Source organism: Choloepus didactylus, chromosome 10 (genome assembly GCF_015220235.1).
Source record: "Choloepus didactylus isolate mChoDid1 chromosome 10, mChoDid1.pri, whole genome shotgun sequence".
Taxonomy (NCBI): Eukaryota; Metazoa; Chordata; class Mammalia; order Pilosa; family Megalonychidae; genus Choloepus; species Choloepus didactylus.
The window spans coordinates 9137182-9209270 of record NC_051316.1 but is presented as its reverse complement, the minus strand read 5'-3'; the positions used below and the strand labels follow the sequence as shown (position 1 = coordinate 9209270).

Here is a 72089-nt window from a genome sequence, read left to right as displayed (position 1 = left end):
AGGGAGGGGTGCGGATCCCCTGGCCGCAAAAACTTGCCGATTTTGCTGATCTCAGCAGTTCACGTTTTCATGAGTGTTGTATGAAGTATGCCCAAAGTCAGATTGCTTTGTGGTGTCCAGTCCATGCAGTTCCTGGCTTTCTACCTACTTCCCTGGAGGAGTATCTAAAACATACACCTCACCAATCCGCCATCATGCTCCTGTAAAAGAGGGACAATTTGAAGACTGCACAGGGATTGGAGACGAGCTGCAGTTTACAGAGACATTTTGGAGATGGCCTTTGAAAGCAAACTTTTGCTCCAGAGAAGCTAAGAGAAGACAAACACCCCAAGAACAACTGTGAGTGACATTTTGAAGAGGAGCTGCATCTAAGGGAGGGCAAAATGCCCCAAGAGCAACACTTGGAGAATGCATTTTGAAATGCAACCTGGGAGCAAGCAGATGACAACCATGTGCCTTCCTGAGGTTTTTCAGATGCCAGTGGCCTTTCTCCAGTGAAGGTACCCTTTGTTGATGCATTACCTTGGACACTTTATGGTCTTAACACTGTAACTTTGTAACCAAATAAACCCCCTTTATAAAAGCCAAAAAATGGGTAAAAGATGAAAATGTAAATTGGTCTAAAATGTATGAAAATACACCTACTTCATTGGCTATTAGAGAAATAAAATTCAAATCCACAGGGTGATATAATGTCACACCTATTGGAATGGACATTTAAAAAAAAAACACAAGAAATGAAGAGAATACTGCAAGGGCTGAAGAGGATGTGGATAAAGTTATATTCTTCACTGTTTTTTGGAATATAGAATGATGCAACTGCTCTGGAAGGCAGTCTGGTGGATCCACAGGAACTGAAGTATAGACCTGCCATATAATCCAGCAATCTCATTATTAGGTATATACTCAGAGAAACTGAAGGCTAGGGACACAAATGGACATTTGTACACCAATGTTTACAGTGGCATTATTCATTACTGCCAAAAGATGGAAAACATCCAAATGTCCATCAATTGATCAGTGCATAAACAAACTGTGGCATATGCTTAAGACAGAATATTATGCAGCTGTAAGACAAGAATAAAATCATGATGCATACAACATGGATGAACCTTGAGGACATTATGTTTAGTGAAATTAACCAGAAACAAAAGGAAAAATACTTTATGATCTCATTAATATGAACTATAATGAACAAACTGAAAATTCAAGTTAAGAATGCAGGGTATCAGGAGGTAGAAAGAGGGTGAAGATTGGGCATTTGATGCTGAAAGGGTACTGAATGTTCAAAAGGATTGATTGTAAAGACCTGGAAATGGATAGCACAATACTATCTGATGGTAGCAAAATACTGTAATTATAATGAACCAAGATGAGTATGAGCATAGTTGAAAGAGGAAGGCTATAGTCTTGTATGATACCAGAACGATAGAGCATAAAAACTGGGACTGTATCACTGGCAAAATATAGAGTGTACAATGATGGTGATTAAAGCACAAATATAAGAAAGTTTTTACATGAGAAAAAACAGATGAATGTCATCATTGCAAGGTATTGAAAATGGGATGGGATATGAGAAAAATACAATCAATGCAAATTAGAGTCTGTAGTTAACAGTAACATTGTAATATTCTTCTATTAACTGTAACAAAGGCAATATACGAAGGCTAAATGTCAATAAAGATGGATATAAAGGAGAGTTAGAGGATTTTTATTGTTACTGTCATTACTGTTTAGGAGTTTTTCTTTTTTATACTTTCTTTTATTTTTTCTCTTCTTCTTTGTGGAAGAAATCAAAATGTTCCCAAATAGACTATGTTTGGTAAAGCAAGGTGTTGAAAATGAACTTGTATATGGAAAAATACAATTAACTCAAATTCGTGTCCATAGTTAACAGTAAAATTGTAATATTCTTCCATTAATTGTAACAAAAGCAATATACCAAAGCTAAATGTCACTATGTGGGGGATATAGGGAGGGGTATGGAATTCTTGCTGTTGTGGCTGTCTCTCCATTTTATTTTTATTCCTCATTTACAAAATTTTTCTTTACCTCATTTTTCTTTGTGGAAGAAATGGAAATGTTCTCATATGGATTGTGGGAGCAAATGCATAACTATATGATTATACTGGGAGCCATGATAGTTCACTTAGGATAGACTGTATGGTGTGTGAACTGAACTGTTTAAAAAAAAACAGAAAGATACAAGTGCTAGAGAAGATTTGGAGAGACAGATATACCTAATCACAGTTGGAAGGAAAGTAAAACAGTGCATACCCTGTGGTATCACAGGAGGCTGGGTTTTGGGCCACCATATTATCCTGCAACCCTGTTGTGAGGTATATACTTGGATGCACTGAATGCAGGGACATGAATAGACATTTGCACACGAATACTATGGTGGCAATATTCATGTTTTGCATCAGATGTAGGTGGCCTAAGGGTACGTTGGTTGATGAATGGAGGGATGAACTATGATGTACAAATACAAAGAAATATTGAGCCACTGTAAGAAGGAATGAAGCCATGAGGCATGCAACTAGGTGAATGAAACTTGAGGACATCAAGCTGAGTGAAATGAACCATAAACTAAAGGACAACTATTGTAAGGACACACTGATATAAATTAACTATAATGAACAAACACTGAGAATGGAATTTGAGAGCATAGTTTATCAGGGATAGAATGAGGGTAGAGATTGGGCAATTTCCAGTTAAGGAGTACAGAATGTTCAATTATGCTTATTGTAAAGTTTCCTGGATTGTAAACTCTTACAGCAGTCCCATCAGTTTCTGAGTTTTAATTCTTATTTCTAAATTCTGAGATGCTGAATTCTTTGTCTAGCCTGGTAGTTCCCTGGAAATTTGGGTATCTGTGTGACACCTGAGAAACAGAGCTAGCATTCTGCAGCTCTGAAAGTCAGCATAACTCCATAAAGCAACTATTAAAGAAGCAGAAAAAGAGATCAAACTTCAATTTGAGATATGAATCAAGTGGACGTTGTTAGCACTAAGGTAAATTAGAATTCAGGGTAAAAGATGAGATTGACTGTATTTTAAAACTTCAATTTCTGTGTGAGACCAAAGGAAGAGAGGTTTATATGGTACAAAATTTAAATTTTCTGTAGCACACTATGTAATTTAACCTGTATGATCAGGTTATTTAAACAATGTAATTACATGGAAATTTGAATAAGGAGTGAGATCTTGTTATTCTGTACAGGCTAATGTAATACCCCAATATGTCCCCAAATATTTTGGGCCAAAAATAAAAATTTATTTGCAAATTCCTTTGAGGAACTGGGGAAAAAGGGGGAACTATTAAACTTCCAAACCTGGGCAATTCCTGCTATTCTCTTAAGATAGGGTCTCCCAATTTAATAAGCCAGGCCCTCAATCTAGAGGCTAGCCCTTAGGAAACTTATTTCTCCAATGGTGAAGCTAAGCCTACTTTTAACTATGCCTGAGAGTCATTTCCAGAGAACATCTTTTGTCACTTAGTTGCAGCCTGTATCCCTAATCCGACTCTGCAAATTAACTCACTGCCCTGCCCCCATGTGGGACATCATGCCCAAGTGTGTAAATTTCCCTGGCAATGTGGGACATGACTCCTAATGTCCAGCCTGGCCCTGGCATCGTGGGATTGAATGCCTTCTTGACCAAAAGGGGCTGAAAAAATGGAACAAAATAAAGTTTCAGTGCTATGAGATTTCAAATAGCATTGAGAGGTCATCTTGTAGTTTATTTTTATGTATTATATAGATATTCCTTTTGAGTTTCTAGTGTATAGGAAATCTAGAAGTTAATACCTGAATCTTTGGAACTGTAATCCAGTAGACTTGATTCCTGATGATGATTGTATAACTATATAGCTTTTATCATGTGATCATGTGATTGTGAAAAACTTGTGAATGACATTTCCTGGATCCAGTGTATTGGCATATGAGTTATAAAAAAAGTAAAAAAAAAAAAAAAAGTAAGGGGCAATAAGGGGTATGGGATGTTTTGGGTGTTCTTTTTTATTTTTATTTTTTAAAATTTTTAGTTCTTTTAATTTTTTTATATTTTGAGTAACAAAAATGTTCTAAAATTGATTGAAGTGATAAATGCATAACTATGTGATGAAACTGTGAGCCAATGATTGTTTACTTTGGATGGATTATACGGTACAACTATATATCTCAATAGAATTGCATTTAAAAAAAAAGAAAGCATAATCCCATTTATTTGTCCCAGGAAAATTGGAAATAGAAATAAATATATGTAGATAGTGTTGAAAATACGATAAAAGCAAGGGAATTTCAAGCTTTATTTCTGCCCCTGTCCTCACATATCCACCTTCTGCCTAGAGTACAGCTGCAGTTTTGAACAGATTAAACACATTTACCTGGAAGAATTTTCTGACAATTCTTGCATTCCCTAGATTAGAATTCATAATAGATTTTTCTGCCCTTGTGCCACATTATTCAAATAGTGGTAGTCCTGTGGTAGGTTGAATCCTGTCCTCCACAAAGACATGTTTGTGTCTTAACCACTGGTCCTGAGGACATAGACCCATTTGTAAATAGGATCTTCAAAGGTTATTTTTGAATGAGGCCAGATTGTTTCAGGTTCAGCCTTAATCCATCAACTGGAGTCCTTGTAAGAAGAGGGTATCTAGACAGAGAAACAGATGAGTGAGCAGGAGATTTAGAAGCCAGAGGAAAAAGCAGAGGAGGACAGATGGCCATGTGACATGGTTCAGAGGCTGTTATACCTATGAAACACCAAGAGGACCCTACAAATTTCAGAGAAGGCAGGGCCTGCCAATACTTTGATTTTGGACTGCTAGCCTCCAAAACTGCCAAAATAAATTGTTGAAGCCAACCTGTCTGTGGTATATGATATAGCAGCTCTGGCATAATAAGTGCTTGTTACTCTGTACAGTAGCATTTTTATATAAACTCAACTCCTTCAATGGAACAATGAGTCTAGGGACCCTTGTATGTTTACAGTGAGGGATTGTCCTCAGAGTATAAGGCATAAAGAAGATCACCATGCAGGGAATAAAATAGGCAATGAAATACTTCTGAAGAAATGTCTGAAATTTAATCATAAGATGCTTTCTACAACAGTGATAGGGAATTAGTGAGATTTTTGATGCAGAAATATCCTGGTATCAAATTTTTTCCTGAGCTACTTCTCCCACTAGAAATCCCTTCTTTACATAGCAGGAATTCCAAAGTTGTAGACGTATGTTTTTTAGAGTCTGAAATATTTATTATGTGGTTTATTGCACATCAGTACCACACTTATGGGAATAACAAGTCAAAGCTAGCTGAGCCTTAAACACAGAAGAAAGTTTCAGATATTACATCCTTACATATTTTTTCTCCCATTTCCAGTTATTCCCCAAACCTTGGACATGAAATCCACAACCTGTGCGTATTCTCCCATCTTCAGCCAATTCTAGTTGGAATATGACTGCATTGGATTCTTCCTTACATTTAGGCCAATATTTGTACCTCCTTTAACAGCAGTTTCCCCATCTATCTAACAAGATTATTATAAAGATTAAGTTATATTTTCTGTATAAACACAGCACAGTGCCTGGAATATAAAAAGAATCCAAGGAATGTAAGCTAAACCACAAAATATGACCACTTTAGGCTGTTAGCTGTGGATACACAGTAATTATTTATTTTCTGCTAATTATTCTTTAAATCATCACCTTAAACCTTTTTCTTCCTTTTTAATCTGAATCCTATTACTTTTTTTTCATTTTTTATTAGAGAGCAAGTAGGTTTAGAGAAAAAAATCAAGTATAAAGTACAGTTGTTCCCATATACCACCCTATTATTTAAAGCATACATTACTGTGGTATACCTATTACAATTCATATAGAACTGTAATAGATACAGTGCATTATAATCACACTATTAACTGTAATAATGCATTATAATTGCACTATTAACTATAGTCTATCATTTGCATTAGCATTCAGTTTCGTAGTGCCCTTTCTTTCTAAATTTTTGTTCTAATAACACATATAAACCTAGAAGTCCCCCTTTTAACCACATTCATCTATATAATTTATTGCTGTTGATTGTATTCACAATGTTGTTCTATCATCACTAAACCACCATCCATTACTCAACCTTTCCATCAACCCAAATAGAGACTAGTTCTAGTAAGGCACCTCCTCTCTCTTCCTCCTAATCTCATTCTCTCTATATATAACTTTCTTTACCTTTAATAAATACACTTGCCTGCTTTACTCTGAAGCCAAATTTTCACAAACTCTGGGAAAGTGGCTGGAGGTTGTGAGGAACCTGGGATCTACTTCTATAACAACAGAACTGCTGATACTTTAGAATTTGGAACTTCATAAAGCTTTTAAATGCTATAAATATTCTAGTTTGTGTTTGTCTGTTAAATGAATGAAAACATAAAATTACAAATCAGTACTCATATTTAAAATGACATTTAGAAACCACAAAATCAGAACACTATTTTCCCAAAATCTAACTTAAATATCAAACATTATAAAAACAAGAGGGAACATCACAGTTTAGGCACACATGGAAAATATTTAAGACTGAATTGAAGATGTAATATTGAAAGAACTGGATTCAGAGTTGCAGCACACATGGAGGAAAAGATAGTAAAATAACAAGAAAAAAACTGAGAAAACAAAAACAAAGAAATGAGACCATGATATTAGGCTATTGTTTAGAAATGATATATATTTGATAAATCAATGTAAAATAAGATTCTTTAAATAGAACAAAGATGTATATCCAATTTCTTTAAATATGCCAATGTACACCAATGTACATCAAGAGAGAAAGAGAAGAAATAAACACAGATACAGTACATTGTGAATCATGCATGACCTCATATTCAGACGAGATTTTAAGAAGCACAATGAACATGAGACTAATGAACTAAATGGATGCTAGACCTACAGGGAAAGAGACAGTTTGTAAGCAAAACCTCTAGTGAGACAACAGGCTAATGCTGCTGCTTCTTTTTGGTTAGCTGTTCTTTTTTTCCATTTTATTATTCTACAATGAGTAAATTTTGATTGAATAACAAAAAGATAAGACAGAACATTCTAATTGAGTAGAAAACCTTGATCTTATCAGACTTTTGTAAATGCACATCTATGGAAACCTCATCCAAACATATATGAAGACAGTCATTTTCTCCTTGGAGGGAGTTTATATTTGCGTGAATTCAAAAAAGGTCATGTATATTGGACTGGCCTATTTGGATTTAATAAAATTATAACCATGGAATCATTTGAATATTCAAGATTAAATTAGATTTACTATATGTATGTATGAATGTCTGTACATATGTATAATATGTATATTTTTAAATACTTAACAAACTATATACTTATATATATTTATATATAAAAACTATATATAAAAACTATATATTTTTATATATATATTAAACATTTCAGGTATACTTCTGAAATGATAAATCCCCAGGAAGGTGACACTTATAATATATGGAATGATAAAAATAAAGATAAGTATCATGCTTATACTCCATAGTCATCACTACATTTATGATGTTTACTTCTATTACGGTATCTACAATAGATGAGCATATGGATTAGGATGGGTATAATAAATTTGAAAGTTTGGGGCCCATTCAAGACTACCTCCCTAAAATTTGGAGTTCAAAGTTTAATTATATCATATGGTAGCCAGCCAAGGATGTTAGAAAAGAACACCTTAGAACAAAGCATTCCAGGGACTAAGCCAAGGTATAGGGCTCCATTCCCAGCAAAGATATGAGAGCAAAGCAGGAAATTATGGCTATCATGCACCATGATCTTCAAGAGATATCTTTTCACAATCTCTTTCACAGATGATGCTTGATTTCCAACATATTTTAATCTGTCTTGTCTTTCCTTTGATAGAAAGCATGCTATTTCTGTATGTTCTGAAGTACATTGAATTTATCAACGTTTCTAAGCAATGTTTCTAATAAGCATTTCCAGGATGCTTTTAAAACAGTATAATGTACCTCAAATAAATATCTTCAAATGTATAAGAATATATTTTATCTCATCTTAATATTATTTTCCTTATTAAAATTCAATATTTCACAACTAAATTATAAGTAAGAGGATGTTTCCTGGTTAAGATATTTAAAATCTTCAAAATTTTGAGTTTCAATTTTCAAATAAGGATATTAAAACATTTTAAAATGCATATCTTTCTTTGAATGCCTGCTTGTCATTCAGAGTATGCTGATGACTGACCTCTAAAACATTATTTTGAGTTTAGAATGAAGGTACCAGTCCCTCATTGAAGGGCTTTTCCTGATTCAGTCTGGTTAACCCAGTGCAATCTCACTTTTGAGTAAAGCAAAATTACTGACCTCAGACCTTAATTCCATCTGCAAAATTACTTCACCTTTGTCATATTCTATGGGTTACCAGTATGTCACAGGTCCCACCCACAGTCTAGGGGAGGGAATAAAAACATTATGAACAGCATCAGGAGGGAATCATTCCAGCCTCCTGCAGTCCATCCACCATACTAGCTCACCCAGCCTCTTCATATCCACAGTGCATATGTGCACAGAACACAAAGGACTGTGTTCTCAATAGTAGCCTATTTTTCTTTTTCTCCCTTCTGCTGTATTCACAGTCAAAGCAGCTTTTACTCAAGTCTGCTGGTGTTGAGGTGAGGGGAGATAGGCTTACTAAATGACTACTAAATCATTATACAGATATTCATTTTTAGTTTCTAGTGTATTAGAACAGCCAGAGTGGTATAAATACCTGAAATTGTGGAAATGCAACCCATCTATACTTTGAAATTTGCTCTATAACTACCTGTTAAACTATATTTTGAAACTTTTCACTTTTCACAATAAAAAGTGTTTAAAAAAGATTTGAGTAAGGTGTACAAGGCATACACCATATAACCTGCACCACCCCAGCATCACCTGAGCCAGCATCCCTTAGTCAACCACTTATTTATGTCACAAAACATCAGACAAGTGGGTAGAGACCATCAATATTGTCACACCAGCACAGGTCAAGTCTGCTGCCAAATGAGGACAGGGCCATGAGATCCCAGATGGGTTACCTAGACGTATTGTGGACACTTTGGCCTGCACACAGGACATCTCTGCTCCCCTCTGCTCTCCACATCCACCCCAGGTCAACCTACAGGGGCCAGCACACAGCCTGAGGTTGCTCCTGCCAGGCCAGCATGCATGTGCACACTGGCAAAACATCCTCACTGTTTCCACCAGGTACAGGCAGGTTTGGCTCTCCAGCAGAGCCTCCACCAAGGTCTCTGCCTTGACCAGGTCATCCTGCAGTCCCCAGCACAACCTTCCCACAAGGGCCACCAGCTCCAGGGCTGGTGGGCAGGCATCCCTGCTCTTCCACAGCAGTGCCAGGAAGCTTTGAATCACATCTCAGGCCTGGGTCCCATGATGCCTACATGGAGAACAGTCTCAGCAGCATAAACCAGATCACCATGCAATGCACATGGCACCAGCCACAACCTCCCCATCCTCAGACCATCTCCACATGGTGCCTTGGAGTCACAGGAGTCCACCTGAGAAAAGTTAGGGTGAGGGGTGTCAGATATCCTGGAGAATTTCCTCCAAATACTCTAAAGAATGCAGTCCTCCAGGAACTCTTTCTGAGCATTACAGGTGCCCAGAGCCTCCTTCCACAGCTCACCTCTCTCTCTGAACCTCTTCTCTGCTCTTGTTGGCCATGCTGACCCTGGTTGCTGAGGGGCCCATCCTGGGCACCCTAATCACACAGCTCCGCCTGGACACTCTTTGCACTTCATGTCCTCCACACTCATCTTACAGTTTGCAATTGGGTTTCTCTCTGACTCTTTCTCTGGGCTCTTGGCTCAATGGGGGCTGCTGTCTGCCTCACTAACATTTTCCTGGCATCTGCCACAGAAGTAACATGCCTTCCCATGTACTTAGGAGGCACTCTGGCTAGGGGTGGCAGATGCCATTTCCATTTCAGCAAAGAAGCAACTGAAGGTGCAGGACTACTGTTGTAATCTGCACTTAAGCATTTTGATTTTGGAAAAAGAAACAACAAACTTTTACTTGACAAATACTGGAAAATATGAAGAAGTAAAACCTGCCCTGGTCCAACCAATGAAAAATACAGGCCAAGAAAGAAAACCTCATTAGTGGTGCTGCTTTTGGACCCCGGCAGGGACTGGCTCTGCATGGGAGCATTGACTCATTTCCCTGCACAGGAACATGTAAGGTGGCTCCTAGAGTTTTCTGACTTGGCAGGTGAGGATATCCAGCTCAGAGAGTCATGGAAACATCCAAAGGTTGCAAGGTGGTAACCCCAGCAGGCTGGCCCCCATGCCTGAGCACAGGCCTCATCTAAACACAGAAGGCTACCCTGCGACCTGAGGAGTCATGGGCCCTCTACTTGGCTCCTTCAGAGATAATCCCTGGCCAGTTAGATTCCCAGGATTTCTGAATTTTTCCTCAGTTTATACAAATCTAACTATGTGCACATATACACCCATTTTAACCTCAGAGACAGACAGGCCCACAACCTGTGCCAGCCTCAGTCTGCCTGACAATCACACATGAGCGTTTGCCCAAAAATACAGTCCCACCATGTGTTCCATCAACAGAGGACTACAGGTGGTTGAAGCAGCTCCCCTCCCCCATGGACACTTAGGTGGCATCCTGGTGCCTGCCTTTGCAAACAGAACACCTCTGTTCACAACTGAATTATTATTTCCATAGAAGACTTGTAGGCCTGAAATTAATGTGAATAATTAATAAAATTAATGTGGACATCGACAGTTTTCACTGATAATCCAAACTGCATTCCAAAAAGGCAACAAGAACCTACATGTCCAAAGAAGGCAGGTGTCAGGCCCTGTCTGTTCTGCTGCCACAGGTGGTCTGCCCTTTGTCATTCTCTACAAAGTGGCTGTCCCTGCACACCCCCCTTGGGATTCCCAGAATGGTTCTTGTGAGGCCCAGCTGATGCTCCCCCTTCCCTCTCCATATTGCCCTCACCAGGGAGACTCACTCTAGTCTCTGGATCCACCTCTTCCCAGATTTTACTGGCCCAGCAGTTCCCAGACACTGACTTGGGGCTTTCAGCAGTCACCCTTGGGCAGCCATGCTGGTCCATGCATTGTAACTGAGAAGTTAGGACTTAAGGATTGGCTATGACTATTGAAACATTATATAGATATTGCTTTTTCCTTTCTGGTATATTAGGGTAGACAGAGGGAAATACTCAAAACCTGAATTGTCATCCAGCTGCCTTGGTCTCTGATAATGATTGTATACCCTTTATCTTGTGGCCTTCTGATTGTAAAAACCTTGTGACTGACCTTCATTTATACCTGTTTATCCATTTTTTGACTTCAAAATCTTATGACCACTAAAGTCAGCCCCTAATGTTTATTAATGATGGGTCTTGGATCAGCCCAGTATTAACCCACCCAAAGTCCAAAGTTATCTTGATAACCAAAGCAGGATCTAACCAAAATGGAACCACCTGACGTGTAGTACCTTAGACTTCAACCTACAAGACACCTCTACCTCATTATAACACTAAAAATCACACCTATCATAAAATTAAAGCTGCAGTTTTCTTACTTATATTCTGTGACTAAGCATGTAATCAATTTGCACAAGTTCAATAATTAGATCACCTCTAAATATATAATCTGGGGGACCACTGTAGTCATTATCCTAAAACCTTCCCATCTTTTGATGCTTTAAAATAGTCAGAATTACTGCAGTTTGGGGAGACAGATTTTGGACCAACAGGCCATCTGTTCTCCTGCTTCCCACCTAGCAATAAACTCTTTCTCTTTGAAACCCAGATGTCTCAGGAATAAGTCATTTGAGCACATAGGGTAAAAGAATCCACTGCCTTGATCTGGAAACAGCATCCCACTCTGATGGCAAAAGGCTCTGGACTCCAGATAAGGAGCTGAAGACCTCAAGTCCCCTCCGCAAAGGAGCAAAGCTTCAGGGCCTTTCCACTGTGGGGAGGGCTCCTCAGGACCCTGTTTCCTTCAGCATAGATTCCTCCCCACCAGACACTTGGGAGAAGCTAGAGGGAGGGGTGAGGAGACAAAGCTGGAGGCCAGGCCTACACTGCACTTTGGCAGTCTGACCAGGAACTGGAATTTAAGATCAGAAATGAATTCCTCTGAGATCACCTGGTTTTGACTTGGGTATTTATGGGGAGGGGGGAAAAGTAGAGAAAACTTGCTGGGCATGTGCTCTGACAGGACCCCCACCTGCTGGGCACCCCAATACCTGTCAGCACATGCTCGTGGCTCAGAAGACCCCTGCACTCCCTGCTACATTCAGCCTGTGTACTCCTACCTCAGGATGCTGCATTGGCTGCCCCCACCCCAAAAAAACAGATGCTGTGTCCAGACTTATGAGGGTCTCTAGGGCTTGGCTACTCCCTGTTGCCATTTTCACAGCCTAGGGGCCTTTGCCTGAGTCATTGGTAAAGGCGTGGGTGCCAAAGTGGTGCCAAAGGTGGGATCACGGGTTCACAGGTGCTATGAATTGTGGACCATGCCTGTGCTCCAGCTCCAACCCCACCGAGAGTGCCAGTCCCACCCCTCAGCTCAAGTCCCTGTGCTTCTAGTGCTGGGAGGGGCAGGGGCATGGGGGAATCCATTTGGCAGTTTGCTGAGCCTGGTAGAGTTTGTTTTCCCTTTGAAAGGATTTGGCCGCTTCCCACCAGAGCCCCTGGACCCAGTGACTTCCTGATCCAGGGAACTGAAGGGTGGTCACTAGAGCTTTTGAACTTTGCCCTGACCCCCTGCAGGCCTGACCTCACCGTGACCCAGGACCGTGACCCAGGCCTGTGGGCACAGCTGCGCAGTGGAGAGAAAGGGATTGAGGCTTGAATATTCTGCAGATGCCTTGGTGATTCTCCATGACTTGGATTAAATAATTGTTGGGGAATTACCAAAGTGCTCAAATCCTGGATTGAGAAATCTTCTAGTGAATATTTGAATGGTGAGCCTTGTAGTGAATACCAACCTCTCCTTTTGTGGAGCTTGCAGTTTTGGGGAGCAAATCAAAGGCTGGTGGTTAGCCACAGGAAGCAGGGAAGATGTTTTCAAAGTGCAAGATGGAGACTTTGCATTGGCTTCTAAAGGGTGAGCATGGGCTACTTGGAAAGAAAGAATTCTGATTTCATGGCTTAATTTATTCCAAAGAATTAGGTGGGAAAACAAGCATTTCAGCATTAGTTAAAGGAAAATCTGGAAACACTCCATGGGGCCTGCAGCAGATTTATCAAGTAAACCACAACTGTGGGATGGGTGGGTTGGATGCTCACTCACAGGCCTGAAAGATGTCCCCAATACATTGTACAATAGAAAGAGTGTGCTGCAAGACACTGTCCAAGATAGGAGTCCTCATGGAGTGCTAGAGGTAAAATGGTAGATGTCACGTTACTCAATCCTGGTTGCTCCTGGAGTGATAGATAAAATAATAAGGCATATTAATTTTCTCCCTGGTGTATATCTATATGTTCTAATTATTATAAAGTGATAATCCCATGGTTTTTTATTTTTAAAGAGTGGAAATACAAAACAGAGGTGTTAATAGGGTTTGGTTGATGGGATCATGACTAAGTATACTGAGGCTGGGGCAATTGGGATGGGGGTGGGAAATGAATGGAAGTTAGAGAATTTAAGTCTGCATTTAAACATGTTTTTTGATGCAACAAATCTCCCATTTACAGTGAAAAGTTTTTGGGAATTCAGTCACGGGCCCTTTTTCTAGGACATACTAGATGCTCAGTGAATATATTTCTGATCACCCATAAAACACTAATAAATGATAACATGCAATGTAACCTGTCAAAAATATCAAGTAAAGTGCCATGTGCTATTGCATTAAATCTGAAAGTAATTCAACAAATTCTATTATTCTAAATTTTCATTATTTTAAAATCGGATACTTTTCTGAGTTGCTGTACACTCAATAAGTCACAGGTAAGATGTTTCATTTTACAAACTGTGCCTTACTTGGCCCTTTGAACTGGGCTTGCTGTTGCCTTTTTACTATCAGGAAACAGGTACAGTGAATTCTAAAACACTTCCAAAAGACCCCAGCCAGTAAGTGGCAACTCAGATTTTGAACCCATGACTGTCAGACACTAAAGCCTACACTCTTACCATTGGCACTTCATTGTTTAAATAGTAGGTTTTTCATTGTAGAATATAACATATTTGCATAGAAGTGAGTACTTTCCAAACGTAATTTAACAAGTAATTAGAAAGCAAATTTCAAAGAATGTTATGGGTTACATTTCCACAGTTTCACTTATTTCCTTATTGTGAAATATAACATATAGGTAAAAAAGGTGATAAGTTTCAAAATGTGATTTAATGAGTAGTTATATAGGAAATTTCCAAGAATATTATGGGTTGAAGTACCATAGTTTCAGTTATTTCCTTATTGTGAAATATTACATATATAAAAAGGTGATAACTTTCAAATTACAATTTAACAAGTAGCTATATAACAAATTTCAAAAATGTTATGGGTTATAACAATGGTTACACCATTTCAGTTTTTCCTTCTAGCTATTCTAATACCCTAGCAACTAAGAAAAAGAAAATTATATAGAGATTCAGTATTCATAATCCTCTGTCAAATTCCACCTTGTCTGTTGCTACCCCTTCCTCTAGTTTAATCACTTTAACAATCTTTAGGGATGTATAGGCAGTGAGCACCCTAAGTTGTTCATGTTGAAAAGGGTGATGACATTATGGGAAAAGGGGACAAAACTGGTTGATGTTCTTGAAGAGACTGTTGCCTCTAGGTTTGGGGACTTAGCTGGAATAGGAGCTGTCTGAATGATTTAAGTTTCTGAAGAATAAGCTTAGTGAAACTTTTATGGTCTCAGATAGGGACCCAGGTATTCTTTAGGGTATTGGGGACTACTGTTGACTTAGGCTTACCTTACTGTGGCCATCTGGAATATCTAGCTGAAGCTTGCATAGGAGTAACTTCCAGGACAGCCTCTCAGCTATATTTGAAATCTCTTAGCCACTGAAACCTTATTTTGTTGCCTTTCTTCCCCCCTTTTTGGTAAAAAAGGCATTCTCAAGCCCTTGATGCCAGGGTCAGGCTCATTCCCAGAATCTGTGTTCCATATAGCCAGGGAGACTCACCTGGGGGATCCTGTCCCATGTTGGGGGGACCATGATGAATTTATTTGCAAAGTTGGGCTTAGAGAGAGGAAGTCCACATTTGAGCAACAAAAGATGTTCTCTGAAGATGGCTCATAGGCATAATTATGGGTAGGCTTAGAGTCCCCTTTACAACCATAAGTTTCAGAAGAGCAAGCCTCAAAATTGAGGACTTGACTTATAAAGTAGGGGGTTCCTCATTTCACATGGCATATGTTCTGTCCATGATAATCAGTATTTCCATTATCATCCTTTAATTGTACAAACCTCATCACTCACCATTTTAAACAATTCTCATGACCCAAAACATCCCATAGATCTTTTTAGCCCTTATTTGTCCCTAGCATTTTTGCGGTACTAGTAAGGATTTCCTATTAATTGGAGCTCTTAGAATGCAATAGGTAGATTTTTTTCCCATATACCACTCCATTGTCAACTCTCTGTAACTGTGTCATAGCTTAGAAATATATTATGAAAGCACCTATCTATATTTGTAGTGCTGGTCTGTGGGATACATGGCTTCAAACAATCCCTTTCAATCCTGTTCACCTTCAATGCAACTCTGATACTTACAATCTCATTTACAATTATCACCCCTATCCATTCCCATACCTTTATATTCACCCTCACTAACATATCTGAACATATTAAGTTATTATTCCCCCTTTCCCAACTTGTGTCTGCCTCTAGGTCCCCAATATTCTACATTATAAGGCATTGCTTTTACACTGTTCAGGGAGTTCATAGTAGTGGTAACTTACAATGTCTACCCTTTTGTGCCTGACTTATTTCACTCAGCATTATATCTTCAAGGTTCATACATGTTGCCATCTGTTTCAGGACCTTGTTCCTTCTTACTGCTGCATAATTTTCCATCATGTGTATATACTATATTTTACTTATCCACTCATCTGTTCATGGACACTTGGATTGTTTCCATCTTTTGCAGTTGTGAAGAATGCTGCTGTGAACATTGGTGTGCAAATGTCTGTTTATGTCACAGCTTTCAGACCATCAAGAAGTGGAATTGCTGGACTGCAGGGCAAATCAGTATCTAGTTTTCTGAGAAACTATCAAACTGACTTCTGTAGTGGTCGTACCGTTATACATTCTTACCAGCAATTAATGAGTTCCAATTCCTCCACATCCTCTCCAGCATTTATTGTTTCCTATTTGTTTAAGGCAGCCATTTTTATTGGTGTGAGATGGTATCACATTGTGATCTTGATTCACATTTCCCTAATAGCTAGTGAAGATGAACATTTTTCATGTGATTTTTAGCCTTTTGTATTTCCTTGTCTGCAAAATGCTTTTTCATATCTTTTGCCCATTTTAAAATTGGGTTGCTTGTACTATTGTCATTCAGTTTTAGGATTTCTTTATATATGCAGGATATCAGTCCCTTAACAAGCATATGGTTTACAAATATTTCCTCCCATTGACTTGGTTGCCTCGTCACCTTTTTGGTAAATTCTTTTGAGGCATAGCAGCTTTTGATTTTGAGGAGTTCCCATCTGTCTCTTTATTCTTTTGTTGCTTGTGCTTTGGATATAAGATCTAACAAGGTACCTCCTATTACTAGGTTTTGAAAAGGTTTCCTTATATCATCTTTTATGAGTTTATTGTGCTGTACCTTATATTGAGGTCCTTGATCCACTTTGACTTGATTTTTGTAGAGGGTGTAGGGTAGGGGTCCACTTTCATTCTTTTGGATGTGGATTTCTCATTCTCCCAGTCCCATTTATTGAAGAGACTTTTCTGTCCCAGTTCAAATATGCCTCCCTCCCTGCTGCTGTGTGCCTGCAAGCCTCTGGGTATGGGAGGGGTTCCCAAAGCTTCCATGTGGCACCCTTTCCTGTGCCTGCTTATTGCCTGTGCACCCCCTGGACATCTGTGTGGGGGAGAGTAAATGAGGTCAATACACACCTGCAGCCTCCCCGGGGTCCCTCATGGGAGTTCCTGGCCATATGACTGTGGAGGATTATCTCACCAATTAATTGTTAAGGGTTCTCAGTCTAGTTGAGGGAGTGGGGACAGGCACCCGTGATGCTGTGAAATTCTGTCTCCGTGTCTGTGGAAAGGGGATGATATTGGCACTGATCTCACAGGTTAGTATCAAGGGGTTGTACATAGTGTGGCTGGAACAGACTTGGGTACACAGCCAGAGCTCAAACAACGTGAGCTAGTAGTTTTACAAGGAGCAAAGGGCATTGTGGGGTCACATGGGGGCACTTACACTTGTTGGAGGTGGGAGTCTGAAAAAACTTCCAAGATCAAGTGACTTTTAGGCTGTGGAGTCGTTGGAGGAAGGAGGGGGAGGGTGTTCCAGGTGGAGGGAACAGCTTATGCAGAGGCCTGGAGGTGAGGAGGTGCAGGCATTTCCAGGAACTGAACTCACAAGTTTGTCACCCTGTCCTGGGCATCCTGCAAGGCTGCCTGCTGTGTTCCCACCCCTATCCAGGGAGGTAAAAGGGCAATGTGAGAAAAATGGAACTATTTCTTCCTTATTATGTGCAGAGTATTCAGATAGGAGAATGGCTGAGAGGTAGGGCTTGGGGGCCAGGAAACCTGGGTCGAGTCCCTGAGTTCACTGTAGGAACTTAGGGAAATCACTTCCCACTTGGCCTCAGTTTCCTCGTGTCACTGGATTCCAAGAAATCTAGAATAATTTTTAGACAAGTTTTCACCACATTTTTTGGGGGGAAACAAATTCTCTCTGCTTGTCCCAAGCCCCTCCTCCCACCCCCCACCATAGACCCCTCTGGCCAGGGTGTGACAGGCCCCTGGCCCTGTGCTCAGTTGCAGCGGAAGCGGCACATCGGCAGTGACATCGTTGCTGTGGTCTTCCAGGACCAGAACACGCCCTTAGTGTCCGACACGATCGCATCCAACTTCCTGCACGTCTACGTCATGGTGCAGGCCGAGGGCGGGGGCCCAATGGCCCGCTCTACAAGGCAGGTGATCGCAGATCCTCCCAGAGGCAACGGTCCCAGCCACAGCTCTGCCCCCATTCACTGTGGGGCCTCTCAGAGCCTCGGTTTTCCCACCTGTAAATGGGGTTTGCCCGGGGGCTGTGAGCTCCCTTCCTAGGTTCACCCCCTCAAAGGAGCTGGTTACCTTCCTCTGCTCCCAGCCCAGAATCATCCTCCTCCTCCTTCTTCACCTTCTCCCATGACTCCTGAGCCCACCACCCCTTCCCACCACAAAGTTCAGTGCAAAGGCTCAAGGAGCTGACATCCTGGGGTTCATTTCCCCACTTGGCAGTCACTGACTCCCCCGAGGGGCATGTCCAAGGTGCACAACAGGGTGGAACAGGGTGGTGATTGAGGGGTCTCTGGCTGGTGTGGGATAGAGGGAGCCAGATAGAGCAGCTTTTCTCTTCCATCTTGAGAAAAGCTGTGATTTTTTTTTTTTTTTAAACAAAGTCACAGAACAAGTAACTGCATCGTTTTACATTTTTCATAGCAGACTCTGGTCTTTCCTTGGCACAGTCTTCTTTCCTCCAAGATGTTTGGGGAGCGGGGGCATACGTCCCCCCACCTCAGAAACCACCCTTGGGGCCTTGTCCCAGCCCCATACACAGCATGCCCACTGCCCCAGACTGAGGCAGGAGGACACCCCAACCCATACCCTTGCCTTTGGGAGGGTCTGTTCCAGAGGGGGTGGGCAGGTTTGAAGGCCTAGGGGCCTCCTAGATGCCTGGGCTGGGGGCTGAGTCCAAGGAGACATCCTAACGGGGTGAAGGTGGGTGACCCCAGGACCCAGCAGGGTGTAGCTCAGAAGCTTCAGCCCCAGATTCATGGGGGTTCAGCCGCGTGTTTCTGACCTGATCCCCCTTCCCCTCTCCCTCCGCAACGAGGGCTCCCAGGGCCCTGAGTTCCAGGAATTTTTGCTGACAAAGCTGATCAATGCTGAATATGCCTGCTACAAGGCAGAAAAGTTTGCCAAGCTGGAGGTGAGGATGTGGGTCTCCTGCCGCGCCCCCCTACCCGCTTCCTAAACCAGGCTTTCAGCCCTGCCCCAGAGAAGGAACAGCCAAGTTCAGACCTCGGCTTTCTCCCGGGGGACGGGGAGGGATGAAGACCTCAGGACAGTCAGAGAGCTGCCCAGGGACAAAGGTTCTGGGGATGAGCAGGGCTGGGAGAGGAAGTAGGAGGGCGTTTCTAGGGAAATGTGAGGAGTGGGCAGGAGGAGCCTCCGAGGTGGGCCGTTAGGGCAGAGGACGCGGGGGTGGGAGGGGGGTAGGGAAGTCTTGAGGAAACAGCGGCTGCTGGAGCTGCGGAGGGGCCTGCTCGGGGAAGGTGGCCGGGATTCGAACTGTGGGACCAGGGGCTGATCCCGGGGGGGTCACTCCTGACGGCCCCGGCCGGGCCCACAGGAGCGGAGGCGGGCCGCCCCGCCCTCCTGGAGACGCTCTATGAGGAACTGCACATGCACAGCCAGTCCCTGATGGGCCTTGGCCGCGACGAGGACAAGATGTTTTTCGAGTCTTTCAAGGTGAAGGGCCCCGGATTTACCTGGGCGGGATTGGGACGGGGGCGTGGTCGGGGCGCAGTCAGGGGGTGGGGCCAAAGGGCAGGCGCGTGGGTGCGGCTAGAGGCGGGCTTGCGATTGGGGGCGGAGTCTGGGTGAGGGCGTGGTTGCGGTAGTTTCCGGGGTGTGGCTGAGGGACTCAGCTGTGGGGCTGGGGCGTGGGGAGCTAGAGCGGGCTTGCATCTGGGGGCGGAGTCTGGATGAGGCCAGACTCAGCTTTGGGTGGGTGGGTGGGGTGGGGTGGGCTCAGACTTGGGGGTGTGGTCTGCGTCTGGGGTAGAGCTTGCGGCTGGACGTGGCGTTTAAGGTATGGCTTTGGCTTGGGGAGGGATTAATGACTTGGAGACGGGGCCTAGTCCTGGGGGCGGGGTCTTCCCGGAGTTCTGCTGAAGGTTGGATCCATCTGGGTGGCTAGCGGGTGCCGCTGGTGCCGAGGGTGGTGGCTGCCAGGTCAGCAGGTGGAGGAGAGGGTAGGAGGCAAGAGCACGGAGTCTTTGGGTTCAATCCCAGCTCTGCCGCTTTCCAGCTTTGCCGTTCTCTGAGCCTCAGTTTCTCCATCTGTTGACTGGGGTAATACCACCTTACCTCATACAAGGGTTGCTGTCACTTGTAAAGCAATTAGACTAATGCAATGTAAGTTAAAAAGCAAAGTGCAAAACTCTGCCTTATCTGCCTCAGCAACCAGGCAGCTGCCAAAGTGAGAGACAGGGAAGAAGGGATGCTTCTCCCCCCTTGGACAGGGACTGGATTTACCCACGCTGTAGCTCCCCAGGGCACAATTGCTGCGCCTCTTTGCCCCCGTCTCTTCCACCCACAGCTGGAGGACTGAGCGCCCTCCAGGTGCCCTGCCAGGCCAGCTGCAGGCCTCAACCCCACCCTCAGTCAGGGCAGGCCATGAAGCTGCCCAGGTGCACACGGGGCCTAGCCCAGCTGCTGGGCCTGCCCTGGAGCCTAGGTGAACAGAGTTCTGAGAAAAAGGCTTGGGAGGGCCCTGCCACTGCCCACTGGAGACAGGGAATGGTGGGTTGTGCTTGTATCTGGGGTGTCTTCATTGAGGGACCAGATGGTGAGCCTGGAGTAGGTGAAAGGATTTCTTAGAGGCAACAGGGCCCACAAATAAGGGAAGGGTAATGACATCGTGATGGACCCCACCTCGTAGGGTCGGTGGGTAGATTAGATGAGAGAGCAAAGGTCAAGTACTTGGCCCCATATCAGTATAAATATTTGCTGAGAAAAAGGAAAGACAGGAGGGAAGGTAAAAAAAGAGGAAAGAAAGCTCTGAGATACCCTGAAAGGAAAGAAGCTGAGGTTTCTGGAGGGTTCTCTGCACACTTTGGTCATGACCCACTGTCTTCTTCAGACTTTACAACAGGCACATGAGGGGGAAACTGGGGCTCAGACAGGTCGTTGGTGACAGAGCCAAGTCCCAAACTACCATGTGCCCACCCTTATGTGACAGACAGGGAAACTGAGGCCTCACAGCAGAATGGACTTCCCAGGGTCCTGCAGCATGACAGTGGTGGGAAGGGACCAGATGCTGGCTCCTGGTGCTCCCCAGAGTGCTGGGGTTTCTCTAGGGTGTGAGGCCTTATGAATCCTCTGCTCGCCTCCCTCCTTGCCCCCATAGGGGGTCATCTGGGGTTGGAGCCAGTTCATGGACACCATGGGGCTAAGCAAGAAGAAGTCCAATACCATGTCCACCAGCCACAGGGGGGGCTTTGCACCCAACAACCCCAATCTGGCCAAGGCAGCTGGAATAGTCAGTGTCCCCCTGACCTCATGCCCCCACCCCACCTCCAGAGGCCCTTAGCTTTCCCCTGCCTCCTGAGGCCTGGTCCCACTTCCCTCTGTTGCCCTGATGTCCAATTGTCCATCCCGGGCTCTGAACTCAGTTGGCTACTGTTCTCCATGGGGTCTGGTGCCCCGGCTGGGATTCCGGGTGCTGAGAACCTCTAGCCCCCTTCTCAGCTCCTCGGCCCTCTCCTCCTCTGTGTCCCTTATTCTTAGGTGGACCTTGTGTGGGTCAGCTCTAGGACAGCCTCTATGTCACATTCCTTATTGAGCACCTACCCTCTGGGAACTGGGCTGCTGTGTGAGCACCTACTGTCAAGCCTTGGGTTTCTGAGAGCACCTACTCTATGCCTGGCTCTTGGTTGGCATCTAGACAGGAGCAACTACTGTGTATAAGGACCTGTGATGCTGTGTGAGCACCTACTGTGTCATGATCTGGGTTGCTGTGTGGACATGTGTTTTGTGAGCACCTACTGTGGGCTTGATCCTCAGCTTCTGTGAGCACCTACTGTGTGCCAGGACTTGGGCTGCTATGTGGGTATCAACTATGTGAGCACCTACGGTGTGCCCAGCACTATGTGAGAAGCTACTGTGTGTTGGGGAAATGGACTGCTGTATGAGCACATAATGTATGCTAAGTCCTGGAGCTCAGAAAATACCTACTGTGTGTCAGGAAATGAGCTGCTGTCTTGGCATCTACTCTGTAAGCACTTACTGTGTTCCTGGCCCTCATCTGTGTAAGGATCTACTATGCACCAGGGCCTCTGTGGCTACCTTTTGTGTGCCAGGAATTGGGCCTCTGTGCATGCATCTCCTGAGTGACCACCCACTGTGTGATTACATACTGTCTGCCAGGCTCTGGAGGGTTCTGCTAGCATTCAGGGGTGTGCTGGGGCACAGGTCTTCAAGCACCAGCCTAGCTGCTTCCTGCCACCTTGTGGCCACCCCAGGCACTGCACCTACTGCTCTGTACTCTGCTCCCCATTCATCCACCAACCAACCATCATTCATTCATTCATTCATTCATTCATTCATTGTCTGTTGCATGTCAGACCCTGTGCTCAGTGCTTTGAGCCTGTGCCACATGGCAGGAGGGAATCTCTCACCCCTGCCCCGTGGTCTGGCCCAAAGGTGGGTCCTCTGCTGTCCAGCAGTGACCCCAAGCCCATTGCCAACGGAGGAGCAGGCTCAACCCCTTACCCGAGATTTACCAACCACTCCCTCATGCCCCCATCAGAGCCTCCAGTGGGTGGTTGCAGAGGGGTCCCAGGGAGAGGGCCAGCCAGCAGGCTGTCATCATGGCAGTAACCAGACCCATTTCTGTTTTTGTTTTTGTACAACTCTGTCCTCTTTCCTTCTGCTCTCTTCTCTTCCCTTGTTTGCCTGTCCCTTGTTGCCTTTCTCTCCCCTCTCCTCCTCCCCTTCACCTCACCGCCTTCTCACCCTTATTTCTTGTCTTACACCTGTCCTTTGGCTTCTTCTCCTCTCCTTTCCTCTGTTCTCTCCCTCACTTTCCCCTTTTTATTTCTCCCTGCTCTCTCTGGCTCTGTCTCACTCTGTTTTCATGTAGCTGCATCTTTGTATTTCACTGTCTCCCCCTCTCTCTGCCCTGTTTGTCTCTGTCTCTGTCTCTCTCCTTCTCTCTCACCTGTTTTTATCTCTGTCTTTATAACTATTTGCCAATATTTTTCTGTTTCCTCTGTCCTCTTGGTTTCTGCTTCACCTTTCTCCCCTTCCCTTCCCCTGCCCTATCTCTTTCCCCCCAACCTCTTGCCCTCTGTCTGTCTTTCCCTCTGTCTTCTGTCCCATCTGTTTCCCCTCTCACCACCTCCATCTCTGACTCTCTCGCTGTCTCTCTGTCTGTCTCTGCCCCATCCTCTGCTGCTTGCCAGTCATTGCTTATTCCTGGGAAAAGTGCTAATAGATTCGGACACCAGGGCAGAGCCATAGGCATAGGAACTGTGGAAGAGGTTGTTGTCTGAGGGGCTGCCAGCTCTGGAGGCTGCCTACATGTGCTGCTCTCTGCTTGCTCTCAGGACGGGGGCCATATTGGAGATGTTGCCCCCTCTTCCCTCTGGTCAGGCCCAAGGGCATGTGGGGTGGAGTGCCGGCAGCTCTGAGGGCACTCAGCACCTGCTGTGGGGCTGGTACCTGTGCCCCCCACCAGGGGCTTCTGGCCCTGCCCTGGCCCCCAGGATTCTGGCCTGATATCTGCTGGGATTGGTACCCAGAGACCCTGTACCCAGCTGCACATCCCCCAATATTGCCTGTTCTGCATGGAGTGCCATCCCTCTCTTCTGTGAGCCCTCATTCCCTCCCCACTATGAGCTCACCTGGAGGTTTCTGCAGCTCCAAGCCTCCCTGGGTGCTCCCTTCCTGCCTCCCCGGAGAAGCTGGGGGCATGCTTCTGATGTCTGCAGTGCCCCACCCCAGTGTGTGTGGAAAGTGGGGGGCTATCTTTGGGTTGCTGGGCCAGGGGCTCCTCCAGCCAATTTGGAGGATCCAAGGACGGGCAGGGCTGGCAAAGGGCAGGGGATGGGATTGCTTCACCTACTGCCTCACCACCCACCCATAGGCTGCAGGTCCCACAGAGCACTGTGGGAGGGGGTGGGCAGAAAGGGGGTTGCCCCAGAGTGGCTGTGTTGGGCCCCTCCGCTTCTCCTCCTGGTCTACGATCCCAGGCCCTGCCCTGCAGTGTGATGTCCAGAAAGGCCCTTGCCCTCATCAGGCCTCTGTTTCCCTATCTGTTAACTAGGTAGCATTCTCTGGAGATGGACATTCTCTCTTGTTCTTTTTTGCTCATTGCCCCTCCTTCAAGGCCTGGGGCAGCAGGACCCTGGGGTAACATGTTGGGGGCACTGGGGCTTCCAGAGCAGGTGGGTACTGAGTTGGAGCCTCTCCCTGCAGTCACTGATTGTCCCAGGGAAGAGCCCAGCAAGGAAGAAGTTGGGCCCGTTTGGCTTATGCCGCAGCAGTGTCATTGGCATTGAGAACCTACAGGAGGTACAGGAGAAAAAGTAAGTGGTGGTGGTGGGGTTTGGGGGGGCAGGATCCTGTGACCCCTCTGAACCCTTCCCTGTCTCCCCTAGGCCCCTCACCTGTGGCAAGTAAAGCAGACAGCAGGGAGTGTCCCACCCTCTGCCTCAAAGTCCCCATCAGTGGCAGCTGCACACTCAGGCCCCTGCTATGTGTCAGGTCCCAGGGACTGCAGGTCACACATCGTGAAACCCTTCCCTCCACTCAGCAGTCCTGCTGGCCCACTGGTGGGGTCTGTGCCTTGCGGATGAAGAAACTGAAGGTTAGAGGGGTTGAGGAGCTTGCCCAGCTCACACATGGAGAGGGGCAGAGCTGAGATTTGAGCCTTGGTAGGGCCAGGGCCAGTGCCCAGGCTCTTTCCACTGCCCCAGCACATGCTGGAGGGTCCAGTGCTGCTACCCTGGTGTCAGGGCAGGCTGCAGGGGTGGGCAGCAGACCTGTGTTAGCTGCAGGGCAGTTCCTGGAAATCAGAGGATAAATGGTGGGTGTGAATCTCATCTGCACCACAAATGGGCTGTGTGGCCTTGGGCAAGTCACTGGACTTCTTTGAACCTCACTGTCCCAGTCTGGGAAATGGGCATAAGAACAGAACCAGTGGCTGGTGCTGCTGCAAGGATTCTCTGCAACGTGCACGAAGCTCTTGGCAGGGTGTCAGATGCTCAGATGCATTGAGAATGCTCTGGAATGGAGCTGGCCCTGTCCTATCCACCACTAGAGCTTGGAATTCTTTGACCTGGTTTCAAATCTTGACTTGGCCATGTGCTAGCTGTGCATCCCTCGGCAGCCTCCTCCCCATCTCTGAACCCCAGTTTCCTTATCCATACAGGGGACACCCCAAGGTAGGGAGGCATTAGGAGTTGTCCTGTCACAGTAGGGGCTCTGTTAGTGCCTGCCAGTCAAGGAGCCTGCTGGGACTGCTCTGGGGCAAGCCCCTGAGCCGGCCTCCTTGGGTAGGAGGCAGGAGGTGTCCAGGACCCCCACTCATGGCCTGGGCCTCATTCTACCCCTGCTGCCAGACCCACTGCTGAATCCCTTGCTGCTCCATGTGCCCCACAGGGAGAACCCCCCAGCTGGCCAGAAGACCCCAGATAGTGGGCATGTGTCACAGGAGCCCAAGTCGGAGAACTCATCCACCCAGAGCTCCCTGGAGATGCCCACAACCAAGAACAGGTTGGGGCACATGGCTCACCGAGCCAGGGGCTTGGGTGCAGAGAACTCAGCCTCTCCATCCCCAGCCTGGGCTCAGGGCCCCCTTGGGCTGCTGTGGGAACATTGCCACCCAGTCGGGGAGGCCTGGGTGCTCACCTGGGTCCCCCTTCAACCCACTTCCATTGAGCGCTTGGGCAGGCCAGGCCCCAGGCAAGCCCCGGGATGCAGCAGTGAACTGGATGTGTCCACTGTCTGCAGGTCACAGAGCTCATGGAGTAAAAACATTGCCAAATAAATTATTTCCAGACAGTGAGGAGAGGTAGGGAGAGAGCTGAGGGAGGCAATGGAGGACGATGGGGGTATTTGGATAGGTGTGCAGCGAAGACTTCCAAAGGGCTGATGTTTGAATTGCAGCTGAATGAGGCAGGGTCAGCCATGCAGAGAGGGAGGCCAGAGGGAAGGGGTTCCTGGTGCAAGGGTCGGTGGGTGCCTCCTTCCCAAGGCAGGACAGAGCTGGGTGGGCTGTGGGTGCCTCGTGGGGTGGACTGGGCCTGGGCAGGCCTGGTGCAGGGCAAGGGTGGAAACAAGGTTGCAGGGGTGGGCAGGGTCAGATAACAGCTTTGGAGGCCCCATGAGAATGTTGAGTTTTACCCAAGTATGACAAGGAGCCATTGGAAGATTTTAATTAAGGGGGTGATGTTTTAAAAATGCTCTGGGTGGCCTCTATATGGACAAGGAAATGAGGTGGGAAGAACCTTGAGGAGGCTGTGGCAGGTGTCCAGGTGAGACTGTGGAGCTGGGTTCAGGCTCCCCTAGGAAATTCCTCCTCCAAAACCCTGGTCTCCAGCCTCACTCCTCAGAGCACTGACACAGCAGGTGGGAGCCCACACTCCCTACAGCCTGGGTCCACAGGGCTCAGATCAGGTTTCCCTGAATGATTTTCTCCCCAACAGGGCTGGGACTAGAGTGAGGTGAGAGGGGCATTGAAAACTCAGTAATCAAGATAAGTGATATTTTGATGCAGTATTTTAAAAAATTGAACTTAATGCTAAAAAATCCATGATGAAAAAAATATCAAAATGTTAACTATAAACAGAATCAGCTCTACTGATTTTTCATTTTGGCTCCAGCTCCAAGGTGGCAGAACAGCAGTGCTGCACCCAAACAAGGCCGCCTTCACTGGCTGTAATCTTTCTTTCCCTCTGGTCATAAGTGAGATGCGGGGTGGGAAACAGGGCTTAAAGCCCAGGTTCTGTTTATAGGGTGTTTGTGCCACATGCTATGTTCAGGCCACCCAATCTGCATGTTGACCCTGTCAGTTTACCACTATTTAATTTTTTATTTTCTAGTGGTTACCCAAGGGTTTACAATACACATCCACTCTACATTCAAAGGACATTGTATCAATCCATATGTAGTGTAGGAGACTTATAAACAGTATGCTTCCAAGTCCTCACTCCCATCCTTTGTGCTCTTACTGTAATACTTTTGACTTTTACTTATGCCAAAACACACAATGCACTGGCATGGTTTTCTTTAGACAATCAATTATTTTTAAGAGTGGTTAAAAAAGAATGTGTGTTATATGTTCACCTTCATATTCATCATTTCCTGTGCTGTTCATTTCTTTGGTGTATCCAATTTTTGAACTGGTGTAATTCCTTTCCCTGTGAAATACTTTAACATGTCTTGTGTGAATCTGCTGGGTTTTGTCTAACCTTTCTTTATTAAAAGATTTTGTTTTTCTGAAAAGTCTTCATTTTTCCTATATTTTTGAAAGATTTTTTGCTAGGTTAGATTGGTTTTCTTTAATCACTTGAAAGATTGTCCTCTAATTTGCATAGTTTCTGACAAGAGTCTACTGTAATCCTTATCCTTATTCCTCTGTATGTCATGTTGTCAGCAGCTTGAAGGTATGTTTAGGTGTGTGAGTGTGTGTGCATTTTATGTTTATCCTGCTTGGTGGGTCTGAGTTTCTTTAACCTGTAGTTTGATGTATTTTATTACTTTTGGAAATTTCTAAGCCATATTCAAATATTGCTTCTGCTCTGTTCTTGCTCTTCTCCTTCTGGGATCCCAATTACACATTTGTTGGGACATTTGATCTTGTTTCACAGCTCTTGGAATTCCTATAATGTTTCATTTTAATTTTTCTCATTGTATTTCTGTTTGGATAACTTCTATTGACCTATCTTCACTAATTATTTCCTTGGCTGAGTTGAGGTTCCAGATGAGCCCATAGAAGGCATTTTTCATCTCTGTCATGTTGAGGGAGAGAGAAAGAGTTGTTTTTTCCTACATTTCTACTTCCTTGTTGCTGTTTCACCTTTCCCACTAAAGCCTTTAACATAATTTATAGTTATTTTCATTTCCCTGTTTGATGGTCTTAAAATTTGTTTGGGATCTGAGTTTATTTTTGTTGACCACTTTCTCTCTTGATGATTGTTAGGTCAGAGTTGTTCAAGAATCCACACAACACAGTGAGTCAAAGTTTAAGTATAAAGTTTAAGGTTTATTAGAGGAAGAAAGCAGGTGGGAGCCAGTGAAAAGAAAGAAAATGGCTCCAGCTCTCTTTCTGAGAGTGGCATTTTTTAAAGGAAAAAAGCATGTGGGGGGAAGGGTGTCCTGTGCTTTGAGTGGGTGAGGGTTTATCAACTTCTGAGCTGATTTGTTGTTAGGGTTCTAACACACTACTCTTTTTTGATGTGCGGCTATTTTATCTATGTGGAGGGAGCAGGCCTTTTGGCTTTCTTGTGGTCATTCATCTTATGGACATATCTGATCTTGCCTTATGTGCCTTTTGGGGTTGAGGCACCACTATGACTGGGATTTCTAAAACAGCCTTCAACCCTTAGTTTATGGTACACCTGGTTTCTATGAGAGAAGCTGTGGAGCCTCTGGATCAGAAAATCCTTCTACATGTTAGATTCTTTACTGGGATCTGACATTTCTGCCTTTTGATTTTAATAAAATTGGCAAAAGTTTAGGTTGAATTTGGGTTAATGCTTTAATGTAGCTTGAGGCAACTTTTGGAGGGAGCAGAGACACTGTGTTCTTTCTTTAGCTTCTTCTGGCTGGGTGGGGACGTAGTTGGTGAAAGTTGTCTTGAACTAAGTTTCAGCATTATTAAATTGATGTTTGTACGTCTTCTGCAGGAACAGGCTGATAGTGAGGCTTTTGCTGTGGCAGGAGCAAATTCTTGAATTTTTGTTGCAACAGGAGTATGTTTTCGGAACTTTGCTGGTTATTCATGGCTGCTATTGACCTATTGATAGATTTAAATAGACATCGTAAGAGACAAGGAGCAAAAAGGAAAATTAATATAAAGACAAATAATGGCTTAATAACGGGGAGCATAATAGCTCATAGAGGTGTAGAAAAGAATGAAAGAAAATTTGAGAGAAAGTTTTTTTTAACTAGGAATCACTTACATTCACTACACTATCTTTATTATGTTTATATTTTGTTTTAGTACTTGTAAATTTTGTTTGGTTTGTACTGTATTATTGAAGAGAGAAAGCTGTTTGGTTATTTTGAGGTTCTCCTCTTATTTAGGTTTGCTTTTTAAGGTTTTGATTACGAGACCATATGGTTACATCCCTCATATCTTACTGCAGTCAATGCTGGGAAAGTTCTTGGGAATAGAGTATAAGTTTTTGCTGTTCAGATTAGAGCAACAGCAAGTTATTCTAACAAGGGCTTTTCATGGTCAGAATAACTTAAAGCTGCTTGAGTGAAGTGATCTTAATAAACAGTTTTTTTTTTTCTCTATTGGCTATTGAAGACTATGCTAACAATTTTCCAGCTAAAGAATTATATTGAATATTTTCTACCTATCCAGCTATCAAATCTTCCCTTGTTATCAAACATTTTATTATTTTTAATAAACGGTATCTTGTGAGCATCTCCTATAAAAGGGAAAGTGAGTGGAGGTCTTTCTTCTTGTAACTGCTTTTTGCTGAGCAAGGGTGAATAGGTTCTTATATTAATCTGGAAGATGCTTTGGCCATAAACTCACAGATACAATACAGACAACAAGACAAACAAATGACAAGCAGAATAAAAACAATGGTAATAAGGGCTATTTTCTATTTTATAGTAAATTCATTAACTACCTAGAAAATGCATTTAGTTTACTATAATTTTAACATTATTATCCTGCATATGATTTAATATTGAAGAGACATTGTTATATTTATTTGGTATATATGTGTAGCACTTAATGCTAATGAATGCTTAAGTTTTTTTTCCTGAGCTGCATTGGGTGTTAAGTTTACGATACCGTACATGCTGTCTGCTCATAGGAGCAGGCCTTAGTGTTAATTATGTTTTTAGGTTTTAACCACATCACACTGGCAATTATAGCTCTGGGAGGTATCTTCTTTGTACAGTTGTTGTAGTGCAGCATCATTGGTCCTCTGGGAAACAGGATGGTGGGCTTTAGGGTTCTATTGGGCTGTTTCACAGTACCTTCTGGCACCATGCAGCAGAGCCAGTCTGGAGGCAATGTCCACTGAAAAGCCAGAGTGATTAAGTCTTTTCTGGCAGGCAGAGGCAAAGGTGTCTGTAGTAAAAGGTGTTTTCAGTAACAGCATGTTCCCAGCTACTTCTGGAGCACGTCCATGTGATGTGGTTGACACCTTTATAGTTTTAGGGACCACAGAAGTGGGTCTTACCAATAACTCTGATGGGGAGAGAGCATGCAGGCACAGTACTAGGAGCTTGGTTTAAACATGCAAGCACTTCAATTAAAACAGAGGTCTAATTTTTCTTTATGTTTTTACTAGGGTTATGTTAGATAATGGGTAGAATATAATTTGTATACTTGCCTTGCTTCTTTTAAAAGTTTTTCTTTGTTGTAGTTGAAGATGAAGCTCTGACTTGTAGCTAACTGCAAGCACTTTCAGAGAAGCATCAGAGTAAAACAATGTAACTTACAAGGAAATTTGGCTGTTTTTGTGACAGATAACACTTTAAAAATAACTGAAATCATAACTAGCAGTACTGCATTGTTGTTTGATGTTATGCACATTAGTAACCAAAAGAAGGTTAGAAGTTTTTAATTTTTATAACATTGTTTAAACATTTCTTTTGCAACTTATATTACATGAATTTAATCATTTTTAGCACTTCACTTTTTCAAGGTGAACGAACAAATTCTTTGTAACTGTTGGGAATAAAGAGGTATTCTTTAGGACTTGACTTTGAGAAAGCAAAATGTTAAAAGTTATTAGGTTTGAAAAAAAGACTTAGCACTTTCAAAAATGAGAAGACAATATTTTTAAACAATTAAGGACATAATAAAATTAACATGAAGTGCAAGAAGTTATTTTGATAAAACAGACTTGTTGCCTCTTACATAACTATTTTTTAATAAAAGCACATTTTTTTAAATATTTCATTTTAAAAGTTACCAAAATGATTTTGGAAATTGTTCTTAAACAAACATTTAACAACATACAATTACCATTATGAAAAGTAGGGTAGGAGAAGCAGGAAGAGAATGGCCGGGTTGATAGTAAAACAGCAGGAGACAGTAATGTGAGGAGCTTGCAGTATGGTGAGGAATGTTTATATTTTGTGAATTATTAGGCACATACCCACAACACTGAATAATTATTGCTTTGGGTGGTGGTTAGAATATTTAATGCTATTTAGTTTTATAAAATCACTTTTTTTCTTTAAATTGTGAGGTTCTGTTGTTAAACAGTGTTATTACTAGTTTTTACCATTTTTTAATTTTGACCATAGAAATATTTTTTCTACAAATCTTTTACAGCTTTCTGTATCTATTTTTAACTTTGACTACAGAAATGAAATTCTCACTTCACAAACCTTTTGCAACTTTCTGTATCCATTCAGGCTTTATCCTACATTCTTAAACAATCGGTTATTTAGGACAAAGCTATTTTCTTTTTCCTTTTAATTAGAAAAACATTTGTTATACCTTTTATGCAATGTGCTATTACCATTAAAATTAAACTTGTTAGAATAATGCTAAATATTTAAAACATTTTAGTTAATGCATTTTGAAACAGTAATAAGCAATCTTTTGGCTTTTTGAAAATATTTACAGCTTTTAACTGTTTAGCTTGTCTTGAATTTCAAACTTCTAATATAGGACTTAGAGGATATGAATCATTTGTTTTAGTTACTATACTAAAACTTTTTACTTTTTATTTGGAAATTGCATTTTAGTGTTTTAGGGTGAAACTCTGTTAAATATGCTTTTATATTAGAAGGAATAACTGGTTCTTTACCATCAGAACACAAGTCATTAGTTGGCATATGAGAACAACAAGGCTCCTTAGCTGTTTGATCTCTATATAGAGAGGGAGTCAAAGTTCTTATTATTAGATTCCTCAGTAGAGATATTATTTTATGACACTGGTTTCACAATTTGCACTTTTGCTGATTTTTAAATTGTGTTAGTTAGTTTTGATGTCTTTCCAGCAATTTCAGGTTTTTGCAAGGACTCTTTTGACCAGGTCCTTTTTTGACTTTTTAATTTTAAAAATTGACAGGCTAGCACAACTACATTATTTCTCTTATTTAATTGCTTTGGAAGTCTTGATATTAAAGCAGAGGTGCAAGTCTGCATATTTTTTTAACTGTAACTTTTCCTTTAACTTACAGATTTCTTTGTCTTGCTTGAAACAGTTTGCTATAGCTAGCTATACCACACATAAATGCTAGCTGACTACAGCTACAGCTCATTTGTTATTTTTATTAAATTTCATAATTTTTTGTTCTTGTAATACATTTTTAATTGGATAATTACTTGAAGGTTAGTGTCTCATTTTCTGGTTATTTTGCCCTTTTACTTAATTTATATTGTGGCCACACAGAGTTGCAATAATGTACTAACAATTTTTGATGACACTTTCCAAATTTAGACCAATTATTAAGAATAGTTTTTAAGGGAGATGTAGCTGGCACACTTTGAGAGTTTCCCATGGCTGAGCAATAGCAACAGAGATCATAAAAACAGAACATAGGAGTAGGAGCTGTTTAAATGTAACTGGTTTTTTACACAAATGCAAACTGTGCAAACTGCACAAAATTTAGAAGAAGAACTACAAATCTGAGGTTACAGATAGTGGGGCTCAAACCCACTGAGTTTGCATGCATGACCCTTGGACCAAATTAATTAGCCTTACTACACAATAGACTAATTGAAACAAAAGAAAGCAAAGTGAACACAACAAACAAAAGATTACACACTTACCCAGCACAAGGAAAATGTCAATTGCAAAGTTACCTTAACTTGGTGTTCATCCACAGTGGATGCTTCCACCTGGACTTCTCAGTCCTGGTACTCTAGGAAAAATTTCTGGGCAGCTGATAGGCACAGAGCTGAGGGATTCAGGGGAGCCCTGCAGCTGATGAGACATGGATCAGGGCTGCAGTAAAGGCAGCAGGTGTCCCTTTGTGGTCGCTAATTGTTACCATTTGAAAACACAGTTTTAAATAGTTAGGCTTGCCTGATTTTGCATCAAATAAAGAAATAAGTTTTCTTTTTTGTTAGGGGAGAGGGCAATTTCTAAGTAAGTGACTTGTGGCTTAGAAAATTGTTTTTTTATCTTTGGAAATTTTTTATCCTTTCTGTTGGAGGTAGTTAAGGAGAGTGACTGTTTTTCCAATAAGGCTTTGTAGGGACTGCACAGCAGGAAGTTATTTACATATTGAAGCAGCTTACTGGGATGTAAATTTAGTGTTTGTAAATTAGAGGCTAAGGCTTGTTAGGATGGGGATAGTTTTGGGAAGGGAAGGGGTTGGAGAAGAATGGAGAGGGGGAGTATATTTAGGAGGGGGATGCTCTGCAGGGTTAAAGGAGCAGAAGCTGTTTAAAGGCTTTACAGGGTTAGGGTGTTTTGCAATTTCTGTAGAGGGGGAGTGGAAGACTTGGAAGGTTTTTTATGGAGGAAGAGGATTTGGTGGGAGGTGACAGAGTGACACAAAGATAGCTGGGACTGAACAGATTAGAAAGCTTGAGAATAGGAGCTTTAGACCACTTGCCATTGCACCAAATAAAATTATTAAGCTCAGTGAGAATTTGCCAATTGAATGTGCCACTTTCTGGCCAACATTTTTGTTGTTCTAAAGGATATTGTGGCTAAATTGTATTACAGAAATGAATAAGTTTTTTTTTTTTTGGTTTTACTTCCCCTTCTAATTGAAGTTTATTGAGATTGCAGAGTAAACATCTGAGGGGAATAGATTTAGGAGGAAATGCAGTTTTGGAGTCACTTAAAAGTGACTGGGGGAGCTCAATCTAAGATGACAGCATAGAGAGGAGTGGAAGCTAAGTGGTCCCCTTGGAACAACTTAAAAAAAAACAGAAACAGCTAGTAAATAATCCAGAATAACTGCAGGGGGACAAATGTGACCATCCACTCATACACCATCCTGAATTGGGAGGAATGCCCGAGATCACAGTATAAAATCTGTAAGTAAGAACTGTGGATCCAAATCAGGATACCCCTCCCCTCACAGCCTGAGCTGCAAAGCCTCATGGTGCCAGAGAGAAGCTCACTCCCAGCAAGCAAATATAGCTCAGCTGAGCTCCAACTGGGGTTTTAATTAGTGAGTGTGAACTGCTCACTACAAGGTACGAATCCCCAACAAGCAGACAGAGGCTTTGGGTCACGACTGACCTTGGAGAGCCAGAGGATTCCCTGAGACTAGGTCTGAGGGGATTCTCTGTTCCTTTTTTGGCTCAGTGGAGAAAGCCTCAGCCATTTTCAGTTCCCAGTTCTGTGACCATTGAAATGCTAATGGCCTCCATGTAGGAGATCTATCTTCTCTAAGAGGAAAAGGGTGGGGCCCAGCTCTACCTGCCTTTCATTCAGAACTTGGGGAAAAAGAGCCACACCTCCTTACACCAGTCAAGAATTATAGGCTAACAGGTGCCACCTGCTGGGCAGAAAAGCACAGTGATGGGAGGCATCAGAGGGTGTGCCAATTTTCTAAGACACACCCTCAGGGAAACCAGATATTGAATATTTCTTCCCTCTGTAACCTTAGCCCACTCTGGTCTGGGGAGGCCTGGTTGGGGTAACCAAGGAAACCATGCCTAGACAACAGAAAACTACAACTTACACCAAGAAAAATGAGGTTATGGCTCAGTTGGAGGAAAAAACTTGCACTTCAACTGTGATGCAGGAATTGAAACAACTAATAAAGTCAATTCAAAAAGTTTAGGGAAGATATGGTGAAAGAGCTGAACCATATAATGAAAACACAGGATGTACATAAGGTAGAAATTGAAGGTTCAAAAAACCAACTGACAGAATCTATGGAAATGAAAGGCCCAACACAAGAGATGAAAGACACAATGGAAACATACAAAAGCAGATCTCAAGAGGCAGAAGAAAACACTCAGGAACTGGAGAACAAGGCACCTGAAAGCCTACACACAAAAGAACAGATAGAGAAAAGAATGGAAAAATATGAGCAACATCTCTGGGAACTTAAAGACAAAACAAAAAGCAAGAATTTATGTTCATTGATGTCCCAGAAGGAGAAGAGAAGGGAAGAGGGGCAGAAGCAATAATAGAGGAAATAATCAATGAAAATTTCCCATCTCTTACAAAAGACATAAAATTACGGATCCAAGAAGCGCAGCATACCCCAAACAGAATAGATCTGAATAGGCCTATGCCAAGACACGTAATAATCAGATTATCAAACACCAAAGATAAAGAGAGAATCCTGAAAGCAGCAAGAGAGAAATGATCTATCACATACAAAGGAAGCTTGATAAGACTATGTGTGGATTTCTCAATAGAAACCATGGAGGCAAGAAGGAAGTGGGGTGATATATTTAAGATACTGAAAGAGAAAAACCATCAACCAAGAATCCAGTATCTGGCAAAACTATCCTTCAGATATGAGGGAAAGCTTAAAAGATTCTCTGACAAACAATGACAGAGTTTGTGAACAAGATACCTGCTCTGCAGGAAACACTAAAGGAAACACTGCAAACAAAAAGGAAAAGACAGGAGTGAGAGGTTTGGGAAACAATTTTGGGAGATAGCACAGCAATGTAAGTACACTGAATACACTGAACAAAGATGACTGTGACTATGGTTGAAAGAGGAAGGCTGGGATCACATGGAACACCAGAACAATAGACAAACAGTAGAGACTGGGACTGTGTAACTCAGGGAAACCTAGGGTGCTCAATGATTGTAATAAAAGGTACAAATATGTTTTTACATGAGGTAGAACAAATGAATGTCAACATTGCAAGGTATTAAAAATAGGGTGGGATGGGGAAAATACAATCAATGCAAACTAGAGGCTAGAATTAACAGAAACATTGTATTATGCTTCCTTTAATGTAACAAAAGTAATATACCAAAGCTAAATGCATATGGGGGGTGGGGAATAGGGGAAGGGTATGGGACTCCTGGCATTGGTGATGTTGTCTGACTATTTATTCTACTTAGGTCAATGCTATCTTCCTTTTGTTGCTTTCCAGCTATCAAGTATTTTTGTTTGTTTGTTTTTCTCTCCTTCTCTTGCCATTGTCTTTTGCCTGTCTGCCTTCTTTGACTCTTCCTCCATCTTTGTAGAAGAAATGTCCTTATATAAGGAGTGGCAATGGTGCTCAATACATAAATACATGACTATATGGGGAACCAATAATTGTTTACTTAGGACAGAATATATAGTGTTTGAACAAAACCATCTTAAAAGAAATGGGTTGATGAAGAAATCTTGAGGACACTATATTGAGTGAAATAAGATAGACACATAAAGGCAAATATTGCAGGGTCTCACTGACATGAACTAATTATAATATGTAAACTCATAGACATGAAATACAAGTTATTCATTCAGGATACAGCATGAGGCTAAAGAATGGGGAACAGTTGCTTATTATGAGCAGAATGTTCATTTGGAAATGGACAGGGTTGATGGTAGCATGTAATAATAACTAACAGTGCTGAAAGGTGCGTGAATGTGGTGGAAAGGGTAAGCTCAGAGTCATGCATGTCACCAGAAGGAAAGTTGGAGGTTAAAAGAAATCTCTCTCATGAACTAGAACAAATGTATGTCACTTTAACTAGAGGTTAATCATAGAGAGGCATATAGGGAAAATTATATACCTTTGGCAAACTATATACTACAGTTAGTAGTATTTTAACATTCATCAACAGTAACAAATGTACTATACCAAAATTGAATCAATAATGGAGGGGGGGTGTGGTTAGGAGTATGGGAGGATCTGAGTTTCCTTTTTTTAATCTTTATTTCTTTTCTGGAGTAGTGAAAATGTTCTAAAAACTGAAAAAAAATAATTGTGTTGATGGATGCACAGCTGTATGGTGGTGCCATGGGCAATTGCACACTTTGGATCTTTGGATAGTTGTGCGGTATCTGAACAATCTCAGTAAAAAAAAAAAATATATATATATATATATATATAATATATATATATATTATATATATATATATATATATATATATAGATTGGGATGATGAATGCACAACTATATGATGGTATTGTGAGCAGTTGATTGTACACCATGGATGATTGTATGGTATATGAATATATCTCAATAAAACTGAATTTAAAAAAAGTGACTGAATATTACCCATGATAATTTAAGAAATTTAAGAGGCTTGTTGTTTGTTAGGGAACTTTGTTTGTCAGAGGCTTACAGAGATCGCCCATGAGAGGCTCATGGTCCCCCTGCTTCTTTAGAGGCTTACAGTCTCCCTGAATTTGAGAGGCTTGTGGCTTGTTAGGGAACTTTGCCCATCAGAGGCTTATGGAGATCGCCTGTGAGAAGTTCACAGTCCCCCTGCTCTTTTAGAGGCTTACAGTCTCCCTGGATGAGGCTGACACAAATTGGGGCTATGCTCATCAAAGACTTATAGAGACCACCCATGAGAGGCTTACAGCCCCCCCCCTGCTCCTTTAGAGGCTTACAGAGGCCACCCAAACGTTGCTCAAGTGAGACTAACAACCCAGATCCACATGATCCATTGCAATAACAAAGCAGGCATCCCTGGTTTGTCATTGGGGAATCAGGAAATTGTGTGCAGTCTTTTGCCCAAGGCATCCCCTGAGTTACTTTGACTGCTACAATGGGGAAAAATGCTCCTGGAGCATTGGAGAGTTTTGACTGAGTGCTCAGATTTTTAGGCTTACAAAGCCAGTCACTGCATTAAAGCACGATGAGGTGTCCCCAGGACACCAAACAAAATTCTTGAGGGGAGGATCTGGGCAGAAAGATGTCACTTACCTAGGGCTGAATTAGTTGTAGATATTTGAGAGCCATGAGGGTGAGCCAGCATCACATCAAGGTGGTCTGAGTTGATGGACTTAAGCCCCTGAATGCATGGAAAGCTGAATGACTATGTAGTCCAGGAATGGAGTCAACTGGGAGGCAGCCCCATTGCCCCTTAAGGGGCTGGAGACTCCGATCTGAGTCATGGCACCAGATGTTTGGTAAGAGTCATTCAAGAATCTACACAATGCAGCGAGTCAAAGTTTAAGTATAAAGTTTAAGGTTTATTAGAGGAAGGAAGCAGGTGGGAGACAGCAAAAAGAAAGAAAGAAAATGGCTCCAGCTCTCTTTCTGAGAGTGACATTTTTTAGAGAAAAAAAACCACATGGGGAGGGAAAGGTGTCCTGTGCTTTGAGTGGGTGAGGGCTTATCATCTTCTGAGCTGATTGGTTGCTAGGGTTCTAACACACTGCCCTTCTTTGATGTGCAGCTGTATTATCTGTGGAGGGAGCAGGCCTTTTGACTTGCTTGTGGTCATTCATCTTATGGACATATCTGATCTTGCTTTATCTGCCTTTTGGGGTCCAGGCACCACTATTACCAGGATTTCTAAAACAGCCTTCAACCCTTAGTTTGTGGCACACCTGGTTTCTATGAGATAAGCTGTGAGCCCCGGATCAGAAAATCCTTCTACATGTTAGATTCTTTTCTGGGATCTGACAGTGATTTTTTTTTCCTCTTTCTTTTTTTGCTGGTAATGTTTGGCCAAAAGCCAGACATTTTCTGTAGGAAGTTAAAAAGTGAAATGAATAGTATTTATGTTTCACAAGTGGCACTCCTCTTCTCCTAGGTCTTTGCTGTGGGAGGTGGACTCAATCTTAGTCAGTAGTTGAGCTGGGTTTAGGTTTTGTTTTATTACTTAGTTTCAAATTTTCTAAAATTTACAAAACCTGTACCCACCAAACAATAACTTCAACTTCCTGCCTCTCCTTGTCTCTGGGTAGCCTCTAATCTACTTTCTGTCTCTATGATCTTGCTCCTTCCAGATATATAACTGGAATCACATATTATGTTTCCTTATGTGCCATGCTTATTTCACCAAATAATGATTTCACGATTCATCCATGTTGTAGCTTATATCAGAACTTATAGCTTCATTATGGCTGAATGATATTCCATGGGATGTATATATAACATTTCAATTATACCTTCACTTTTGGTGGACACTTGGGTGGTTTTCACCTCTGGCTATTGTCAGTAATACTACTGTGAATGCTGGTGTACAAGTATCTGTTTGAGTCCCTATTTTCAGTTCCTCTGGGTATATACCTGGGAGTGGAATTGCTGGGTAATATGATCATTCTGTTTAACTTTTTGTGGAGTGCCATATTGCTTCACACATTGGCCAGGCATTTTACATTCCCATCAACAATACATGTCGATTCTAATTTCTCCACATCTTCAACACATTATTTGCCATTAAAGAAATACTTATCCTAGTGAGTATGAAGTGGTGTCTCATTTTGATTTTCATTTGCATTTCGCTAATGGCTGATGATGTTTAGCATCTTTTCATGAGCTTTTGGCATTTATTTGCCTTCTTTGGAGAAATTCCTGTTTAAGCCCTTTGTGCAGCATTTTTTTTTCCAATTCAATTTTATTGATATATGTTCACATACCCTACAGTCATCCACAGTGTACAATCAACTGTTCACAGTACCATCCTATAGTTGTGCATTCATCACCAAAATCAATTTTTGAACATTTTCATTACTCCAAAAAAATAAGAATAAAAATACAAATAAAGGAGAATACCCAAAACATCCCCCATCCCCCTCTATTATTCATTTAATTTTGTTCCTATTTTTCTATTCATCTATCCATATACTGGATAAAGGGAGTGTGAGCCACAAGATTTTACAATCACACTGTCACACTGTGTAAGCTACATAGTTATACAATAACCCTCAAGAACCAAGACTACTGGGTTAGAGGTCAACAATTTCAGGTATTTCCTTTTAGCTATTCCAATACATTGAAAACTAAAAAGGGATATCTATGCAATGCACAAGAATACCCTCCAGAATGACCTCTTGGCACCATTTGAAATCTCTAAGCCATTGAAATTTTATATTGTTTCATTTCTCTTCCCACTTTTGCTCAAGAAGACTTTCTCAATCCCATGATGCTGGACCCATGTTCATCCCCAGGAGTCATGTCCCATGTTACCAGAGATATTTACACCCTGGAAGTGATGTCCCACACTGGCAGGGAGATTTACACACCTGGGAGTCACAGGCCACATGGGGAAGGTTGTAAGTTTACCTGCCAAGTGTCTGCCCAGCATTTAATTGGTTAGATTGTTTATGTTATTGAATTCTAGGAGTTATTTATATATTCCAGATGTTAAGCCCTTATCAGATATATGATTTGCAACTATTTTCTCCCATTCTGTGCGTATTAAAGTGGTGGAGGTGATCATGTTGTTGCATTTGTTGTTATTCTATTAATGTGTATTACATTGATTTTCTTATGTTTAACCACTACAGCATTCCTAGGATAAATATTACTTAATATTTGTGTATAATCCTTTTAGTATGCTTTTGGATTTGGCTTCTTGTGTTTTGCTGAGGAATTTTTGATGTACATCCATAAGAGAAATTGGTTGATAATTTCCTTTTCTTGTGCTGTCTTTGGCTTTAGTTTGAGGGAGATGCTGTCCACATAGAATAAGTTAGTGAGTATTCCCTCCTCTTCAATTTTTTGGAAGAATTTGAGAAGATTTTGTGTTAATTTTTTAACTGCTTGGTAGAATTCATCAGTGAAGCCATCTAGTCCATAATTTTCTTTCTTGTGAAGTTTTTTTGGTTATTGATTCAATTTCTATAATAGTTACAGGATTTTAATTACTTTTTTGGGTCAGTTTAGGTAATTTGTGTTCCTAGGAATTTGTCCTTTTCACCTTGATTATCTACTTTTTTAGCATACAATTGTTCATTGTATTCTTTTTAATTTTTTAATTTTTGTTTTGAACTTTAACATATATACATAACAGTGATAACTTTCAAAGTACAATTTCACAAGTAGTTGGAAGGCAAATTTCAAAGAATGTCTTGCATCACAGTTCCACAGCTTCAGACATTTCCATTGTAAAATATAACATACATACAGGAAGGTGTCAACTCAATGTACAACTCAACATGCAACTATATAGGTAATTTCAAAAATTATCAATTACAGTTCCAGTCTCAGTCCCATCCTTTCCCTATTATGCAATAGAATGTATATACAGAAAGGTGAAGACCTTCAAGGCACAATTCAGTAAGCAGCTATAGAGCAAATTCCAAGGGATGCTATTGGCTGCAGTTCCACCATGTCATTTACCTCCTTCTAGACTGTTTTCTTTTATAATCCTTTCATTTCTGTAAGATCAGAATGTAAGTCACTGTTTTCATTTTTTATTTTAGTTATTGGTGTCTTTTCTCTCTTTGGGGTGGGGCAGTGTAACTTTTGGCTGCTTAATTTTATTGATCTTTTGAAAGAACTAAATTCTAATTTAACAGATTCTCTTAATTGTTTTTCTATTCTGTATTTCCTTTATCTAATCTTGTATCCTTCCTTCTGGTAACTGGATTTAGTCTTCTCTTCTTGTTAAACCTCCTCAAATTGTGAAGGTACATTATTGATTTGAGATCTTTGAACTTACTAACTTACCTAGCTGCTATGTATGCACTTCTGCTACATCCCAGCAGCCCTGAGGATGCACCTCCCACCTGGCCTCAGCCTGTGCAAGGGTTCACAGGGTGGGGACTCAGAGAGGGGCAGAAGGGTGTGTGACTGCAGCAGGGGGTGGCCGCCCAGGACCATTTCACCATGGAATCTGGGGAATCCAGTGGGAATGCCCTGACCCCTTCCAGGCAGAAACCCAACTCCACCTGCCTTGGCAAATTGTCAAATACATCCCCCCCTACCTGACACCCACACCTCTGCACAGGAAGCTCTGGAGACATGAACCAAAGGCAGGGGCAATGCTCCAGAGAAGAATTGGGGCACAGGTGTGGCCCCAACCCTGACTCCTGGGTCTCTCTGACTGCACAGGAAGAGATGCCCAGGCCCTAGAGTGGGAAAATGGCAGTAGGGATCAGCAAGTCCAGGAGCCCTGGGTGAGTCCCTGTGGAGCTGTGAGCCACTCTGTCCCCCTCTTTAAATACACAGACCTGGAAAGGACAGGGGACCAAATCAAAGCCAGGGGGCCACAGATGAATCTTTTAACAATCTTAAATTCTGGGTTATGGGTCAGACTGCCCACATGCAGTGTTGGCCTTCAACTTCACCTCCCCATGCCCACTCCAGCCTCTCCATAGTCTGGTGGGTAGGTGCCTCTGCTAAAGGAAACCAGGGTCCTGAGGAGCTCTCCGTGCAGTGGGAGTTCCAGAAGCTTCACTCCTTGGTGAAGAGGAGGCTAGTTTTGGGCCCCTTATCTTAAGTTCAGAACATCCTTCAGTCAGTGGGTTATGGGGACCAGCCTGGTGGCCACTGGGCCTCTAGAGAAGGACCAGAGTCATGGTCTCAGGACACATGGACCAGTATAATCTGGGAGGTGGGAGTGTGGAGAGTAGAGTGAGCCTCCCTGGTGAGGGAAACTTGGAAAGTGAAGGAAAAGCAGCATCTGTGCCTGGCACAAAACAGCTTGGGAATTCCAAGGGCAATGTGATTGGACAGCCAGGGTAGAGAGGAAGTCATAGCAGACCCTAGATCAGTAGGACAGACAGGATCTGCCATTTGCCTTCTTTGGAAATGAGGTTCTTGCTGACTTTTGGAATGCAGTTTGATGGAGTGGATGAAAAATTTTATGTCCATATCCCACAACCAATTTAATTTCAGTTCTAAAAGTCCTTCCTGTGGAAATAATAGTTCAGTTGTGAACAGAGGCATTCTGTTTGAAAAGGCAGGTGCTAGGATGCCACCTAAGTGTCTGCAGTGGGACCTGCTTCAAACACCTCTAGTCCTCTATTGATGGAAGATGTGGTGGGACTGTGTTCATTAGCAAGGACTCGTGTGGTGACAGACAGACTGAGGGTGTACTGGGCAATTGGCCTCTCAGTCTTTGATGTTAAAATGGATGTATGTGCACAGAGTTAGATTTTTATAAACTGAGAAAAAATTCAGAAAGCCTGGGAGTTCAGCCAGCTAGGACTTAGCTATTGAGAAGCTGGGTAGAGGGTCTCATGGGGGAGAACCCATGACTCCCCAGGTGGTGGAAAGTTCTTCTGGATATAGAAGAGGTCATGCTTGGGCACAGAGGCCAGCCTGCTGGGGTCACCACCCTGCAACCAGTGGAAGTTGAACAGCTCCGAGCTGGATGTCTCATTTGGTAAGTGGGGAAGCTCTAGGGCTGCCTCACACATTCCTGTGAAGTAAAGTGAGCCAAAGTTCACACGCAGGACCTATGCATGCCAGGGCCCACAAGTGGCTCTGCTAACAGGGGCTTTTATTTCTTGGGCTATTTTTTTGTTTTTGTTGATTGGACCTGGGAAGCTTTTATCTTCTTTGGGTTTTCCAGTATTTGTCAAATAAAAGCTTTTTTTTTTTTTTCCAAAATCAAAATGCTTAAAACAGATGCCAACTTCAGTCCTGTTTTAGTTGTTTCTTTGCTGAAGTGGAAATGGCATCTGCCACTCCTGGTCAGGGTGCTTCCTTAGTGCTCAGGAATTCATGTGACTTCTCTGGCAGATGCTGGGTAAGCCTTGGCAAGGCAGACAGCAGCCCCCATTGAGCTGAGAGCCCAGAGAAGGAGTCAGACTGAAGCCCAGTTGCAAATTGTAGGACAAATGGAAGGCTGTGAAGTGCTAGGAGAGACTGTCCTGGTGTTGTGGTGTGGACAGGGTGCCCAGTATTGGCCCCTAAGTTACTTGTGCTGGTGTGGTCAAAGGGGACAGAGGAGAGATTCAGAGATGGAGGTGAGCTGTGGAAGGTGGCACTGGGCAACTTTGTGGTGCTCAGCCATATTTCCTGGAGGACTGGGGAGGAAATTCTCCAAGACAATCTGACAGCCTCATCCCCATCTTTTCTCTGGTGGGCTCCTTTGACTGCTAGGCAAAATGTAGGGTGGATCTGAGGATGGGAATGGTGCAGGCAGTGCCCTTTGCATTGTGTGGTGCTCCAGCTTGTGCTGTGTGACTGTTCTCTCTGTTGGTAGTATGGGTTCCTGGCACAAAACATGATGCAGATCTTCCTGGCACAGCTGCAGGAATGTAGGGATGCCTGCCCACCAGCCCTGGAGCTGGTGGCCCTCAAGGGAAGGGCCTCAGGAATGCCTCTCCCAGCAGTCCCCTTGGTGGAAGCCCTCCTATACAGCCAGGTTTGCCTGCATCTGCTGGAGAGCTAGGACATGGTTTTGATGTGTGTGTATGTGCTGCTCCAGCAAAAGCAGCCCCAGGATGCCCAATGGCTCCTGGAAGTAGGCCTGGGGCAGCGGGTTGGGAGAATGCAGAGAGCAGCAATGCCGGAGCACAGGTGGAAGGGCCCACCAGGTGTCTGGGTAGGACATCTGGGGCTCAAGACCCTGTCCTCATTTGGCAGAAAACCTGCTCTGTGTTGATGTGAAGCTATTGATGGCCTTTTATTTACCCACTGTTCTAAGAATTTGTGACAAAACTAAGCACATGGTTGACTAAGGGATTCTGGCCCTGGTGATGCTTGGGTAATACAGGTTATATGGTGTGTGCATTGTATACCTTCCTAAAGTCTTAAAATTCTGAATTCCAAAGTACACCTGGCCCAAAGGATTTTGAATGATTGATGTGGGGCTTCTTTGCTCCTCTCTTTCACTCTGTGATATGATTCATGCATAATTCATGTTGAATTTACCTTCAAAATGCTCCTCCATTCCCCCAGTTCTTTCTGTTTTCACTCCCCTCTGCTCACTTCTGTCCCTCAAATGCTTTAGAACCCAGCCACTGAAGGGATTTTTGTAAGTGCAGACAGGAACATAACATGCAACTGCTTTTGTGGCACCTGGTCCCTGTGAAACAGCCCCATTTACTATCAAGTCTCATCTCTCAGTGGCCATGCTGGCTGCCATTCCATCCTAGACCTCTGAGATCATCCCTCACTGGCTGGTCCCTCTCCTGTTGGTGGGATCCTGGCTTCTGGTGTGGCTGGTGCCTTCTGAACCTTGAGCTTTCTGTGTCAATGTTACATCTCAGAGAGTTTGCCAATGGGCCCCATCCAGGTATCTCAACCTCATTAAAACCTGCACAGCTCCTTCCTTGGGTTATAAATATGACCCATTTATTAATTTCCCTGGGGTATCATCTGTCTCCCCACACTGCACTGCAGATCCATGAGGAGGGGCTGTCTTGGTTTTGCCCACCACAGCCTCCACTGACCCTTCCTGTAACACCTGGGCCATAGGAGGGGCTCATTATTTGTAAACTTGTCAAAGTAAATGAATTATGTGAACAAATGAAGGCCTGATCAGAATTGTAATAAAGGCTGTGAAGGCATCAGGAGGCACTGAGGGAGAAAACCCCAGGGAAGCAGTATCAGCCCCATCAGGTGGTCTGGGGAGACCTCTCTGAGGAGAGCTCCTTTTACTGAGGCCTTAAGGTAAGATGGGACAACCATGCCAAGAATGGCTGTGATTCCAGCCTGTGTAGCACAGTCAGGATGGGTGGGAAGGTTCCATGAAGAGTCCCTGATGGCTTCTGGCAGGCAAGGGTAGGATGAAGCTACAGCTGCAGAAGCCCAGCATCACTCACATTTTGGGAGTCCCCAGCCATGAGGAGTCACAGCCAAGTGAGTCCAGGGCTTTTCTAGTGTCCTGTAGAGAACACTGAACAATTCTCAGTGTTTCTGGAGGAAAATCTGACCTCCTCACCCAAATGGTCCAAAATCCCTGGTTCAGTGAGTGTTTGTGGCATTAAAGGCCATCACAGGCCTCTGGGAAGGCTCACAGGGTGGATGGTGGAGTTAAGTAAATGGTGGGCAGCCCACCTGGGCCAATCCATGTGCACTTAGTTATCTGGAAAGTCCAGTTAATGCAAGGACATCATTCTAGGTGGTCAGGTTGGTGCATCATTGCTGGACACAGAACGGGGTCCTTTGTCCCACTCTGTCCAGAATGCAGAACCCTGAGGCCAGCCTTGCTCTGGCAAGTAGAGGTCCTTCATGACAGATTTTGGTCATGCCACACTCTAACTTTACTTGGCTGTGTGGCTGGATGCCTGTTCTCTGCCTTTTCCTTATCTTGTGCTCCCCCTGTCAGGATGGGGCTGCGAGATGTGCTCACCTGGGAGGGCTGAGGGCATCCAAGGATGGTGGCTCTCTGGGGATGATATGACCATGTCCCCTGGCCCTGTGAGGTGATCTAGTCCCCACAGGGCCATGATGCAGTGGGTGGCACAGAGGACACCCCAGTCATCCCAGACCTTCATGTCTTGGCCACTCAGGACTTTTGTAGACAGAAGTAGGAGTCACACCCACAGCCCCTGCACCTGATGCAGGCAGGGCTCCTTCCTGGATGTTGGGAACATGGGCTTCAGTACCCACTGCATCCTAGGAGAGCCAAGGCACTCAGGGCTCAGACATGCTGTCCTCAGCAGGGTTGTCAGACATCATAGGAAGGCAGCCAGGAGTTGATGCAGCACTGGAATGACATCAATGACCTGGAGAGGAAGATGCTGGGTGTGGATATGCTGACCCCTTGTAGAGGTTCTGCTGCCAGAAATGGTAAGTACAGAACATGGGTTTTTGTTACCCCAAGTCCCCCCAAGGAAGAGCTGTCACTGGGCATGGATTTATGTTATCTCATTGGGCCCCCCAGGAAGAGTTGAGCACCAGGAATGGGTTTGTGTTGCCCAATGAGGCCCCCAGGAGGAAGAGTTGTGACTGGGTATGCACTGTGTGTGGGCTTGTACTCACCCCATGGGCTCCCCCTAAGAAGAGGTTGGAGCTGGACATGGGTTTGTGTTACCCATGGACCCCCCCAGGACATGTGCTGAGATTGCAGAATGGGGCAAGAGAAACAGATGGGGCAGAAACAGTCAGAAAATAACAAGTGTCCTCTTAGGCAGTTTTTCACCAGCACCCAGTGTGCCCTCACTGAGCCATGCTCCTCACCTTCTCTGTCAGGTAATGTGGATGCAAAAGGATGGCCCCTGGGCAGGGTGGCTAGGGGCTAAGGACCATCAGTAAAGGAGGGTATGGTTCAGGCTGGCACAGTGGGGGATGAAGTTGCCCCTGCCCCAGAGCAAGAGGGGCGATCACTGGATGTGGGAGAAGCTCCATCTGCAGCTGGAAGGGCATCTGTGACAGGATTCACCACCATGGAGACCCTCAGCCCCTGTTCCCAGCAAGTGGCCCTACAGGAATGGAGTCTCCTCTCCTCCCCCTGCTCCCCTTTCCTCTCCTGCTGGGACCAGGTTCTCTGGCTGACCACAGACAGTGAATTGGAGGGGCAGGTGGGAGGTGCCCAGCCCACATTTCACAGGCAGCCTAATCCTAACTTCTGTGCTTCCCAGTGGCCTTGAGCCTCCATCCCAGCACTCTGATTGCAGCTGCAGGTCCTCTGAGGTAGGAGAAGGGCAAGATATTGACATTGGATGAGATGGAGGCAGAATGCTGAGAAGAGAGCCTGGGCAGGTGATCAGCACCAAATCCATGATGGGTGGTATCATCATCATCATCATCATCATCAACAACAGTGATAGGGGAGGACACTGAGGCACAGGCTATATCCCCTGCAGTGTCACATGTGAGAGGGCTGAACACCCAGGACTCTGGCACAGACACTCAGACCTTGGAGCTCTGCATTTAGTTCTGGGCCTTCCCACCCACCAGCACAGGGCTGCAGGAATTCCTCTGAGCTTCAGAACAGCCCAAGGGAAGAGGGTTCCAGCATTGCAGTGTCTGGTAAATAAACACTGCTTACTGGAGGAAGGGGAGGTGATTACTTTTAGGGTCCAGAGAATGTTCTTGCACAGTTGCCACCAATACATTCTGGTGCTATAGCATTCCTCAGCCTGGAGGTCTCCCAGGTCACATCCATCCATGCAGGTGCTGGCCACCTGAAAAGTAAGCCTCAGCCAGGTGTATGATCTGGGGACCAGATGGTGTGCAGTTCATCTCCAGGTTATGAGAGTCCTCTGCCTGTCAGAGCTTTTAGAAGGGCTGAGCTGCAGAACAGGCCCTGCTTCCCCAGAGCTTTCTTCCAGATACGGGGTAAGGGCACTAGGCAAGGAAGCAGAGGCCATTGGCCGGACTCACAGTGAGAAGTTCCATCCTGAGCACACATTTGGAAGAGGTCCAGGGATGTGTGGGGTCTTTGCTGGAAGTGCTGCTCTAGGTGGGTGGTCTGCACAGGTCCATCTGCACCTGGGACTTGGTGCCAACCACTCAGAGGGTCAAGGCAGGTCACAGGAAGGGATGGGAGTCCTGGAGCAGAGTTGGCACACCATCCCAGATCAGGGCAGAGAGCAGGAGCCACATACAGTCTGTGTGTGTGTGTGTGTGTGCAGGTGGGGTGGATTACGGCCCTTAAAATAGTAAAAGCTGTTCTTAGCTCATGGGCCACCAGATTACAGGCCATGGTCCAGGTTTGCATGCTAGCTGGTGTGCCCTCCAGTCCTAGATGAATAGCAGGTGGCTCCTGGTGCAATGCTGCTTGCCAATCTGTGTCCCCAGTCACTCCCTTTGGTTGTGTGATACATGAGATGCAGTTTAGGCCTCAGTGGGTTTGTTCAACACTGCTGGGGTCTTTCGGATATGGGGTCCCACCCTCAGGGACTCCCAACACGTGGTTCACTAGAAGAGTTGTTCCTGCCTTTGAGAACTTCTATTTCTGGGGTTACTAAGAGAGGTTGTACCCCCCTCCAGGAGAGCAGTGACTGAATAATTGACAGCTGATCCCTTAACCACACACAAAAACTCATCCACAATACAGAGCTGCCTGTCAAGCTCACAGTGGGGGGATGTGCAGGGTCCTGGGGTCACCCATGGAAGGAGCCAGGCTCCAGAGTGGGCCACGTGAGGGTCAGGAGCCCTGTTCTGGCCCTACACCTGTGGCCCTCACCTGTTACGCTGGTTTGGATGTATTATGTCTCCCAAAATGACATGTTCTTTAATGCAATCTTGTGGGGGAAGACATATTAGGATTGATTAGGTTGGAATCTTTGGATTAGGTTGTTTCCATGGAGATGTGACCCACCCAATGGTGGGTAATAACTTTGATTAAATTATTTCCATGGAGCTGCAACCCACCCATTCAGCATGAGTCTTGATTAGTTTGCTGAAGCCCTATAAAAGTTCAGACAGAAGGAGCGCAGAGCTGCAGCTGAGACATTTTGAAGAGGGCCATTGAAAGTAGTCTTTTGCTAGTTCAGAGTTTGCCTGGGAGAAACTAAGAGAACACCACCAGATGCCTAGAGAGAAATGTTCTGGGAGAAATCCATTTTGAAACCAGAACCCCAGAGCAGATGCCAGTGAAGTGCCTGTGCCTTCCCATCTGACTGAGGTTTTCCGGAGGCCATCAGTATTCTTCAGTGAAGGTACCCTACTGTTGATGTCTTTGTATGGACACTTTTATGGCCTTAGGACTTTAACATTGTAACCTAATAAACCCCCTTTATAAAAGCCAATCCATTTCTGGTACTTTGAATAATGGTAGCATTAGCAAACCAGAACACCTGGGGACTGCAGGTGGACCAGGCACCTGTGCACCTTCTAAGTTTACAGGGAGGGAGCTGGTAGATCATCTTCAGACAATGAACAGAGAGATGGTGGGGGAGGGGGAGCATGAGAGTTGCTTCCTGGAGGAAGCCCTTAAGGAGGGAGCAGATTTGGATGTCCCTGTTCTCATAGCCTTCCCAGTCATTGTCCTTGTCCAGGAACCCACCAACTTCTTCAGTCTGCCCAGAGGGTGCAAAAAGCTGGTTCTTTTCCAGAGAGGTTCACCAGAAGCTGCAGGATTTTGCCTTCGGTGTGTACCACAGCCCCAACAAGGACCAGAGGGTGAAAGCAGAGGGCAGGTTTCTTCCCCCAGGCTGATCCCCCCCTGGGGTGCTCCACCCCCCAACCAGTTGCCTCCATCTAGAATGCTCCCCCACCAATACCTTGCCATAGAATGCTCCCCCTGCCAACTGCTACCCTTAGCATGCTCCTGCCCCCAGAATTCCCCCAGAGTATATCCCCTAGAACCCACACTCCCACAATGTTGCCCCTAGCATTCTTGCCCCCACATTTCACCCCGAGAATGTTCCCCTTAGCATGTCCCCCCGAAAGAACTCCCCCACTAGATACTTCCACCATGACACTACGCTCCTCCAGAGTACATCTCCCCCAGGATGTTTCCCCTAACCTGCTTCTCCCCGAGGATGCTAATCACCCCAGATTGCTTATACCCTTTGTCTGGTGCCTCCCTTGGGGGTCCCTACCAAGAGTTGAAAGCCCAGGATTATTCTCCCCAGACTGCTACTCTCCCTGGGGATGCTCCCCTTTGGATGCATTTCTGTGAATTCTCACCCCAGCCTGCTCCTCTCCCTGGATGCTCTCCCCACGCATCTCCCCTATGGTGACTGGCCCAGGCCTCCTGAGTGGTCCCCACCCACCCTGTGCTGGTGGCTCCCTGACAGGAGCTCATTGTCTGATGAGCAGTCCTGTACTGACTGGATAGTCTGCACACACAGAGGCTTTGTTTTGCCATGTGGAGCTAAAATTTGCCAATCAGGTGGCTTCAGTGGGTGCACATTAAGCATCTCCTGTGTGCAGGCCCTGAGCACTTATGTTGAAGGGGAATAGACACCAAACAAGTCTTCACCCAAGGAGAGAAGCCCTCTGGTAGTTGTGAGCCCAGAAGGTGAGGTATTCATGCAAGGGGCAGGAGTGAGTGTGGGGTGGGGGCTGGAGGGGCAGTGTGATGGTTGGGTTCATGTGTCAGCTTGGCCAGGTGACAGTACCCAGCTGTCTGGTCAAGCAAACACTGGCCTAACAATTGCTGCAAGGATGTTTGTGGCTGCTTAATAAACCAACAGGCTGGTTTATTAAATCATCAGTCAATTGCAGCTGTGACTGATGACTCACCAAAGGGCTTGTCTTCCACAATGAGAGAATGCAATTGGCTGGATTTAATCCAATTAATCAGTTGAAGACTTATAAGCAAGACAGATAGAGGACCTTCACTTCTTCTTCTGCTGCCCAGTGAAGCATTTCCTGAGGAGTTCCATCGAAGTTGCCAGTTCATTTCCTGAGGTGTACATTGAACACATTTGTGGAAGATCCCAGTCCATTTCCTGAGGAGTTTGTCGAAGTTGCCGGTTCATTTCCTGAGGAGTTCATTGGAGATCTTCCTTGGAGTTGACAGTTTGCTGACTGCTCTACAGAATTTGGACTTATGCATACCCACAGTTGCGTGAGTCACTTTTACAAATTTTATAGTCAGAGACACCTCTCATTGATTCTGTTTCCCTAGAGAACCCTAACTAATACAGGCAGGCTGCCCATGCTGAAGGAGGAGGAGACCCCTTTGCTGGGAGATGCAGGCCTCAGCACCAGCTTGCTTCACACCATCCCTGTTCTTCTCTAAGCTGTGGTCCTTATACCTCAGAGAGAAAAGGCACCTGGTCAGGTGCAGAGCCCCTGGGGGCTTGGTCACATCTGGGGAGCTCAAACTCTGCCATTAATCCTTCCATTGAATTATTTATTTTGAAGTTATTTTTTAAGTTCCAAAAGCTTTCTCCTGATTCCTGACTTTTCCTTCTAATACACCATGTTAGGGGATTGACTCACGTCCATCACAAAAGGCATGTTCAGGTCCAACTCCTGGTCCTGTGGGAGTGAACCCATTTAAATGTAAAAAGAACCTTGGAACATGGTATTACTAAAGATGTGCCCAAACCAAATGAGAGTGCACCTTATCTAACGTGTCTAAATAATGGAAATGGAAATGATAGTGATGCCATGGTAAGGAGCAAGCAGCTGGAAGTTAATGGAACTTGGCAGAGAAAGAACATGCTGCCATATGCATTACCATGTGATGGAAAAGACAACCCCCAAAATTGCTGCCAGCCAGAAGATACCAACCCTGGAAGGAAGCAAGCCTTCTAGGCTCTGAAACAATGAGCCAATAATTTCTTGTTGTTAAGCCAACCCTCTATTTAGTTATTTTCCACAGCTGAGAATCTAATCCATTACCTTCTTATGGATACAGTTTCTTATGATTCTCTAAGGATGCCAATTAGAATTTTAAAAAATATACTTCACTCCCCAAAAAGGCCCTTTTGAGATTGGATTCTGTTCCTGCTTTGTATAGAGAATGACACACACCCGGAAAGAAGAAGAGGATGGGGCCTTGCTCCTCCAGAAGTAATTTTCAGTCTTTCCATGTTGGTCTTTCAACTGGCTCCTTTTTTTCACCATAGGAGATTCACATGTGCTTGTCCCTAATTAACAGTGTGGCTGATGAGGCCCCATGTCTATGAGTGGGGACAATCAGAGTGGGTTTCAGGATAGGATGAGGGGAGCTGGTTTCATGTTATGGACCAGAAAATGTAATTTGCTAGCTTCCTTGGTCTTCCAATGTCATTCTCTCCAGGTTTTTAGAATTCCCTGCCCATGGGTTACTGCTGACTCCAAGCACTGGAATGCATACAGATTCTTCACCAGGGTTTTAGTTCTCCTGGCTGCCAAAACAAATTCCAAGCAACCAGTTGGCTTAAACAAAGAGAATTTATTGGCTCATGGTTTTGAGTCTATGGGAAGTCCAAAATCAAGTTGTCATCAAGAGGATGCTTTCTCACAGAGGACTGTGATGTGTGGGGCTGACTACCGAGAATCCTTGGTCTTGACTTTCCTGTCACATGGTAATGCAGCTAGTGGCCTCTCTTGGCTTGCAAAAAGGTAGAAAATGCTATTATGGCATGACATGAGACACCAGAGAGGCAAGTTTCATGGGTGCCCAGGGCATGTGGAAGCTTGTGCTTGATGATAGCCCTTCCTGGGGCAGGGTCAGCTCTGTCATCTGAGACCTGTGTCTGTCAGGTCAGCTCTGTCATCTGAGACCTATGTCTGTCAGCATAACTGAGGAGTGCTCTCAGCTGCTCTCCTCACACCCACTCCCACTCTGCAGATCTGGGTCCTTCACTCAGGATCATTCACAGTCACATCCCACTTTCATTCACCAAAATTCTGCATGTTCAAGTTGTGGAAATATATATCAATAATGCAATGCACATCAACTCATTCAGTGACATGTTCTGCATTTCCTAAATGCACAATTTTTGTGCAGTTAATTTTGAAGAAATCACAAACTTATAGAAAATTTAGAAATAGAGTACAAAGAAGTTTTCCCCTTGAACCATTTATTGACATCACACCCCATCATTCCCCTAATCCTTATATGTGTATTTCCCTCAAAGAAGGAATTCTACATAGCCATATTACAGTTGGTATCAGGAAATCAACACTGAAACATTACAACCATCTAATCATCACCCATTTAAAGTCCAGTCAGTTGCCAAATAATGTTCCTGGATGGCAAATGAAAGCAGTCCACTGTGATGTGTTGCCTTTAGTTGATATATTTTAATGGCCTATCTGGAACAGTTCCCCTGTCTTGCCTTGGCTTTCATGACTTGACACTTGTGACTGTTGCATGTCACATGTTCTGTAGCATGAACCCTCCATTGTTGGGCCCGGTGCTTCTGGTTGTGCATCTTTGGGAGGAATATCACAGAAGGGATGCCAGGTCCCCCTGACTTTGGTCATGCCTTTACTGATGGTTTTCATCAGGTCACCTGATTAACCTGGTCCACCAAGAAGTTACCCTTTTCTTCCTTGTGTATTTTTGGGTCTGGAGTGCTTTGAAATGGTAAACATCCTGTTTCTCATAAAACTTTATGTAAATATCTATGTGTCTGCTTGCTTCAACATGGACTCATGCTTTCTGCTTTAATTTAATAGGTGATTATATGTTAATATCATTACTTATTCTAATGCTCTAATTTTCCTTGATTTGGCCATGTGGGGCCCTTAAGCTGATTTCTTTCTCCTTTTGATAGATTCCTTTAACTCACTGTGACCTTCTTAACTTTCTAGCAATAAGAATACTGTAAGCTCACTTTATACATTTCCTGATGCAGTCCTATAGTCAGCCATTTCTCCAAGGAGACTTGGTTCCAAGATCTGGGTACTCCTTGATATGGGTGTTGATGGCTCCCAGGTCCTCTGAGGAAGAGAAGGCAACGGATGTGTTGGAAGCCTGAAGGAGCAGCTTGAAGAGCAGCTCTGAGGTACTGGCCTGTGTGAGGATGGCTTGAGATGGTCCTTCCAGGAGTGCATGCAGTGACCCCAAGCCTGGAGTGCTCTGAAGTCCTTTGTTTCAACTTTGTATTTTGAAATGCTTTCAATCTCACAAGGAATTTGTGGAAATTACACAAAAACCACAGAATTCCAACACACCTTGCACACCAATATCCAGATCCACCAACTTTTAACATGTTGCCCCATTTTCCATATCATTCCTTCTGTGTTTCTATGTTTTCTAAACCTTTGAGATATTTTTTGGCCACCTGAGGGCCTGAAGCAGAGTCTACAGCTTGAAGAACTTCCTTTGTCTTTGTGTTGCTTGTGAAGTGAGTACCCTGGGCCTGGGTCTCACATCAATGTGTGCTGTCACCTCAGAGATTCATGTCACTTACAACTCCACTGTGATGCTATGAACACCTGCTCAATCTCAAGCAAACAGCAATCTCATGCACACACTTTATGAAAAGCAAACCAAATCATTAGAGGAATCACACTCAGCCTCACTGGAAAAACAAAAACACGGCCTAAGTTCACAAGCCTTTATGCATCACCTTGATGAGATCATCCATCCTTAGATGTCCAAAATGCAAAAACAAGAAGAGCAAAGGGAAAACCTTCCAAAATGTGAAAACAAGAAACACAAAGGGAAAACCTTCTTATGAACGCACTTTAGATTTACAGATAAGTGTAAAGATACATAAAGGATTGTGTCCTGTTCAAACACCTTGCCAAGGTACCACAATAACTAAAAGATTGTAAATTTTGAAACTCCTTTGCCCTCAAGTGAACCCCTCACCTACTCATGGTCATTATCAGGGACCAGAAATTAGCATTTGTACAGTATTAACTAAATCATAACCCTTATTGGAAATTCAGCAATTTTTTCTTGAGTGACTTTTTCTGATCTAGGTTTCATTGTGCACATGCTGTTATTTCAGAGTCTACCCCAGCCTTTAAATTTCCTCCATCTTTCCTCATCTTTCATGGCTTTGATGTGTGTTATTATTTTGGGACTTTTAGATGGGAATTCTCCCTATTAAACTATGCAAGAGTTCTTTATTGCCATTTTTTACATTTTTTGCACATTTTATTGAGTTATATTCATTTATCATATATTCCATCCAAGTATACAATCAATACCTCACAGTATCATCACTTAATTGTGCAATTATCATTACATTCATTTTTAGAACATTTACATTGCTCCAAAAAGAAAAGTGTCAGAAGACACACAATAAAGAAAACCTAAAACACCCCATGTCCCTTAACTCCCCCTAATGTTGACCACCAGTGTTGGTGTGGTATTTCAATTACTGTTGGAAAGAATTTCAAGGCATTACTGTTAACTGTAGTCCATAGCTTACAATAGGTATTTCCCCCCACATACCACTCTATTAATTGTTTGTTCTAGTGTTGTACATTTAAACTGGTTCATGAAAGGACTTATTTAAATTTGTAGTTTTAATCAGTGACATACATGACTCTAGACAATCCCTTTCAACCAAATTCAACTAAAGTATGGCACTATTCTTTATATTCCCAATAATGAGCTACACTCACACCATAATTATTTCCAAACATTTTAAGTTCAACCTTGTTATATATTCTGAACATTTTACATTATTGGAGAGCTTACAGTTTAAGGTTGGAAGACAAACAGTAAACACATATAAGATGTTATCGGGTCATAAGTCCTATGGAGAAAATTAAAGCATGGTAAGGGAAAAAGATTGACTGGAGCTATTTTATACAGAATGGTAAAGGAAAGTATCTCATTAAGGTGACCTCTAAGCAATGACTTGAAGGTAGTGAAGAGCAAGCCATGTGAATATCTGGAAGAAGAAAATTCTAGACAGAAGGAATATCAGTGAAAAGCTCCCCAAGCAGGGTCATGCTTGACATGTTCATAAAAGCAAGGGACCAGGGTTGTTGGTGGTAGATGAGAGGACAGGGCAGCAAATGAGGTTGGAGAGGTGAGCACTGGGGACATCAGGGACCATGAGTCAGGTGCAGTGGGGAGCCAGTGGAGGACCAGGAAGCCAGTGATATTACCTGGCTTACTTTTTAATTTTTTATATTTTTTCAAATGCAATTTTATTGATATATTCACATACCATACAATCATTCAAAGTGTACAATCATTTGATCACAGTATCATCTCATATTTGTGCATTCATCACCACAAATTTTGAACATTTTCATTACTCCAAAAATAACAGTAAAAATAAAAGTAAAAAGAATATCCAAAACATCTCATACTTCTTTTCCCCCTCTATTATTCATTTATTTTTATCCCCATCTTTTCTACTTGTAAGAAAAGGGTTAAGTTTAGTTTTCATATAAAGATGATGTGGAATAGGGGAAATAGAAGCTAAACACAGCTAGAGTCCCGAACCATGCAGTTTCATGCTTGCCAGGTAATACCATGTGGGAATTTAAAACATCAGCAGAAGCTAAGTGGGGAAAAATAAGTACCTTTGTCCAGGGGTAGAAATTAAAAATATATAGAGAGTCATTTTCTTTTGCCCCAGATAAAAAAATATATATAAGGTAAACCACTCAGTACAAAGGGTGGACTGCAGAGGCATGGGGAAAGTGAAGCTTTCTAATAATAATAATAATAAAATAACTTTTTACAAAAGTAGTGCCCCACCAGACTGAATAAACTTTCAGTGCAACCCAGTAGTAGTAACTGTCAAAAAGCAGACAGACTAATTAACAAAGTATATATAATGGGAGCAGATGTCACTGATGAGGACCCTCTGGGAATGTTCCATATACAGGTCCTCCCCTCCCCAACAAAGGCACGCCCCAAAACATCTTCTCCAGTAAGTTTGTCAGCAACACCAAGGAAAACTTGGCTGGAGACCAGCTCCCCAGTTCAGAATGATCCCAAAGTCATTAGAATTCTCAAGGCAAAAGGCTTAAAGCAGACCATAGAAATAGTGAAAATTTATAGTGATACAAATAACCTGGGTAGAATGGGGCAAATATATAGTCCAGAGTCTAAATGAAAGCAATTGTTACACTTGTGCAACAGGTCAACCAACTGCCCAAATCATGCCCTTTCTGTTAGGTATGAAAAAGCATGAAAAGGAGTTTAAGTGTATAGTACTCCTTTTTCAAAATGCTACTTCTGGTGAAAATTGTAACACATTTGTCCTCTCTCTTCCCTCCACTCTGGAAGGAAAATGTCAAGGCTGTACCAGCTTCTCACCTTGGTCTAGGAAACCACACTGCCTCTCTCTCTAGATGGGAAGAAGGGCTCCAGGATCTTAAAACCATGGCCTTGTGTACATGAGGGTGAAACATAAGCAAGGATGATGCTGGCAATTTCTCCAGTTTAACCATACCCCATACAGACCCCTGGTGGTACTGTGGAAAGGGCATCCTCTGGCCAACCTTACCTGAAAAGTGGGGAGGGACCTGTGCTCTGGTTCAATTGGTTATCCCATTCACCCTGGCGTTTAAAAAGAAATAGACAATACAAACCCAGCAGGAGAGAAAAAAAAAAAAAAAAAAAAAAAAAAAAGAAATTCACCTGGCTCCTTTGATAAATGAATTTACCTAAATAACATAGAATTTCCCCAGGGAATCCCAAATGAATTGAAGGCCAAAAATCAAGTAACTGCAGGGTTTAAATCATTTTTATTCTGGTGGGTCACTATTAACAAAAATGTGGATTTAATTTTATATGTATATATATTATAATCAGCAAAGATTTATCAATTACACCAGAGATGCAGTTAAGGGAATAGCAGGATAGCTAGATGCTACTAGCATGATGGCATGGGAAAATAGAATGGCCCTAAATATGCTGGCTGAAAAAGGAGGTGTCTGTGTTGTGATTGGGGGTAATTGTTGCATGTTCATCCCCAATAATATGGCACCAGATAGAACCATCACCAAGGCTTTACAGGGCTTAATAGCCTTGTCTGAGAAATTAGCTGGAAATTCTGGCATTAACAACCCACTCACAGGATAGTTAGAAAACTGGTTCAAAAATAAATAAAAAGGAGTCATACTATCCATCTTAACTTCCCTTATCATTTCAGCTGGGGTACTCACAGCAGTTAAATGCTGCCCCTGTGCCCAAGGGTTAGCTCAAAAACTCATTGAAACCACTGTAACCATCAAATGCCCATGAAGTATAAGCAGAACAACCTATACCCCCTCAAAGAAAAGGACCCCTATGATTAAAAAAATGTGAAAAAGCTCTTAACAATTTTGAAAAACTAAAAGACCTTTAAGAGAAAGAAGGGAAAAATCTGTAAAAAAAGAAAAAAAAAAGATGAGCTTTCACATAAACATGATGTGGAATAGGGGAAATAAAAGCTAAACACAACTAGCACAAACTGACTCTGCGATTAGAGGGAAAGAAAAAGCCTCTGACATAAGCCTAGAGTTAATGCCAGTAACAACAAAGGTCACTAAAATGTGAAGAAATATGAGGTGTAATCAAAGACAGGTTAGTTGGCTCACTTGGATAAACTGTAACCTCTGAAGTACCCAGACAATGGGGAAACAGTGGAGGGACTTGCATGTTAGGCTTAGGAAATATATTGTGCTGCTTTCCTTTGTTTGGGGTGCTGACCATTTCATTTTCTTTTGGTCATGTGCCTGCTTTTACAAGAATAAAAATAAATTTCTTTTCTCCTCCACAATTGGGTAAGCCTTTGTTTTCTTCCAGGTACAACTCTGTTTCTAACATACTCATCTGTCCGTACACTGGATAAAGAGAGTGTGAGCCACAAGATTTTTACAATCACACAGGCACACCATATAAGCTATATAGTTATATAATCATCTCCAAAAATCAAGGATACTGGAATGCAGTTCAACATTTTTAGGTATTCTAGCTATTTAGTACACTAAAGACTAATAAGGGGTGTCTACATAATGCATAAAAATAACCTCCAGTATGACTTCTACTCCATTTCAGACCTCTCAGCCACTGAAACCTTATTTTGTTTAATTTCTCTTTCCCTTTTGGTCAGGAAGGCTTTCTCAATCCCACAATGAGAGGTCCAGGCTGATCCCCAGGAGTCATGTCCCATGTTGCCAGGAAGACTTACACCCCTGGAAGTCATGTCCCACATATGGGAGAAGGCAGTGAGTTTTACCTGCCAGGTGGGCTTAGAGAGACACAAGCCACATCTGAGCAACAAAAGAGGTTCTCTGGGGGTAAAACTTAGGCACCATTATAAGTAGGATTAGCCTCTCCTTTGTAATAACAAACTTCATTAGGTCAAGTCCCAAGATCGAGGAATTGGCCTACTACAATTGTAGTCCCCAGTGCTTGCAAGAATATAAGAAATTCCCCAGGTGTAGAAGTTTAATGTTTCCACATTTCTCCCCCAGCCCTCAAGTGGGCTTTGCAAATACTTTATATTCTCTGCGCAAATTACTCTGGGATGTATCAGGGTTTCATGCTAACTTGTGCAAACCAACAAGATCTCACCCCCTGTTTAAGGTTCCATGTAATTATGGTGTTTGAATTAACTGACCATACAAGTTAAATGATATAGTGTGCTACAGAAAGTATAGATATTACAACAAATAAACATCTCTTCCTTTGGTCTCACACAGAACTTGAGGTTTTAAAACACCATCAATATCATCCTTTTCCCTTTAGTCTGGTTTACCTTAGTTCTAATCTAGTCAATTTTCTTCACATCTCTAATTGAAGATTGATCTCTTTTTCAGCATTTTAACATTTTCTCTATGGGGAAATGCTGATGTTCATAGCTGCTGCATTCTGGTTCTGAGTCTCAGGTGTTACACAGATACCCTAAGTGACAGCCTGAACAGGTTATACACAAACAGCTAAGCATCTCAGAATTCAGAGATAACCAGTACAACTCATGAATAGATGTGACTTCTGTAAGAGCTTACAATCTAGGAAACTTTACCATAAGCCTTCCCCATGCTCTCAGATTCAGTTCTTAGTGTTTGCACATTATAGTTAGTCCATGTTAGTGAGGCATTATAATGTTTGTCTTTTAGTTCTGGCTTTTTTCATTCAACTCACTGTCCTCAGGTTCCACTGACCTAGCTGTATAACTCACAACTTCATTTCTTCTTACCCCTGCTTGGTATTCCATTGCATTTAAACACCACAGTTCACCATTCTGTTTATAAATTGAGGTACCCTTAGGCCACCACCATCCATTGTGAATCATGGATGTGTCTGCCATGAACACCAGTGTGCAATATCCATTCATGTCGCTGCCCTCAGTTCTTCCAAGTATATATTTAATAACAGGGCTGCAGGACAGTATGGCAACCCCATAGTTCAGCTTCCCTTGGAATCACTACACTGACCTCCAGCTGAGCTGTGCCATTCTACACTACCAACAAGGAAAATGTACATCCCTTGCTCCACATTTCCTGCAGCACTTGTGTCCCTCTTTACATTTTAACAGTTTTATTCACATGCTGTACAATCCATTCTAAGTGAACAATCAGTGATTCCCAGTACAATAACATAATTATGCATTCACCACCACAATCTATAAAAGGACATTTCAATCTCTTCTCCAAAGAAAGATAAAAAGGAGAAAAAATGAAGAAAAAATACAATGGACAGAAGAAAAATAAATAAAATACAATGAAAAAGTCAGACAATATCACCACTCCCAAGAATCCCATATCACTCCCTTATATCCCCCTCTTATACATGTTTAGCTTGGTATATTGCCTTTGTTACAATTAATGGAAGCTTCTTACAATGTTGCTATTAACTATAGTTATATAGACTCTAGTTTCCATTGATTGCATTTTCCCCCTACACTATCCAATTTTCAACATCTTATAATGTTGATACTCATTTGTTCTCCCTCATTTAAAACATTCTTATTTTTTACATTTAATCACCATCATTGACTACTCTAGGTTTAACTAAGTTATACAACCCCAGCTTTTATCTTCTACCTTTCCTTCTGGGGCCACACATGCCCTTGGCCTTCCAATTTCAACCATATTCACACTCATCTTTGTTCAGAGTATTTAAAATATTGTCTTACCATCACACACTCTTATGCTATCCCTTCCATTTCTGGATCTATAAATCAATCCTGTTGAACATTCTGTACTCCACCAGCATCAAATGCCTGATCTCTAACCTCTTTCTTTCTTCTGATAACTTGTGTTCTCAACTCTTAAATTTCTCTCATCAATGTTAGTCCATATTAGTGAGACCATACAGTATCCATCCTTTTGTTTCTGGTTAATTTTGCTCAATGTAATGTCTACAGTATACCATTTTGTCTTTTGGATTTTATATGTCATATCTTATTTAATTTCATGTTTTCCTCTCTTTTCCTACCTTTCCTGACAGTCTTCATTTCTACACTCTTTTCCAAACCTCCCTCTCCTTTATTTTCCTGTCTACTTGTAGTGCTCCCTTTAGTATTTCTTGTAGAGCAGGTATCTTTTTGCAAACTCTCCCAGTGCTTGTCTGAAAATATTTGAAACTCTCCCTCATTTTTTATATAGAAAAATGTATATTTATATTCCTAAAGGCAATGCAGACTTTTTAACAAAACCACATGTGGAAAAAGTATTGAGTTACATTCCAAATGAAATCAGTGAGAAGAGCAGTATCAAACAATGTTTTAAAACAGGCAGCATATCAACAAAAGGGCTGTGTAGTAATGCACAACTTTTTGTTACTAAGCATATTCATAGTTGAATGATTAGAATTAGAAAGCAATGATTTAAATCATCCACATTTTAAAATGTTTCTCATATACATACATTTTACTGTTTTTTTATATTTTAGTAATTTGGTTTGGGGGCTTGGGTGGACACAGAAACATAACTGATTCCTCTTTAAATTATGACAAATTGATAACCACTTAAGAGTTTTCATGAGGAATTTTATTCATAATTTTATGAGGGAGATGGCTGTACGTATTACATATGGATATGTGTGTGTGTATGCATGTGTGTGTATATATATATGTGTGTGTGTGTGTGTGTGTGTATGTATGTATATGTATGAATTTAGTAATCATTTCTGTTTTCCTATAAGGTATCCCTTTTCCCTTCCCTTTCCTAACAGTATTCCTAATATTTGGGCATCCACCCTAGTCCATGTAACCCATGTGATTTTGGGGAAAGCTGATTACACTCACAAAAGCAGGTCATGTTTTGCTGGTGCAATCATAGCCTATTGTTCCCAGAAAGTGATATACCAACATACTTCTGGTTCAACAGTAGATAAGCACAGTATTTGGATATATTATTTTTCTCTAAAAAAATTGGGAACTAATGTAATTTCTCCTTTAGAGTATCACAAAAGGAATCTGCTTAACTGCAAATTCAAAGATTGTATGGACACACCAAACAGCCCTAAGTGCTATTATCATTTATCTCAAAGAGATGAAAGCATCCCTGAGGTCTCCCTGACCACTAACCTAAGTTCTTATTCTTGAAGATGTAAAGGTAAAATTGTTCTCACTATATTAAAATAGTAGGAAAGTTTTGCACATATTTCAAAATGGAATGCTCTAGTTATAAATGCATTCACCCATTAAAGACCACTTTTCTGCCTTGGAAAAATTAATCATCTTCATAAAGACAAAAATGTATATTTCTAAAAACAATTCTATGATTTCACTATCTTTTATTAACAAAAACACCACTAATATTCTAACATGAAGAAAATTGAGCCTAATTATGTCTTGTCTAGGTATTCATAGAATATTTCCCACCATGATTTAAATAGTAGTTTTTTCCATGAGGAATAAAGAGATCTGTATCTCTCATAGTTCAAACTCTAAAATTAGTGTATATAATATACTTCAGTTTAATAAAGTCTTGTGGGAGGGATGGGTGAAAAAGTGGATCAGTTTCCTTTCCCTAAATCAAGTTAACTGGTCTATTTAATTTACAGTCTGTATTAGCACTTACAATCTACAAATTCTAAGTTAGGGTTCAGAATGTGGTCTTATCATTCAAAAGAGCAGGCAATTATAATAGCTGATCAAAAGGAGCAATAATTCTTATATTTTGGCTTATTATATATTATAGAAAATCACAAAAGTACAATAAAATTTGTGTTTCTAATAAATGAATATCTAAGTTATGACTGCATCACATAGAATTACTTCATAGTATTTATGCTTGAAGTAAATCTTTTTAAATACAGCACCTATATATTTCTCATATACTAATACTTTCCTTGGCCAATTTCACATTTGTGAAAATCATATAATCATTCTTTAATAAATACAAAAATGCCAAATGCCTATATAATTTTGACAAATATATTAACACTCAATATAACCTACCGAGATTTTCAGTTTAACTCATCCAATTACTGCAAAGATCTTTACAGAGTGGAATCTAATATTATACAAAAGTACATCACTGCCCTCTGATGGGACAAGCATTGTGTCATTTTAAGTTGAGTAAAATATTAAAAAAAAACTTCAGTATAATGTAAAACAAAATATTAATTTTATAAGTTATGCAATAAAGATTAGGAGAAAATTCAATATTTGTCTACAAATATCCAATAATTTGTTAGTTATAAAAATTTACAGTGTTCCTTCACATAAGCCCTTTAAAAGTTTTTCAAGGTTTTCACAGGTAATCAGTTTAAAGGCACTAAATCTATAACTTTAAGCAAAAGTCTTTAAATATAATGAAATAAAGATAGATATATGGCTAAGCAGCACACTAAAAATATTCAGATACTTTTATAAAGGAGAGAAAATATAATTGCAAATTTTAATATTACAAATGTATTCAGAGTTTTTACATCCAGATGTGTGTGTGTGTGTGTGTGTTTGTGTGTATATGTGTGTTTATATATATATGTTCACTATTTAGGTCCATGCTTTAACTGGTAAAGAAAATGTCACATACTCACTGTCTGCAGCAAGTGTAGAAAAATAAGTATTTAATGAATGGTCTGGCCATTTTCTAAGTTTGAAAATCAAAAGCATTTGCAATATTTTCTATATAGAATTAGTACTGTATTTAACGACACAAAAATTACAGTCTGAGTCTTTTTTAATTCATAGAGAAGAAATTAAATTGAGAAGGTCCACTTGATTGCAGATATTAAAGTTATTGGCAGTAGACTCTTCCACTCATGTTATGCTTAATGAAACTGTCCACCTAAGCCCACCTTCTAGTGGGGTTCCAGATGTAGAGATTTGTTTTCCTAATTTTTCCTTTTGCTTTCTCTTTTCTTCCACAGATTGAACATCCAAAATGTCCTGAAATTCAGCCTCCCCTTTTCTTCTCTCTGCAGCTTCTGCAAGTTATGCTCTTTTCTCTTCTGGGTCCAGCGATGGAGGCTTAGCCTCCATGAGGCAGGGAAAATAAAACCCCACTGGGACAGCAGCTAAGGGGTTCCCTTTATGGGGCATGCCCTGACCTAGGCAGCACTGCAGGTCTCCCTCATTTATGAAGGACAGTTTTTCCAGATATAGAATTCTTGGTAGGCAGTTTTACTCTTTCAGTAACTTAAATATATCATACCATTGCTTTCTTGCTTCCATGGTTTCTATAAAGAAATCTGCATATTGTCTTATAAAGCTTCCTTTGTATGTGATGGATCACTATTCTCTTGCTGCTTTCAGAATTATCTCTTTGTCTTTGACATTTGATAGTCTGATTATTAAGTGTTTGGAAGTCAGTCTACTTGGATCTATTCTGTTTGAGGTATGCTGCTCTTCTTGGATCTGTAATTTCATGTCTCTCCTAATGGGAAATTTTCAGTGATTATTTCCTCCATTACTCTTTCTGCCCCTTTTCCCATTGCTTCCTCTTCTGCAACACCCATGTAATTCATGTTGTCATTCAGTTCCCTGAAACCCTGCTCATATTTTTCCATTCTTTTCCCTATCTGTCCTTTTGTGTGTAGGATTTCAGATGCCCTGTTCTCTAGTTCATGAACCCTTTCTTCTGCCTCTTCAAATCTGCTTTTGTATGTCCCCATTGTGTTTTTCATCTCTTCTATTGTGCCTTTCATTCCCATAAGTTCTGCCAATTGTGGTTTCAAACATTTGACTTCTTTCTTTTGTTTGCCCAATGTCTTTATATTTTTCATCTGTTTTGCAATATCTTCCCTCAACACATTGATTTGATTTTTTTTTTTGTTTCACATGTATTAGCCTGAAACTTGGAATCTAATACAGCTGCTCTTTTTTTTTTTAATCATCATTTTATTGAGATATATTTACATACCACGCAGTCATACAAAACAAATTGTACTTTTGATTGTTTACAGTACCATTACATAGTTGTACATTCATCACCTAAATCAATCCCTGACCCCTTCATTAGCACACACACAAAAATAACAAGAATAATAATTAGAGTGAAAAAGAGCAATTGAAGTAAAAAAGAACACTGGGTACCTTTGTCTGTTTGTTTGCTTCCTCTACTTTTCTACACATCCATCCATAAACTAGACAAAGTGGAGTTTGGTCCTTATGGCATTCCCAATCCCACTGTCACCCCTCATAAGCTACATTTTTATACAACTGTCTTCGAGATTCATGGGTTCTGGGTTGTAGTTTGATAGTTTCAGGTATCCACCACCAGCTACCCCAATTCTTTAGAACCTAAAAAAGGTTGTCTAAAGTGTGCGTAAGAGTGCCCACCAGAGTGATCTCTCAGCTCGTTTTGGAATCTCTCTGCCACTGAAGCTTATTTCATTTCCTTTCACATCCCCCTTTTGGTCAAGAAGATGTTCTCCATCCCACGATGCCGGGTCTACATTCCTCCCCGGGAGTCATATTCCACGTTGCCAGGGAGATTCACTTCCCTGGGTGTCTGATCCCACGTAGGGGGGAGGGCAGTGATTTCACCTTTCAAGTTGGCTTAGCCAGAGAGAGAGGGCCACATCTGAGCAACAAAGAGGCATTCAGGAGGAGACTCTTAGGCACAAATACAGGGAGGCCTAGCCTCTCCTTTGCAGCAACCGTCTTCCCAAGGGTAAAACTTATGGTAGAGGGCTCAACCCATCAAACCACCAGTCCCCTATGTCTGTGGTCATGTTAGCAACCATGGAGGTGGGGTAGGCGAATACCCCTGCATTCTCCACAGGCTCCTCAAGGGGGTACTACATCTTTTTTTTTTTTTTCCTTGTTTGTCTTTTTTCTTTTTTTTTTTTTTTTTAACTTTCCCTTCTTTTTTAAATCACCTGTATGAAAAAAAAAGTTAAAAAGAAAACAAACATACAATAAAAGAACATTTCAAAGAGACCATAACAAGGGAGTAAGAAAAAGACAACTAACCTAAGATAACTGCTTAACTTCCAACATGTTCCTACTTTACCCCAAGAAAGTTACATAATATAGCAACATTTCAGTGAACTTGTTCCTACTACATCCATCAGAAATTAACAGACCATAGTCATTTCTGGGCATCCCCAGAACGTTAAATAGCTTATCTGTTCTTCTTGGATTATTGTTCCCCCTTCCTTAATTGCTCTCTACTGCTAGTTCCCCTACATTCTACATTATAAACCATTTGTTTTACATTTTTCAAAGTTCACATTAGTGGTAGCATATAATATTTCTCTTTTTGTGCCTGGCTTATTTCGCTCAGCATTATGTCTTCAAGGTTCATCCATGTTGTCATATGTTTCACGAGATCGTTCCTTCTTACTGCCGCGTAGTATTCCATCGTGTGTATATACCACATTTTATTTATCCACTCATCTGTTGAAGGACATTTGGGTTGTTTCCATCTCTTGGCAATTGTGAATAATGCTGCTATGAACATTGGCGTGCAGATATCTGTTCGTGTCACTGCTTTCCGATCTTCCGGGTATATACCGAGAAGTGCAATCGCCGGATCGAATGGTAGCTCTATATCTAGTTTTCTAAGGAACTGCCAGACTGACTTCCAGAGTGGCTGAACCATTATACAGTCCCACCAACAATGAATAAGAGTTCCAATTTCTCCACATCCCCTCCAGCATTTGTAGTTTCCTGTTTGTTTAATGGCAGCCATTCTAACCGGTGTTAGATGGTATCTCATTGTGGTCTTAATTTGCATCTCTCTAATAGCTAGTGAAGCTGAACATTTTTTCATGTGTTTCTTGGCCATTTGTATTTCCTCTTCAGAGAACTGTCTTTTCATATCTTTTGCCCATTTTATAATTGGGCTGTCTGTACTATTGTCATTGAGTTGTAGGATTTCTTTGTATATGCAAGATATCAGTCTTTTGTCAGATACATGGTTTCCAAAAATTTTTTCCCATTGAGTTGGCTGCCTCTTTACCTTTTTGAGAAATTCCTTTGAGGTGCAGAAACTTCTAAGCTTGAGGAGTTCCCATTTATCTATTTTCTCTTTTGTTGCTTGTGCTTTGGGTGTAAAGTCTAGGAAGTGGCCTCCTAATACAAGGTCTTGAAGATGTTTTCCTACATTATCTTCTAGGAGTTTTATGGTACTTTCTTTTATATTGAGATCTTTGGTCCATTTTGAGTTAATTTTTGTGTAGGGGGTGAGGTAGGGGTCCTCTTTCATTCTTTTGGATAGGGATATCCAACTCTCCCAGCCCCATTTGTTGAAAAGACCATTATGGCTCAGTTCGGTGACTTTGGGGGCCTTATCAAAGATCAGTTGGCCATAGATCTGAGGGTCTATCTCTGAATTCTCAATTCGATTCCATTGATCTATATGTCTATCTTTGTGCCAGTACCATGCTGTTTTGGCAAATGTGGCTTTATAATAAGCTTCAAAGTCAGGGAGTGTAAGTCCTCCCACTTCGTTTTTCTTTTTTAGAGTGTCTTTAGCAATTCGAGGCATCTTCCCTTTCCAAATAAATTTGATAACTAGCTTTTCCAAGTCTGCAAAGTAGGTTGTTGGAATTTTGATTGGGATTGCATTGAATCTGTAGATGAGTTTGGGTAGAATTGACATCTTAATGACATTTAGCCTTCCTATCCATGAACATGGAATATTTTTCCATCTTTTAAGGTCCCCTTCTATTTCTTTTAGTAGAGTTATGTAGTTTTCTTTGTATAGGTCTTTTACATCTTTGGTTAAGTTTATTCCTAGGTACTTGATTTTTTTAGTTGCTATTGAAAATGGTATCTTTTTCTTGAGTGTCTCTTCAGTTTGTTCATTTCTAGCATATAGAAACATTACTGACTTATGTGCATTAATCTTGTATCCCGCTACTTTGCTAAATTTGTTTATTAGCTCTAGTAGGTGTATCGTTGATTTCTCAGGGTTTTCTAGATATAAGATCATATCATCTGCAAACAATGACAGTTTTACTTCTTCTTTTCCAATTTGGATGCCTTTTATTTCTTTGTCTTGCCGGATTGCCCTGGCTAGCACTTCCAGCACAATGTTGAATAACAGTGGTGACAGCGGGCATCCTTGTCTTGTTCCTGATCTTAGAGGGAAGGCTTTCAGTCTCTCACCATTGAGTACTATGCTGGCTGTGGGTTTTTCATATATGCTCTTTATCATGTTGAGGAAGTTTCCTTCAATTCCTACCTTTTGAAGTGTTTTTATCAAAAAGGGATGTTGGATTTTGTCAAATGCTTTTTCAGCATCTATTGAGATGATCAATTGATTTTTCCCTTTCGAGTTTTTAATGTGTTGTAATACATTGATTGTTTTTCTTATGTTGAACCATCCTTGCATGCCTGGAATGAACCCCACTTGGTCATGGTGTATGATTTTTTTAATGTGTCTTTGGATTCGATTTGCAAGTATTTTGTTGAGGATTTTTGCATCTATATTCATTAGGAAGATTGGCCGGTAGTTTTCCTTTTTTGTAGCATCTTTGCCTGGTTTTGGTATTAGATTGATGTTAGCTTCATAAAATGAGTTAGGTAGTGTTCCATTTTTTTCAATGTTTTGAAAGAGTTTGAGTAAGATTGGTGTCAGTTCTTTCTGGAAAGTTTGGTAGAATTCCCCTGTGAAGCCATCTGGCCCTGGGCATTTATTTGTGGGAAGATTTTTGATGACTGATTGGATCTCTTTGCTTGTGATGGGTTGGTTGAGGTCTTCTATTTCTTCTCTGGTCAGTCTAGGTTGTTCATATGTTTCCAGGAAATTGTCCGTTTCTTCTACATTATCCAGTTTGTTGCCATACAGTTGTTCATAATATCCTCTTATAATTTTTTTAATTTCTTCAGGATCTGCAGTTATGTCACCTTTTTCATTCATTATTTTGTTTATATGGGTCTTCTCTCTTTTTGATTTTGTCAGTCTAGCTAGGGGCTTGTCAATCTTGTTGATCTTCTCAAAGAACCAACTTTTGGTGATATTTATCCTTTCTATTGTTTTTTTGTTCTCTATGTCATTTATTTCTGCTTTAATCCTTGTTATTTCTTTTCTTGTACTTGGTTTAGGATTGGTTTGCTGTTCATTTTCTAGCTTCTTCAGTTGATCCATTAGTTCTTTGATTTTGGCTCTTTCTTCCTTTTTAATATATGCGTTTAGTGCTATAAATTTCCCCCTTAGCACTGCTTTTGATGCATCCCATAGGTTTTGGTATGTTGTGTTCTCATTTTCATTCGTCTCTATATATTTAGCAATTTCTCTTGCTATTTCTTCTTTAACCCACTGATTGTTTAGGAGTGTGTTGTTTAACCTGCAGGTATTTGTGAATTTTCTAAGTCTCTGATGGTTATTGACTTCTAATTGTATTCCATTGTGGTCAGAGAATGTGCTTTGAATAATTTCAATCTTTTTAAATTTATTGAGGCTTGTTTTATGTCCCAGCATATGATCTATTCTGGAGAAAGTTCCGTGAGCACTAGAAAAGTATGTGTATCCTGGTGATTTGGGATGTAATGTCCTGTAGATGTCTGTTAAATCTAATTCATTTATCAGATTGTTTAGGTTTTCAATTTCCTTATTGGTCTTCTGTCTGGTTGATCTATCTATAGGAGAGAGTGATGTGTTGAAGTCTCCCACAATTATTGTGGAAACATCAATTGCTTCCTTTAGTTTTGCCAATGTTTCTCTCATGTATTTTGTGGCACCTTGATTGGGTGCATAGACATTTACGATTGTTATTTCTTCTTGCTGAATTGCCCCTTTTATTAGTATGTAGTGGCCTTCTTTGTCTCTCAAAACATCCCTGCATTTGAAGTCTATTTTATCTGAGGTTAATATTGCTACACCTGCTTTCTTTTGGCTGTAGCTTGCATGAAATATTTTTTTCCATCCTTTCACTTTCAGTTTCTTTGTGTCCCTGTGTCTAAGATGAGTCTCTTGTATGCAACATATTGATGGTTCATTTTTTTTGATCCATTCTGCGAATCTATATCTTTTAATTGGGGAGTTTAATCCATTTACATTCAATGTTAAAACCGTGAAGGCATTTCTTGAATCGGCCATCTTATCCTTTGGATTATGTTTGCCATATTTTTCCCTCTCTCTATTAATATCCTTTATTGTACCCATACCGAATCTCTTTAGTACTGAACCTTTCTCCAGGTCTCTCTGTCCTGTCTTTGTTTCTCTGTCTGTAGGGCTCCCTTTAGTATCTCCAGTAGGGCAGGTCTCTTGTTAGCAAATTCTCTCAGCATTTGTTTGTCTGTGAAAAATTTAAGCTCTCCCTCAAATTTGAAGGAGAGCTTTGCTGGATAAAGTATTCTTGGCTGGAAATTCCTCTCACTCAGAATTTTAAATATATCGTGCCACTGCCTTCTCACCTCCATGGTGGCTGCTGAGTAGTCACTACTTAGTCTTATGCTGTTTCCTTTGTATGTGGTGAATTGCTTTTCTCTTGCTGCTTTCAGAACTTGCTCCTTCTCTTCTATGTTTGACAGTGTGATCAGTATATGTCTCGGAGTGGGTTTTTTTGGATTTATTCTATTTGGAGTTCGCTGAGCATTTATGATTTGTGTATTTATGTTGTTTAGAAGATTTGGGAAGTTTTCCCCAACAATTTCTTTGAATACTCTTCCTAGACCTTTACCCTTTTCTTCCCCTTCTGGGACACCAATGAGTCTTATATTCGGACGTTTCATATTATCTATCATATCCCTGAAGTCCATTTCGAGTTTTTCAATTTTTTTCCCCATTCTTTCTTTTATGCTTTCATTTTCCATTCTGTCATCTTCCAGGTCACTGATTCGTTGTTCAACTTCCTCTAGTCTTGTACTATGAGTGTCCAGAATCTTTTTAATTTGGTCAACAGTTTCTTTAATTTCCATAAGATCATCCATTTTTTTATTTAGTCTTGCAATGTCTTCTTTATGCTCTTCTAGGGTCTTCTTGATTTCCTTCATATCCCGTACTATGGTCTCATTGTTCATCTTTAGTTCTTTGAGTAGCTGCTCTAGGTGCTGTGTCTCTTCTGGTATTTTGATTTGGGTGCTTGGGCTTGGGTTATCCATATCGTCTGGTTTTTTCATATGCTTTATAATTTTCTGTTGTTTTTGGCCTCGTGGCATTTGCTGAACTTGATAGGGTTCTTTTAGGGTTTGTAGAGCAGTTGAAGTCCTTATCTCTAATTTATCAGATCTACAGCTTCGTGGAGTACACTTTCTCTAACTAACCAGCAGGTGGCGTCCACGAGCCACCTGTTCTCCACAAGCCAGATCTCCCCTGCTTAGCCTTTTTGGTGAGTGGGGGAGTGAGTCTTGTGGGGCCCAATTGGTGTACCAAGCTTGCGTGTGTAGTTGGTGTTGCCTGCCCTGTATGTGGGGCGTGTTTCTGGGCAGTCGGGGAGGGGGGGTGGCCCTAACAATCAAATCTCCCTGATGATCCTAGAGTTTTAAAGCTGCTGCAATAGTCTAATCCTTCAGTTCAGTCCTGCCACAGTTTGTCTCTGCCACTGGCCCACAAGTCTTTGGTATTGGCGTATGGCTCCTGAGAC

General features: G+C 42.2%; 1 protein-coding gene and 1 pseudogene across 1 annotated transcript; one reads left to right on the top strand and one right to left on the bottom strand.

Moving 5' to 3' along the window:
- Positions 1–17296: 17296 nt before the first annotated feature.
- Positions 17297–26016, top strand: LOC119505212 (rap1 GTPase-activating protein 1-like). The gene is given in 9 exon segments (XM_037797864.1): positions 17297–17320; positions 18012–18176; positions 19024–19179; positions 19599–19709; positions 21373–21504; positions 23429–23599; positions 23601–23683; positions 24431–24553; positions 25629–26016. Coding segments are annotated over 9 exon segments (1353 nt in total).
- Positions 26017–64371: 38355 nt separating this feature from the next.
- Positions 64372–64653, bottom strand: LOC119505211 (annotated as a pseudogene).
- Between the last annotated feature and the right edge of the window lie 7436 nt (positions 64654–72089).